Source organism: Bubalus kerabau, chromosome 1 (assembly GCF_029407905.1).
Source record: "Bubalus kerabau isolate K-KA32 ecotype Philippines breed swamp buffalo chromosome 1, PCC_UOA_SB_1v2, whole genome shotgun sequence".
NCBI lineage: Eukaryota > Metazoa > Chordata > Mammalia > Artiodactyla > Bovidae > Bubalus > Bubalus kerabau.
In genome coordinates, this window is record NC_073624.1 from 47,149,395 (window position 1) to 47,221,267 (window position 71,873).

Here is a 71,873-nt window from a genome sequence, read left to right on the forward strand (position 1 = left end):
GGGCAGCCAAGACAATAATCAATTTTAAAAAAGACGACACAGCACTGCTGTCAAGGAGCCACAGTCTGAGGGGAGACAGGAGAGACAGACCTGTCTCAGGAGGCATCACTATGAGAAAAAATATGTATACACTAGGGAATACTCATAAGACTATCAGCTAATTTTTTAGCAGACACCCTGCAGGCCAGATGGGAGTGGCACTGTATATTTAAAGTTGTGATAGGGAAAACCTACAACCAAGCATACTCCTTCCAGCAAGGCTCTGATTCAGATTTGTTGGAGAAGTAGAAATCTTCACACACAAGCCAAAGCTAAAGGATTCATACCAACAATCCAACTTTACAACAAATACTAAAGCATTTCTCAAGGGAAAACAAAAGACCACAATTAGGAATCAAGAAAGATTATGACATGGAAAAGCTCACTGGTAAATGCCAACATACCGTAAAGGCAGGAAACTATTCACATACAAATATGATACCAAAATGAATAATCATGATAGGAGGAGGGTGCAAATGCAAGGTATTTAAATGCATTTGAAATTAAGAGACCACCTTAAAATGATTTTATATATATATATATATATATATATATATATATATATATAGACTGCTATACCAAAACCTAAAGGTAACAAATCAAAAATATATGAGTTTACACACAAAAAAGAAAAAAGAATCAAAACACAACACTGAAGATAGTCATCAAATCATAAGAGAACAAAAGAGGAAAAGGGAAAAGAAAGACCTATTAAAACAAATTCAAAACAAGAACACTCATCTCAATAATTACCTTGAATGTAAACTGATTAAATGCTCCACCAATAGACATAGATTGGCTGAATGGATTAAAAAAACAAGACCAATATTTATGCTGTCTATAAGAGACCCACTTCAGATCTAGAGACACATATAGACTGAAAGTGATGGGATGGAAAAAGGTATTCCAAGCAAATGGAAAGCAAAGGGAAGCTGGAGTGTGGGGGCTTCCCTGGTGGCTCAGTGGTAAAGAATCTGCCTGCCAATGCAGGAGACACAAGTTCAGTACCTGATCCTGGAAGATCCCACATACTGGGAAGCAACTAAGCCGGTGTATCACAACTATTGAGCCCTAGAGAGTCCAAGAGCTGCAACTACAGAGCCCACTGAAGCCTGTGTGCCCTAGAGCCTGTGGCCCTCAACAAGAGAAGTTGCCACAATGAGAAGCCTACACACCACTAGTGAGTTGTCCCCACTCGCTGCAACTAGAGAAAAGCCCACACAGCAACAAAGACCCAGCACAACCAAAAATAAAAAACTAATAAATAGAATTATATACATATGAAAAAGAAAGCTGGAGTAGTAATACTCATATCAGACAAAATAGCCTTTAAAATAAAGACTGTTACAAGAGACAAAGAAGGACACTACATATGACTTTTTTAACTTTTTATTTTCTATTGAGGTATAGCCAATTAGCAATGTTGTGATAGTTTCAGGTAAATAGCAAAGGGGTTCAGCCATGCATATACATGTATCCATTCTCTCCCAAACTCTCCTCCCATCCAGACTGCCACATAACATCCAGCAGAGTTCCATGTGCTATGCAGTAGATCCTTGTTGGTTATCCATTTTAAATTAGCAGTGAGAAGAACACTACATATGATTGAGGATTCAATCCAAGAAGAAGATGTAAGAATTGTAAATTTGTATGCACCCAATGTAAGAACACCTCAATATATAAGGCAAGAGTTATCAGACATAAAAGGAGACACTGACAGTAACAAAATAATGTGTGTGTGTTAGTAGCTCAGTCGTGTCTGACTCTTTGTGACCCCATGGACTGTAGCCCACCAGGCTCCTCTGTCCATGGAATTCTCCAGGCAAGAATACTGGAGTGGCTAGCCATTCCCTTCTTCAGGGGATCTTGCCAGCCCAGGGATGAAACGTGGGTCTCCTGCATTGCAGGCAGATTCTTTGCCATCTGAGCTAGTGAGGGACTTTAACACTCCACTTACACCAATGGACAGATCATGCAGACGGAAGATTAATAAGGAATCACAGGCTTTAAATGGCACATTAGACCAGATGGACTTTATAAAGCATTCCGTATGAAAGCAGCAGAAAATGAACTCTTTTCAAATGTACACGCAACTGTCTCCAGGATAGATCACATGCTGGATTACAAAGCAAGCCTTGGTAAATTTAAGAAAACTGAAATCATATCAAGCATCTTTCCAACCACGACACTATGATACTAGAAATCAGCTACAATAAATACACTGCAAAAAACACAAACATGTGGATTTTAGCCCTGGTATGTTTCACTCAGACTTTCCACTGGGATTACTAAAACATCATATATTTGTACCATTTCTCAGATGAGAAAACTGAATGCTGTGACAAGCCCCTCCCTGAGACTACTTTAGTTGAATAAGGACCTGAAGCAGAAACAAACTCCTGGTCCCTGTGGCCCACTAGATGAAGGTCAAATCCTATGGATCCCTCCCTTGACCTTTGATGCTCATCATAACCCTGCCCCAGCCCATTTGTCCCACCTCATCTTCTGCTGTTCTGGCCATCACCCCAATAGGCCACCCCCTCTTCTTGCCTCCACACTTTCACACTGCAATACTTTTGGTCAAGTGGAAAAAAGTCAGGTAGAAGAAGTGGGTCCAAATACCTACTCTGTTACCTGCTGTGTGACCTTGGGCAAGTCACTTAACCTCTCTGAGTCTCCCTTTCCTCAGCTGTAAAGTGAAGAAAGGTCCCAAAGGCCCAAATCTCAGCCTAGCACCTGCCTGCCACACTGTAGACTAATTAATGTGCAATACTTGAAGGAAGGAAGAGGGGCATTTACTGTGCCCCCAACGAGTGCCAGACCTGTGGAGACACTGGGGATAGTGTGGTGAACTGGCAGACATAGTTGTTACTTTCCTGGAGATTTTTCTCGAATGGGCTGCATAAGTGGTTAATGGCGCAAGAAGTGAAGTAACCGGGGCTTTGTAACTATGGGCAGGATTTCTCCCAACCTGATGGCCTTGGGCCAGGGCCGAGGGTGGGAAGCACCCTAATGTGACAGCAGAGGAGAGGAGGCTTTGAACTTCACAGCCCTCCCAACCCCCTCCCCCACCCCATTCACTCAGCTTCAGTGGTGGGAGGTGGGAGCCTGAATCTGCTTTACAGGCTTCCCTGTAAGGGGCACCCCTAGCACTTAGCAGTTGGAGGAAGTGAGCTCGGAGTGCTGCAGAGAAGGCCGATAGGAGGAGAGGCCTTTATAGGCGTCACCCGTGCAATGAGGCCCAGCCCAGCAGTCCTTGGCAACACCCCAGCCTCAAGTGGGCGCCTTGGCAGGAGGGCCTGGCTGGGCCCCTCTCCGGCCACTCTCTGTGAGACGAAGGGCTGAGCAAACGAGCCCGAACTCTCCACCTGTCTCTGCTTCTCAAACCCACACACACTGTATCATAAAATGAGCAGGTGGGAGCAGGGAGGGGGTCAAGGGTTAACCAGAGGCCCCTCAGCAATCACTTCAGGTCTCCATTGTTTTCTTCAGAAATCTTGGGAAATTTTGCTTTTCACTCCTTGGTACATCAGAGTCTGATTTCCTAGAACCCGATTCCCTCCCCTCCTGCCACCAAGGGCCGGAGTACATCTGACAGCAGAGAGGGTCCCCTTCCTTTCTTCCCTCAGGCCGTGGCACAGTCCCTGTCCCCACAGACATGCTCCCCCCTCCTTACAAGGCAGCCTTCCTGTCCTCTCCTCCCGGATCATACCGCCCACCGTGTCCCCAAAGTCCTCTGAACCCGACCTCCACTCTGTACCGCAGCCATTTGTTTCTCTGACTGCCTCAGGCTCCACGGTGGCCACCCTCTATGCCCCCAGTCCTCAGCACAGGCCTAGCCCTTAGGTGGACCATGCGGGGAAAAATGAGAGAATGAAAGAATAGGAAGGGCGGTGGCCACTCAGGGGCTGTTGTCTGCTTTCCAGAGATGTCCATACCCTAATCCGGGAAATCTGTGAACATGCTGCCTTAAAAGGCAAAGGATTCCTTGCAGGAGTGTTTATATTAAAGATCTGGCAAAAGGAGGAAATTCTGCCCTGGACTGCAGATTCATCCTGGACCTGAAAGTTCTGCTGTCCCAGGCAGACAGCCTGGCTGGCAGACTTCACACCTGTCTGGCCCTCCCGCAGCTGCAGAAGCCAGTTCCTCACCATCAATCCATCCATCACTCAGTATTGTCCACTGAAGAAAAGCACAACCTCAAAGTTGAGAATTACTTTCTATTAATTCAGTGACCTTACTGAGACGAGTTCAAGAGCCAGTCTCTCGGGAGCTCTGCAGGGCTGTTCCAAAGAGGTAAAGGAGGAAACAGGATGTAGAGGAGTTTTTGCTGAAAAAAGAAACAACCCCCAATCCCCTCTGGGAAAAAAAAACAAACAAAAAAACATGTAGTATAACATCAAATAATTACTGCTAATCAAAAATTTATGGTTACTGAAGGGGAAGGGGTGTGGTGGGATAAATTAGAGGTTTAGAATTAACAGATAAACACTACTATATATAAAATAGATAACTGACAAGGACCTACCATATAGCACAGGGAACTATACTCAGTATTTTGTAATAACCTATAAGATAAAAGAATCTGACTCTTTGTATATATACATAACAGAATCACTGTACTATATACCTGAAACTAACATGATGTTGGAAATCAACCACTCTTCAATGTAGAAAACTCAAGGAACACAGACGCTAGAAAGTTCTGTTTGTTTTCTGCCTGGGGTCCCCTTGAGGTGATATAGATCTTTGGTGAGACGCTCAGAGGGGGACCATGGAGGGATGCAGAAATCAGAGCAAGAGAGGTCATACGTGATGCTATGTCACAGCCTCTACCCTCTACATGCCAACAAAGGACAGTTGGAGAGACAGCAAGAGGTCAGGGCTGGTGTCATGAACTAGGCTCCCTGAACATGTGATTGTTGGGCAAATAAAAAGGTGTTGGTTTCCTATTAAGGTTTTTAAAGATAAACGCAGAGGAAACAGATCTAGAGACATGAACAAATTGGTGACACTTATTCTGTATTTTTAAAAAATACTTTTTGAACAGTGGTACTTGAAGCTTTGTGATTCATCTTGAGCCAAGAGGGAGAATTTAGGGAAGAAAATGACATGTTTTGAATACAAGAGGGTTTAAGGATTTCTCTTCCTTTGGGAAAATGGCATAGTCCAGACAATAGTCTAAAACAAGTCAGGAGACCAGCCCAGTTTCCCCCTCTTTGTCTGGCTTCCCCTCTAACACAGTGCCTTCTTCTCTTGGCCCCGCACATGTCCCTGCTCCCACACTGTCCTGGTAGGGGCCAAGTCCAGCCCTCCTACAGACTCTCATAGGTCCGGATGAGCTCTTCCAATTTCTTCTCCAGCTCCGTGGCCAGCTGCCTCATCCTTTCCGCTGACTCTGTCTTTGCCCCTTCGTGCAAGTGCTTTGCCTCTTTCACCAGGAAGGCCACATCCACCAGGAGGGCAGCACCTGCCGTGGCTGCACCCACGATCCGGGCGCTTTTGGTCATTGCCAGAGCCGTGCCTCCAAATGCTCTCTGCACCTGCTTGCTGCTTCGGGCGGAGACTTGCCCCACAGTCATGAAGCGCTTAGCGTGGGATGCTAAGCGAGGGTTGACTTTGGCCAGCTTGATGGCACGAACATTTTTCCCAATGCCTTTCAAGGCTTGGATGAGGTTCTTTGTAGAGGAAACGATCTGGGGTGTCCTCTTACATAAAACCTCTGCAAATGCCTCCTCTCCATTGATATCTATTGGCATAAGGCGACTGGCTTCGGTTTCTGCTGATGACCTGCTTACGTGTTCCACAATGCTGGTGGACACACTGGTCACAGCAGCCGCCGCTCCCAGCCCTAACCCAGTGGCTGAGAGTCCCAGACTGATGCCTGCTGTCATGGGTGCCAGAGCCAGGCCAAGGATGGTCAGGACACCAGACACAGCGCCGGCAGAGTTGGCCACCACGTTGGTGATGGTGCAGTCCCTGTGCACCTTGTCGACCTTGTCTGCCAGAGCATGGAGCTTTGCTATGCTCTCCTCCAGCTCCCGTTTCACCCGAGGAAATTCCTCCAAAAACCTCTTCCTGTCCAGCTGGTCTTGTTGTGGCCTGTCTTGGTCCTCCTCTACCAAGTCTGTTTTCAGCTCCAGCAGATATTCACGTAGTACATCTGCCTCTTCCCTGTAACAGTGAACATCAAGGGAGTCCATAAAATAGGTTTGACAAGAGCTATCCTGCGTAAACCACAGATATTTTATTACAAATCACAAGGAAAGAATTTTACAAATGTAAAATGTTTTTCAACATTAAACATGTTTGGACATTGTAGACGCTCCATATACTTTATTCAGTCATGGTAAAAATCAGCAAAGGTCATCTTAGAATATGCTTAACTTCAGAGAGGTATTTGATAAAGATGCCTCAGAGGCAGGTCAACACCAACACTTCCAAAGGGTTTCTAGAGTGGGAACGCCACAGAGAAACAAAGAGAAGTGGGATTGGAGGAGAAAACCTTCATTCAAGGGCCTCAGTGTCTAATGAGGAGTCAACCTGCTCTTTGCCCTTGGCTACTGGAAAGTGGTCCTTAAGCCCCTAGACTATTCTGGCTGATAGGAATGTCCTCCTCCACTTGGGACTTTAGACACTGGACAGTCTGACAAAGTGACGTAATGGGGCCTTGGGTCACATGGTATCAGTTCTGACCTCTGGAGGAGCTGGACTCTAGGGCATTAGTCTGACCTCTGGGTGGGGGCTGGAGAAAACAGGTCAGGATAACTTTTTGTTAAATAGGGTGAGGGTACCTGGTGGGCAGTGTTCTGTGTGTCCTGCCACACACTGAATCCAGGACAGTAATGCATCCTGATGAAAATGGAAGCTTCGTGTGTGAAACCCGTCCAGACTGCCCTGTGGCTGATGGGAACCTTCATCCTTCCCTGTAATAAACTGTAACTGGGATCATGAAGATTTCAGTGAGTTCTGTGCATCCCTTTAGGGAATTCTCAGACCTTCGAGTAGCTTTGGGAACCCCCAAACTTGCCATTGGTGTCTAATGTAAGGACAGTCCTAGGGACTGTGCCCTTGCAATTTACAGATTGGCTAACTCAGTGTACATAGAATTTTTTTGAAACACATTACTCAGAGCTATAAGGACCCTTGAAGGTCATTTTGCCTGGCATCGGCTCTCCCCCAAGCCTGGTAACCTTGGCCTTCCCAGTTGCAGGTCACTCGGTCTATCCACTGCCCCAAGTGACAGAGAACCAGGAGATGTACTGTGAGCCTGTTTCCCTTGGACTCTCCAGCCCACCTCCCTGACTCCTGACCCAGCACCCAGCACCCTGACTTCTCAGGGATCACCAGTCTAACTCACACTTTATCTGTGACAACTTCAACTACCTGCCCTCCAAGTCTATGTACAACTTTATGGAACCTCAAAAGATTCAAGAGACTCGAGGAAACACCCATCTGAATGGCTGAGCCTGAAGAGACCAGCACTTCCACAGCTGGTGGAGGAAGTGTTTTCCTCTGGTGGGGATGTGTGAGTCTCCTGAGAATCCCTCAAATGACACACAATCGCAGCCACTCATTGTGACTCTGGAGGGCTCATTGAGCCACACATCCTTCCACTGTCAGAGAGGCTCCATGTAGATTAGAAGAGGGTCCCAGATGGAATGAGAAGCCAGGTTCCAGGCAGGGTATGCAGACATGGTCACCCAGGACCCTCTAGCCCAGCATGAGGGGATCCTGTCAGGGAGGGAAGAAATGCCCGCCCCCCCACCCCAACTCAGGGGACCTCTGCTAAGGTCACAGTCCCTTCAGTTCTGTGTCCTCAGGGCCCACTCTCCTCAATCTAGTCCTGGCCCTGCTGCCCAAGCCTGCCTACTTTCCTCCAACCTGGACCCTCTGCTCCACCGTTACCCCTGGGTCTGACCCTGGTCCAGGCCTCCCTGGGCCTTTGGACGAGATGATTCCATTTGGTTCCCCCCCCTCTGACCCTGCAGTTCACTCTGAGGCCACCACCACAATCCATCAGATTGAATTGCTATTCCCATTGGACACAGGACAGATCTGGGGCTCCAAGACATAAGCCCAGAGCCCCAGAGCTGGGCAGGGCTAGAGCCAGGACCCCACCAGCTCCATCCAGTTCCTCTCCAGCCTCTCTGCCATATGGGCCAGCAGGATCCTGCAGGGTTGGTACAGTCCCTAAGATGGGGAATGAAAGCACTCTAGTCAGAATCCCCAGGAACACAAAGTGATGGTGTCAGGATTTTCCGACTTATCCTAAATAGGGTCCCATCTGGTTTTCATCACCAGGAGAAAGGACCTTGGCCCCTGTCTCTTCCCAAAGAGCTTATTTTAAAAGTTAATGTTGAGCACCTACTCTGTGGGCTTCCCTTGTAGCTCAGCTGGTAAAGGATCTGCCTGGAATGCAGGAGACCCCAGTTTGATTCCCAGGTCAGGAAGATCTCCTGTAGAAGGGATAGGTTACCCACTCCAGTATTCTTGGGCTTCCCTGGTAGCTCAGAAAATATCTGAGCTGCAATGCAGAAAACCTGGGTTAGATCCCTGGGTTGGGAAGATCCCCTGGAGGAGGGCATGGCAACCCACACCAGTATTCTTGCCTGGAGAATTCCATGGACAAAGGAGCCTGGTGGGCTGTAACCCATGGGGTTGCAGAGTCAGACACAACTGAAGCAACTAACCACTGCACAATACATCTACTCTGTGTCAGTCATTATGGAAGCACTTTGCATGCATGATCTCAGTGTCCTCACAATAAAACTGAACAAATGAAGAAACTAAGGCCAAGAGTAGATTGATAACTTGTCCAAGGCCATGTAACCTGCCCCCTTCTTTGCACATTTCATCTATTCTCAACCTGAGACTGTTCACTATCAGAAAATGACATGGAGGAAACATTCCTCATGGAATCTTGAGAAGGAACATCCTCGACATCAACCATAGTCCTGCCTGGAAGAGGTGTGCCTGCCAGGAGGAAGCTACCCTGGTGCAGGGGGATACAGGTGACATTTCTGATGCACCCATGCATATTACCTGGACAAATCAGCCTCAGCCACAAAACTCTCCCAGGCTTCCTCTTCAGTGAGCAGGAGTTCCAGCTGTTCTCTGCTCACTGAGTCCTTTAAATACTGAATGATATCCTCAAAAAAGTTTTCACTGTCTAGATGGAAAAAAAATAAGGTTAGAGGAAATAATGACAGAATCTAAATGGTATTGAGTATAAACTGGTTAATCTTTCTGAGTAGCAGTCATCTGGGGTTCTTGTTGATGGATTCACCTGGGGTTATGGGTGGACTGTGTCCACCTCCTACCCAATTCATAAGTTGAAGCCCGAACTCCCCACCCCCATGACTAGTAGAAGATAGGGCCTTTAAGGAGATAATTATAGTGAAATGAGATAACAAGTGGGGGGCCCTAATCCAATAAGATTGGTATCCTTATTTGAAGAAGAGATACCAGAAATCTTCCCCGCTGTCTTTCCTGCAGCATAAAGAGCTGTTAATTTTTCTTATTTATTCTGCTTCACTAAGAGTGAAAGGAATCCAGGGCATACATGGAAGGAATCCACAGCACTAACTGTGTATTGATTGATTGGGGTGGGAGTGAGTGGGAGAAATAACTGAGCACCTGGGTCTCTGCAGGAGTGTTTGAGATCAATAGAGCCAGTACTGAGTACTGCCTGAGGCAGTCACACCTGGTAAACAGGTGTTTATATATGGGAGCACTGAACAGATGCTCGAACACAGCATGGAGGAAGGAGGATCCCGGAGGAGGGGGAGAGGTTTCCACCTGGAACTAACATATTTCAAGTAGAAGGGACAGCACTGCACTAGGCAGGGCCTACTATGTGGCCCAGGCCATGCTCGTTGTTGTTCAGTCGATAGGTCCTCTCCGACTCTTTGCAACCCTATGTACTGCAGCATGCCAGGCTCCTCTGTCCTCCACAATCTCCTGAAGTTTGCTCAGATTCATATCCATGGATTCAGTGATGCCATCAAACCATCTTATCCTCTGTCACCCCCCTCTCCTTTTGCCTTCAAACTTTCTCAGCAATAGGGTCTTTTTAAATGAGTCAGCTTTTGCATCAGAGGACAAAGTATTGAAGCTTCAGCTTCAGCATCAGTCCTTCCAATGAATATTCAGGACTGATTTCCTTTAGGATTGACTGGTTTGATTTCCTTGCAGTCCAAGGGACTCTCAAGAGTCTTCTCCAACAGCACAATTTGAAAGCATCAAGTCTTCGGGGCTAAGCCTGCTTTATGGTCCAACCCTCACATCTGTACATGGCTACTGGAAAAACCATAGCTTTGACTATACAAACCTTTGTCAGAATGGCCCAGGCCATGGACACACATTGTATTTGATTCTTATAACAACAAAAGGTAATATTCTTTTCATTTTACAGGTGAGTTCAGGTAAGGCAATCCAAGTCACACAGGTGTGAGGTGGCAAAGCTCAGATTGGGGTTCAGTTCGGAGTCTACTGACCCTTAAAAAGAGACTAGGCTGGTGGCAGGGGGAGAGCCAGAGGAAGCAGCCTCTGGTGATGCTTCAGGGTCTGGGAGCAGGAGGAGGATCGGAAAAGGGAGAGGGCAGAAGAAGGCCCAGAGATGCTGGGGGACCTCCTCTCCACTTTTTGCCTGGCCTCGGGGACTCCATCTGCTGTCCCTCCTCCCTGTGGGCTGTCCTGGCCTCACTTATGAGCCATTAGCTGGGCTTAGGGAGCTGGGGGGGGAGGAAGTGAGTACCTTGCTGTGGCTCTCTGAGGAGACAGACGGGAAGGAGGCTGAGGGAACAGACCCCTTGGACTCTATGGGACTCGAGGATGCTTATCCATCCCCTTCTTGGTTTTTTGATTCCTCTGTAGGTTAACTCAGGCTGGAGACACTGAGAGGGTAACAGGCAGGAAGGGTAACAGGCAGGAAGGCTAGAAGCCCCCAAATGGAGGAAACAGACTGCAAGTGTCAGACATTTCTCTCTCTCTCTTAAGTGGCAGGAGGAAACAAACTACAAGTGTCAGATTTTTGTGGCTCAGCTGGTGAAGAATCTGCCTGCAATGCAGGAGACCTGGGTTCGATCCCTGGGTTGGGAAGATCCCCTGGAGAAGAGAAAGGCTATCTATTCCAGTATTCTGGCCTGGAGAATTCCATGGACTATATAGTCCATGGGGTCGCAAAGAATCGGACATGACTGAGCGACTTGTGAACATCATCATCATCATCCAAAATTAAAAGGAGGTTTCTTTTAAAATTCTGTGTTGCCATGATGATACCTGATTCCACCTGAATTTAACTTTTCTCAAAACTTGAGCAACCCAATGCAGTTTTCTCATGGAAATGCTTTTCTTAAGCTATGTTAATGAACTATGTATTTACCCTAGACTTTGTCTTTCTTTGAGTAGGTTCTGCCTAAGACTCAGAACTGACTTGACAAACCAGTATGTTTTACTCAACAAACCAGTATGTTTTACTCATGGAAATGTCCTCTTAAGCTATGTTAATGAGACTATATATTTGCTTGGAAATCTGCCTTTCTTCAAGATTCGTGTCAATAGTTTATGGCCTGGGATGAGTCACCTTGTGCCAATGTTATCTCAAAATACATGTGGCTGAGTGGCCTGGTGCCAGTCTATGAGTTTTGAGACACTTTCTTTTACTAATTAGCAGTCTGCTAGTATGTATAAACTTCCTGCTAAAGACTAGCAGGGGGGTACTCTTTCTGCCCTCTTCTGATGTCTATGTCAGAAGCTTTCTCTATCTCTTTTATACTTTAATAAAACTTTATTACACAAAAGCTCTGAGCGATCAAGCCTTGTCACTGGCCCCGGTTTGAATTATTCTCCTCTGGAGGCCAAGAATCCCAGTGTCTTTCACGGTCAGCAACTTTTCATCTTGGGGGCTCATCTAGGATTCTTCAGGACAAGGTAAGGATGCTTGGAGCTCTAGTTCTTTCTTCTCCTAAAAAACACATTATCTGCTGTACTTTAATAACTCTATGGTGTGCTTGTGTGTGTGATTGACTGAAAGAGATACACACGTGTGAAGCAAGAGCTGTGTCCTAATCTGTGGTTCCAAGGTGACCTCACACAGCTTATGGCAGAAACCCCATTGGGGGATTATACCGACCTGCTAATGTCAAGAGGCATCCAATGTCTCCTCCAGGGGAACAGCCAGAGATGGACAAAGTGTGTGGACTGAATTCATCTTTCTCCATCAAACTTTCCAGTTTCTTTGACCATTTCATAACTTCCTGGGAATTAGAACTACTAACCTAATCTGTAGGATCATAGACTTTCAAGAGACTCGTAATCTATGCTGTTACTGTGTACTGTTACTTAGTTTGCAAACTTGGATTGGTAGTTAGGAAGTGCCTAGCCTTGCTAGGAGTCGAAATTTTGGAAGCTAGATGGAGCTCTCTCAGTTAAAGGTTACTCAGATAGGAAGTATAGCGGGCTTCTTCCTCTGGTAACACTAGCTTTTAGCGGACCAGAGGAGGCTCTCCAGTGGCTTTTGTCTCAACTCCTTAGATATTCTTTCTGTGGAAACTGTGCGAATGAACTGGAAGGATTGGCCCCAATAACTAGAGGACAAAATCACTTCTTCCTCACTGGCCAGCCCTTCACCATCTCTTCTGCTATCACTTATGTTGGTGTGGTGATGCTTGGAAGGAACATCTTGATTTTATGTTCAGCCCTTTATGATTTACCAGTTTTGCGTTCAGGAATATACTCAGGGTTGTACACAGGCACTCAGGAGATGACTGTTTCTCCTAGTGGTTTTAGGTTGGGAGGCATTCCAGAAGGTTACTCTGATTGCTCCTCGGTTGGCATCAGAGGCAAGCAAAGGCTTTAATGGTGAAGAACTGGGTATTAGTCTGGGATGCCATCAGATCTACCCTCAATGCATCTCCACCCCACCTCAGTGGCAGATGGGGAGGGATGGTAGTGGCATACCTGCATCAGTAAGAGATAGGTTGACTCTGGCCAGGAAAGGAAGCTTAGGTGGAAGACCTGTCTCTATCCCCAGCTAGAGCAGGAAGGGATGCCTCCAGTAGAAAGATGGAGCTGGTCACTTATTTCTCTCTTACAGATGGGAGCTAACAATTCCAGCCTCAATCCTTTGAAAAACTGGGGTAGATTTGATCCCCAGAGCTTAAAGAAGACACGCCTGATCTTCCTATGACATACTGCATGGCTCTGGTATTCACTGGGGGATGGCGAACAGTGACTGGTTGGAGGGTCTCTTAGTTATAATACTGTTTTACAATTAACAGGTCCTGTAGAAAACAAGAGAAATGGGTAGAAGTAGCATATGTGTTGCCCTTTTTCTCTCTGTGAGACATGCCAGATTTATGTCCTAAGGGTATCGATTTGGGTATGAAACTTTCATCTTCCTACTCTGCTTTAAGACTTTACTTGGAAAGATGTAATTCTGGGACAGATGCTAACTCCTGACTCAAAAACTCGAGTTTTGGGGAAAGCTGTTGCCTATGGAGATGAATGGCTTGGTAATGAATCAGTAGGGAAGAGGGAGGATGAATTCCAGAGGATTTCTCCACTGGAAAGCAGGTGGTCCCAACTATAGAGCCAGATTATAACATGGAATTATAACATGGCTAAAGGAAGATGGGGATCAGAGTCATTTTGTGAGATGTGTTCTTGAAGGACTCAGGTGAGTGAGTGAGTGCTAAGACTTTAAACTATGCCAAATTGGCAAATATAGAACAGGAAGAGAAGGAAGCTCCTGGTAAATTCCTAGATAGACTGAGGAAGCCCTTTGCAGATTCACTGAGATTGATCCTGAAAGTGAAGAGGGAAGAGTGATCTTGAAAGATAGATTTCTCACTCAGTTGGCTCCAGATATCCACCCTAAGCTACTAAAACAGATGTATGGACCAAATCAGTCTTTAGATAATCTGTTGCAACTGGCTCAGAAAGCCTATTATGGCAGGGAATATGAGGAAAAGGAAAGGCAGAGAAAGACCAAGGAAGAGGTGGAAGCCCTTGTAATGGCTGTCAGAACTATTCTTTAACAGCTTGAGAAAAATACCAGGAGGGACCTAGGTGAAAAGGGATGGCTTGCTATTACTGTGGAAAGGAGGGGCACCTCAATCGGGATTGCCCTCAGGCATCTAAGCCACCCCAGGCTCCGTGTCTGGTCTGCAAGGGACCGCACTGGAGGAGAGACTGCCTCCAGAGGTGTAGGTCCCAGGGGTCAGACTCTCAAGATAATCAGGACTGAAGGTGCCCGGGGATCTCCACACAAGCTCCCATCCTAATTATACTTGAGGAACCTCAGGTATTAACAACTCTGGGGGCCCAATCTGTTGATTTCCTTTTGGACACCAGGGCAGCTTATTCTGTGCTTACTGAAGCCCCTGGCCCACTTTCTCCCCGATCCACTTCCATAATGGGGCTGTTTGGATTAGCCAAACTTTATTATTTCTGTCATCTTCTAAGCTGTAACTGGGACTCTGTGCTATCTTCACACGAGTTTCTGATCATGCCAGATTCTCCCTCACCCCTTTTGGGGAGAGATCTACTGAGCAAGGTCCATGTCTCTATCTTCATGAATATGGAGCCCTACATTTCTATCCCATTAATTGAACAAAATGTAAATCCTAGAGTGTGGGCTGATGGAAAAACACAAAATTGTGGGTCAAGCACAAAATGCTATTCCTGTAGTTATCAAACTCAAAGACCGACACTTATTTCCACATCAAAAACAGTATCCACTAAAGCCCAAGGTTAAGGAAGGGTTAAAACCCATCAGTGAGAATTGAAAGGACCAGGGGCTATTAATTCCCTGTAATCGTCCATGCAGCACTCCTATTTTGGGTGTAAAGAAGTCAAATAATAAATGGAGACTAGTTCAGGATTTACGATTAATAAATGAGGCTGTAGTTCCTTTACACCCTGTGGTGCCTAATTCTTATACTCTGTTGTCTGAAATTCCTGAATGAGCCAAATATTTTAAAATCATCCCCCTACCTATGACTTTAAGACAATTGAGAGGACTTTTAGGAATCACAGGCTACTGCCGCATCTGGATTCCAGGTTGTGGGGAACTTGCCCAGCTTTTATATAAACTTATAACTGAAACTGAACTAGCCCAAACCAGCAAACTGGTTTGGTCTACATATAATCTAAGGCTTTTAAGGCTCTTCAGACTGCTGTCCTGCAAGCTCCCACTATGAGTTTGCCCACAGAGTCAGAATTTAATTTGTTTGTCACTAAAAGAAAAGGTATGGCCTTGGGAGTTTTGACACAACCCCAAGGGCCTCACCAGCAGCCTATAGGATACATAAGCAGAGAGTTAGATGTAGTGGCACGTGGGTGGCCACACTATCTAGGAGTAATTTCTGAAACTGCTTTATTAGGATGTGAGTTCAGTGCAGTTCAGTCCCTCAGTCATGTCCGACTCTTTGCGACCCCATGAATCGCAGCACTCCAGGCCTCCCTGTCCATCACCAACTCCCGGAGTTCACTCAAACTCACATACATCGAGTCAGTGATGCCATCCAGCCATCTCATCCTCTGTCGTCCCCTTCTCCTCCTGCCTCCAATCCCTCCCAGCATCAGAGTCTTTCCCAATGAGTCAACTCTTCGCATGAGGTGGCCAAAGTACTGGAGTTTCAGCTTTAGCATCATTCCTTCCAAAGAACACCCAGGACTGATCTTTAGAATGGACTGGTTGGATCTCCTTGAAGTCCAAGGGACTCTCAAGAGTCTTCTCCAACACCACAGTTCAAAAGCATCAATTCTTTGGTGCTCAGCTTTCTTCACATCCATACATGACTACTGGAAAAACCATAGCCTTGACTAGATGGACCTTTGTTGGCAAAGTAATGTCTCTGCTTTTGAATATGCCATCTAGGTTGGTCATAACTTTTCTTCCAAGGAGTAAGCGTCTTTTGATTTCATGGCTGCAATCACCATCTGCAGTGATTTTGGAGCCCCCCAAAATAAAGTCTGACACTGTTTCCACTGTTTCCCCATCTATTTCCCATGAAGTGATGGGACCGGATGCCATGATCTTCGTTTTCTGAATGTTGAGCTTTAAGCCAACTTTTTCACTCTCCACTTTCACTTTCATCAAGAGGCTTTTGAGTTCCTCTTCACTTTCTGCCATAAGGGTGGTATCATCTGCATATCTGAAGTTATTGATATTTCTCCCAGCAATCTTGATTCCAGCTTGTGCTTCTTCCAGCCCAGCATTTCTCATGATGTACTCTGCATATACGTTAAATAAGCAGGGTGACAATATACAGCCTTGACGTACTCCTTTTCCTATTTGGAAGCAGTTAGGAGACGGCAAGAGTGAACGTCGACATTCTAGGAATCAGTGAACTAAAATGAACTGGAATGGGTGAATTTAACTCAGATGACCATTATATTAACTATTGCAGGCAAGAATCCCTTAGAAAAAATTGAATAGCCATCATAGTCAACAAAAGAGTCCAAAACGTAGTACTTGGATGCAATCTCAAAAACAACAGAATGATCTCTGTTTGTTTTCAAGGCAAACCATTCAATATCACAGTAATCCAAGTCTATGCCCCAACCAGTAACGCTGAAGAAGCTGAAGTTGAACGGTTCTACAAAGACCTACAAGACCTTTTAGAACTAACACCCAAAAAAGATGTCCTTTTCATTATAGGGGACTGGAATGGAAAAGTAGGAAGTCAAGAAACACCTGGAGTAACAGGCAAATTTGGCCTTGGAATATGGAATGAAGCAGGGCAAAGACTAATAGAGTTTTGCCAAGAGAATGCACTGGTCATAGCAAACACCTTCTTCCAACAACACAAGAGAAGACTACACATGGACATCACCAGATGGTCAACACCGAAATCAGATTGATTAGGATGTGAAGCTCTTAAAATTATTAATGGGTGAAATCTTACTGTACTGACTTCTCATGATGTGAGTGGAATCTTAAACTCTAAGGTTAATATTTGGATGGTAGACAGTCGGCTTCTTAAATATCAGTCATTGTTGTTAGAAGGACCAATAACTAATCTTAAAGTCTGTGGAAACTTAAATGCTGCCACTTTCCTTCCTGAGAAGGAAAATGAAACACCTGATCATTGTTCTCAATTTCTAAATTTAAACTCTCCTAATTACAATACTTCTGATTGCTCCGTTTTTGCTGTTTTCTCCCTGCATCTATAACTATGTAGCTGGATTTGTTTCTAGCCACATGAAGGCTTTTAAGTTACAAATGGTTGTGCTCAAACTCCTATGACTGTGGCATCTTCTTCCAAGTACTACTTCAGGGCCCTGGATCAGAGACCCCCAATATGAGGGTTAGGAGAATATGTTGCCTCACCGATTTAGGGACAATGCCCCTTATCAGCTCAGAAGCAGTTACAGAATGAGAATGATGCCCCTTTCCCTAGGCAACATAATTCTCCTAAAAGAAAAGGAAGGAATGAGAAGGTAACAGGCAGGAAGGCTAGAGGCCCCTGTTAGGTAGTTAGAATAGGAAACAGGAGTCCAAAATGGCGGTGTCTAAAAGACAAGGATGGGAAAAGCCCTCAAAAATAGAACAAAGGAAGGTCAAAGGAAAGTCCAAGGACCAGAGTGAGGACCTCAGGTAGAACAAACAGCACTCCTGGCTAGACCAATTTACATAGGGCAGGCCTAGGCGTGGGAAAAAGCATATAAAAAGAGGAGCCAAAGGGCTCTCTCTCTCTCTCTCTCTCTCTCCCCCTCTCCCTCTCCCTCCCGCTCTGCCTCTCCCTCTCCCTCTCTCTCTTTCTCTCCACCGCCACCCCCCTCCCCCCCCCCCCCACGCTGGTGTACTCCCCCACTCTCTTCTCTTCACGTCTTTGGGTTGGCATGCCCTCACGCCTCGAGGATGGATTCTCCTGCTATTTTCTAAATAGAGCTGTAACACGGAGATGTAACACTGATGTGTCCAAGAGCTATAACATGGTCTGTCCAAGACCCGAGAGCTGTGACGCGCCAAGGGATTTAATGTCCGTCACTCCAAATCTTTGTTGTGATGAGACAGAACAGAGGAGAACACACTCGCCTGACACCCCCAAATGGAGGAAACAGGCTGCGAGAGTCAGACATTTTCTCTCTCTCTCTCTCTTAAGTGGCAGGAGGAAACAAATTACAAGTGTCAGATTTTTTTTCTCCTTCTCTATACAAAATTAAAATGAGATTTCTTTTAAAATTCTGTGTTGCCATGATGATACCTGATTCCACCTGAACTTAACTTTTCTCAAAACTTGAGCAACCCAATGCAGTTTTCTCATGGAAATGCTTTTCTTAAGCTATGTTAATGAACTACGGATTTACCCTAGACTTTGCCTTTCTTCAAGTCCCTTCGCCTAAGACTCAGAACAGACTTGACAAACCAGTATGTTTTACTCATGCAAATGTTCTCTTAAGCTATGTTAATGAGACTATGTATTTGCTTGGAAATCTGCCTTTCTTCAAGATTCATGTCAATAGTTTATGGCCTGGGATGACTCACCTTGTGCCACTGTTATCTCAAAATACATGTGGCTGAGCGGCCTGGTGCCAGTCTATGAGTTTTGAGACACTTCCTTTTACTAATTAGCAGTCTGCTAGTATGTTTGGCCTTGGAATACAGAATGAAGCAGGGCAAAGACTAATAGAGTTTTGCCAAGAAAATGCACTGGTCATAGCAAACACCCTCTTCCAACAACACAAGAGAAGACTCTACACATGGACATTACCAGATGGTCAACACCAAAATCAGATTGATTATATTTTTTGCAGCCAAAGATGGAGAATCTCTATACAGTCAACAAAAACAAGACTGGGAGCTGACTGTGGCTCAGATCATGAACTCCTTATTGCCAAATTCAGACTGAAATTGAAGAAAATAGGGGAAACCACTAGACCATTCAGATATGACCTAAATCAAATCCCTTATGATTATACAGTGGAAGTGAGAAATAGATTTAAGGGACTAGATCTGATAGAGTGCCTGATGAACTATGGACTGAGGTTCGTGATATTGTACAGGAGACAGGGATCAAGACCATCCTCATGGAAAAGAAATGCAAAAAAGCAAAATGGCTGTCTGAGGAGGCCTTACAAATAGCTGAGAAAAGAAGAGAAGCAAAAAGCAAAGGAGAAAAGGAAAGATATAAGCATCTGAATGCAGAGTTCCAAAGAATAGCAAGAAGAGATAAGAAAGCCTTCTTCAGCGATCAATGCAAAGAAATAGAGGAAAACAACAGAATGGGAAAGACTAGAGATCTCTTCAAGAAAATCAGAGATACCAAGGGAACATTTCATGAAAAGATGGGCTCGATAAAGGATAGAAATGGTATAGACCTAACAGAAGCAGAAGATATTAAGAAGAGGTGGCAAGAATACACAGAAGAACTGTACAAAAAAGATCTTCACGACCCAGATAATCACGATGGTGTGATCACTCACCTAGAGCCAGACATCCTGGAATGTGAAGTCAACTGGGCCTTAGAAAGCATCACTACGAACAAAGCTAGTGGAGGTGATGGAATTCCAGTTGAGCTATTTCAAATCCTGAAAGATGATGCTGTGAAAGTGCTGCATTCAACATGCCAGCAAATTTGGAAACCTCAGCAGTGGCCACAGGACTGGAAAAGGTCAGTTTTCATTCCAATCCCAAAGAAAGGCAATGCCAAAGAATGCTCAAACTCCCGCACAACTGCACTCATCTCACACGCTAGTAAAGTAATGCTCAAAATTCTCCAAGCCAGGCTTCAGCAATATGTGAACCATGAACTTCCAGATGTTCAAGCTGGTTTTAGAAAAGGCAGAGGAACCAGAGATCAAATTGCCAATATCTGCTGGATCATGGAAAAAGCAAGAGAGTTCCAGAAAAACATCTATTTCTGCTTTATTGACAGCCTTTGACTGTGTGGATCACAATAAACTGTGGAAAATTCTGAAAGAGATGGGAATACCAGACCACCTGATCTGCCTCTTGAGAAATTTGTATGCAGGTCAGGAAGCAACAGTTAGAACTGGACATGGAACAACAGACTGGTTCCAAAGAGGAAAAGGAGTACGTCCAGGCTGTATATTGTCACCCTGCTTATTTAACTTACATGCAGAGTACATCATGAGAAACGCTGGACTGGAAGAAACACAAGCTGGAATCAAGACTGCCGGGAGAAATATCAATAACCTCAGATATGCAGATGACACCACCCTTATGGCAGAAAGTGAAGAAGAACTCAAAAGCCTCTTGATGAAAGTGAAAGAGGAGAGTGAAAAAGTGGGCTTAAAGCTCAACATTCAGAAAACGAAGATCATGGCATCTGGTCCCATCACTTCATGGGAAATAGATGGGGAAACAGTGGAAACAGTGTCAGACTTTATTGTTTTGGGCTGCAAAATCACTGCAGATGGTGATTGCAGCCATGAAATTAAAAGATGCTTACTCCTTGGAAGAAAAGTTATGAGCAACCTAGATAGCATGTTGAAAAGCAGAGACATTACTTTGCCAACAAAGGTCCATCTAGTTAAGGCTATGGTTTTTCCAATAGTCATGTATGGATGTGAGAGTTGGACTGTGAAGAAAGCTGAGTGCCGAAGAATTGATGCTTTTGAACTGTGGTATTGGAGAAGACTCTTCAGAGTCCCTTAGACTGCAAGGAGATCCAACCAGTCCATTCTGAAGAGATCAGCCCTGGGATTTCTTTGGAAGGAATGATGCTAAAGCTGAAACTCCAGTACTTTGGCCACCTCATGCGAAGAGTTGACTCATTGGGAAAGACTCTGATGCTGGGAGGGATTATGGGCAGGAGGAGAAGGGGACGACAGAGGATGAGATGGCTGGATGGCATTACTGATTCGATGTACATGAGTTTGAGTGAACTCCGGGAGTTGGTGATGGACAGGGAGGCCAGGTGTGCTGCGATTCATGGAGTCACAAAGAGTCGGACATGACTGAGCGACTAAACTGAACTGAAGTGAGTATGTGTATATCTTTCTGCTAAAGGCCAGCAGGGGGGTACTTTCTCTGTCCCTTTCTGATGTCTATGTCAGAAGCTTTCTCTATCTCTTTTACACTTTAATGAATCTGTATTACACTAAAGCTCTGAGCCATCAAGCCTTGTCACTGGCCCCGGATTGAATTCCTCTCCTCCAGAGGCCAAGAATCCTGGCATCTTTAATGGCTCAGCAACAATCTCTCAACACCACCCCCAGTTCTGGATCACAAGTAGAAACCAGTTAGAGACGAGGCAGCTGATTACCTGAGCTTTTCCTACGGTCTTCTGAGCTCATGATGGCAGCAGCTGGGTCTCAGAGATCTTCCTTCAGCTCCTTGTCTGGGTCGGGCTGGAAGGAGGTGATGCTTCACCCCTGGGGAAGAGAAAACAGACTATGGACTCCATCAATAATGAGCAGTGGCTGCAGGGAGCAGTGAGGGGCGAGGTCTCTGGCAGCTTCCCCTGGGATGTCCACAAATGCCACTGGGGACTTAACCTGGCATGTTTCTCTGTCTCCTGTGCTCTGCTGGCTGCTAGTTAAGAAAAGTTAGTCATCCTCCTACCAGCTCCCTCCAAGCCAACTCAAAGTCCTGATCTCCTGTTGGGGCACAAGGAGAGGATAATCAGACAGGAGACAGCCATCTGCAAAGTTATAAAAGCAATAAAACCAGAGACAGAAAAACAGATAGGGAGGGAATACTCTGGAAATTATGTGAGGTTGGGAACACTTGTGCTTATGAATTGGTAATAACTAATATTGGTCCATTGTCTATGATGTGCAGGCTCCTGAAACTCACCTAAACTTAGGTCAGCCCGTTTTTATGTTGCTACCGGAGCCTGGACTTGAACCCAAGTGTTTCTGATCCAAATCCCAGGTTTGTGATGACTATGCTCTACTCCCTTTAATGTAAAATATATATATAATTGTGGATGTATGCTTATTGGAAAATAACTCTTCTTAATTAAAAGGATGTCTTGCTCCTGTGCTTGAGTCTCTGCCTTGATAAAGTTCCTGATGATACAGCTCCCACAGTCTGCACCCTCCTTGCTTCTACAAGGCCCTTTATCCCACAAGAACCTGGAGTCCCTCTGACTCTGCCCCAATTCTTGTATCCCTCTCCTGGGTGGCTGAGGACCCTGATGGTGCCCTACCCCCTCTACTGTCCTCCCCTGACTAGTGGACTTTTAGACTATTTCTAATTCTTTTATGTAAATAACAGTGCAAAGAACATTCTCTTTGTAAAAATCTTCACCTGTATTTGAGACTGTTTCCTTAAGCTATTTCTAGAAGTATAATCACTAGATTAGAAGGCTGCTGCTGCTGCTAAGTCGCTTCAATCATGTCCGACTCTGTGTGACCCCATACACGGCAGCCCACCAGGCTCCCCCATCCCTGGGATTCTCCAGGCAAGAACACTGGAGTGGGTTGCCATTTCCTTCTCCAATGCATGAAAGTGAAAAGTGAAAGTGAAGTCGCTCAGTCGTTTCCAACTCCTAGTGACCCCATGGACTGCAGCCCACCAGGCTCCTCCATCCATGGGATTTTCCAGGCAAGAGTACTGGAGTGGGATGCCATTGCCTTCTCCGGATTAGAAGGCATGAACACCTAAAAAATTTTTGTGCCTAGCGCCAAACTGTTGTGCAAACAAATTATAGCAATTTACATTCACACTCATAATATATGAGAGTACCCATCCTTTCAAACGTATTCATTCTCAGTTGACTTTTTAAAACAAAAGATCCAGATATTTTGGGATATATTTCAATTCTATTTATGTTTAGCTCAATTAATGACATACATTCTTTGATTAATGCTAAATCCTAATGTTATTATAAATTCAGTTATACTTTAAATTAATTTAAAATTTTACCCATGGTAAACACATAAGATTATTATTGAATCAGAATATATAATATTAAATAAAAGATTAAATTTTGGATAATAAAATAAAAAGCCCAGATATTTATATAGAGACTATTTTGGTTCTTCTTGTGATTGTATTGTCTTGGGAGGTGAAGGAAGATAGCAAATGTTGATTATATTTAGCCACATTTTTTAAGAGCACTTGTTAACTACCTCTGCCGAGACCTGAATTAAATGATAGTAAAGATACTTATAGGTATAATAACAGCTATTGATAAGAGTGACTTGTGTTTGTGGTCTTTGCTCTGCATTATTATTTGCTGTAAAACTTTACCAATGATAACTCGTATTTCATTTCATTAACCTTTGAGATATGTACATTGTATCAGTATTTACAGATAAGGAAGCTGACTCACAGATGTTACATGGTCAAGGTCATGTTACATGTTACATGTTACAAGGTTACATGTTACAAGGTCAGAAGTCTTGCCCTTGGTAGACTGGATTCCAAGCTCCTCACTGGGCTCAAGAACCCATAGCCTCCCTCTCCTCCCTCTGCTGCTAATAAAAACAAGCATGGGGGCAACAGGAGACCAGAGGCTTCAACAAATGTTTGAAGACTCATTGGATGGAGAAGTGATAGCTGAATAAAGAGGAGCGCAGTAGAGGGAGAGAAACAGGGAGCGTTCACAGGAGAGAAGAATGGTCTGCTGGGCAGAGCCCCAGAGGGAGCAAGATGAGAGGGAGGCCGAGGGGAGAGCAGGGGACAAGCCCCCCACCCCCATGTCCCATCCCACATTCACAGCAGCCTTCACCCTTCATCAGACTTTTAGAAAGTTACAGTACGTGACTCAAAATTTTACAGTTGGTATTTCATTTCTATTCATTATTTCATGATTTTTATCTTTTAAGATAAAAGACTATTTAAACATTAGAAATGAATCTACTTGTTAATCAATATAAAAATTAAGGCACACTGCTACAAGTTGGGAGCTGAAGCACTGAAGGGAGGATGAGGACTAATATTTCATTTTACAAAACTGAGAGTCAAGAAACCCTGGCTTCGGTTGAGGGCTTAAGAAATAAAGGAGTAAACAAAGAGCTTACAATTACAAAGTTTTCTAAAAGAGGGTATAAACTTAGTGATAAAAAAATGATATTAGGAGAGAGTGGGGAAAGGTATAAGAAAAAGTATACAAACAAATGAAATCATTATTTCTCCCAGTAAGAAATAAATAATAACAAAAATTTTAAATCATGAAAAAGAAAAATGCAATATCTAATATGTATTAGCTATCGTGGTCGATGACTTCTCTCTTTGCACCAGGCAACATTCCAAGTGCTTGGTAGGCATTCACTCGCTTTTAGTTCTCACAATGACCCTGTAAAAAAGGAAGTAGAAGCTCAGCGAGGTGAAGCAATTTACTCAAAGCACACAGCTAGTGCTAGAGCCAGAATCCAAGTCCAGGTTCCTGTCTCCTGAGCACACATTCTCACACTATTCCACTTCCCAATGTAGTAATATCATTTAAAGACATCGATTAGCTATCTAAAGACATAGCTTTTCCTTGGGAAGGAATGAGCAGACCCCTCTGTACAAATTGATCTATTTTAACCATATGCACTTAGGATTTGGATTGTTGGGGCAGAAGCCGGGAGGACCCCATGCCCGAAGGGCGGTGGCCAAGAGGAGTTACACCACGTCTGAGGTGAGGGGCAGTGGCCGAGAGTGCCAGGCTGCAACGGCCCAGGAACAGCCGAGAGGAGCTACCCTGTGTCCGAGGTCAGGGGCGGTGGCCGGGAGGAGCTACCCCACACCCCAAGCCGGAGGCCAGGGGCGGAGGCCAGGAGGAGCTACCCCATGCCCCCACGCCCCAGGCCAGGGGCGGCGGCCCAGAGGACCAACCCCACATTCAAGGAGCCGTGGCTGCACAGGCGCAGGAGGGCCTAGAGGAGCTATCCCACGTTGAAGGTCAGGAGGGGCGGCGGTGAGGAGATACCCCTCGTCCAAGGTAAGGAGCAGCCGCTGTGCTTTGCTGGAGCAGCCATGAAGAGATACCCCATGCCCAAGGTAAGAGAAACACAAGTAAGACGGTTGGTGTTGCAAGAGGGTGTCAGAGGGCAGACACACTAAAACCATACTCACAGAAAACTAGTCAATCTAATCACACTAGGACTACAGCCTTGTCTAACTCAATGAAACTAAGCCATGCCTGTGGGGCAACCCAAGATGGGCGGGTCATGGTGGAGAGATCTGACAGAATGTGATCCACTGGAGAAGGGAATGGCAAACCACTTCAGTATATCTTGCCTTGAGAACTCCATGAACAGTATGAAAAGGCAAAATGATAGGATGCTGAAAGAGGAACTCCCAGGTCAGTAGGTGCCCAATATGCTACTGGAGATCAGTGGAGAAATAACTCCAGAAAGAATTAAGGGATGGAGTCAAAGCAAAAAGAATACCCAGCTGTGGATGTGACGGGTGATAGAAGCAAGGTCCCATGCTGTAAAGAGCAATATTGCATAGGAACCTGGAATGTCAGGTCCATGAATCAAGGCAAACTGGAAGTGGTCAAACAAGAGATGGCAAGAATGAATGTCGACATTCTAGGAATCAGTGAACTAAAATGAACTGCAATGGGTGAATTTAACTCAGATGACCATTGTATCTACTACTGCGGGCAGGAATCTCTCAGAAGAAATGGAGTAGCCATCATGGTCAACAAAAGAGTCCGAAATGCAGTACTTGGATGCAATCTCAAAAACAACAGAATGATCTCTGTTCATTTGCAAGGCAAACCATTCAATATCACAGTAATCCAAGTCTATGCCCCAACCAGTAATGCTGAAGAAGCTGAAGTTGAACAGTTCTGTGAAGACCTACAAGACCTTTTAGAACTAACACCCAAAAAAGATGTCCTTTTTATTATAGGGGACTGGAATGGAAAAGTAGGAAGTCAAGAAACACCTGGAGTAACAGGCAAATTTGGCCTTGGAATATGGAATGAAGCAGGGCAAAGACTAATAGAGTTTTGCCAAGAAAATGCACTGGTCATAACAAACATCCTCTTCCAACAACACAAGAGAAGACTCTACACATGGACATCACCAGATGGTCAACACCAAAATCAGATTGATTATATTCTTTGCAGCCAAAGATGGAGAAGCTCTATATAGTCAGCAAAAACAAGGCCAGGAGCTGACTGTGGCTCAGACCATGAACTCCTTATTGCCAAATTCAGACTGAAATTGAAGAAAGTAGGGAAAACCACTAGACCATTCAGATATGACCTAAATCAAATCCCTTATGATTATACAGTGGAAGTGAGAAATAGATGTAAGGGCCTAGATCTGATAGATAGAGTGCCTGATAAACTATGGAATGAGGTTCGTGACATTGTACAGGAGACAGGGATCAAGACCATCCCCGTGGAAAAGAAATGCAAAAAAGCAAAATGGCTGTCTGAGGAGGCCTTACAAATAGCTGTGAAAAGAAGAGAAGCAAAAAAGCAAAGGAGAAAAGGAAAGATATAAGCATCTGAATGCAGAGTTCCAAAGAATAGCAAGAAGAGATAAGAAAGCCTTCTTCAGCGATCAATGCAAAGAAATAGAGGAAAACAACAGAATGGGAAAGACTAGAGATCTCTTCAAGAAAATCAGAGATACCAAGGGAACATTTCATGAAAAGATGGGCTCGATAAAGGATAGAAATGGTATAGACCTAACAGAAGCAGAAGATATTAAGAAGAGGTGGCAAGAATACACAGAAGAACTGTACAAAAAAGATCTTCACGACCCAGATAATCACGATGGTGTGATCACTCACCTAGAGCCAGACATCCTGGAATGTGAAGTCAAGTGGGCCTTAGAAAGCATCACTACGAACAAAGCTAGTGGAGATGATGGAATTCCAGTTGAACTATTTCAAATCCTGAAAGATGATGCTGTGAAAGTGCTGCACTCAACATGCCAGCAAATTTGGAAACCTCAGCAGTGGCCACAGGACTGGAAAAGGTCAGTTTTCATTCCAATCCCAAAGAAAGGCAATGCCAAAGAATGCTCAAACTCCCACACAATTGCACTCATCACACACGCTAGTAAAGTAATGCTCAAAATTCTCCAAGCCAGGCTTCAGCAATATGTGAACCGTGAACTTCCAGATGTTCAAGCTGGTTTTAGAAAAGGCAGAGGAACCAGAGATCAAATTGCCAATATCTGCTGGATCATGGAAAAAGCAAGAGAGTTCCAGAAAAACATCTATTTCTGCTTTATTGACTATGCCAAAGCCTTTGACTGTGTGGATCACAATAAACTGTGGAAAATTGTGAAAGAGATGGGAATACCAGACCACCTGATCTGCCTCTTGAGAAATTTGTATGCAAGTCAGGAAGCAACAGTTAGAACTGGACATGGAACAACAGACTGGTTCCAAAGAGGAAAAGGAGTACGTCAAGGCTGTATATTGTCACCCTGCTTATTTAACGTATATGCAGAGTACATCATGAGAAACGCTGGACTGGAAGAAACACAAGCTGGAATCAAGACTGCCGGGAGAAATATCAATAACCTCAGATATGCAGATGACACCACCCTTATGGCAGAAAGTGAAGAGGAACTAAAAAGCCTCTTGATGAAAGTGAAAGAGGAGAGTGAAAAAGTTGGCTTAAAGCTCAACATTCAGAAAACGAAGATCATGGCATCTGGTCCCATCACTTCATGGGAAATAGATGGGGAAACAGTGGAAACAGTGTCAGACTTTATTGTTTTGGGCTCCAAAATCACTGCAGATGGTGATTGCAGCCATGAAATTAAAAGACGCTACTCCTTGGAAGAAAAGTTGTGACCAATCTAGATGGCATATTCAAAAGCAGAGACATTACTTTGCCAACAAAGGTCCATCTAGTCGAGGCTATGGTTTTTCCTGTGGTCATGTATGGATGTGAGAGTTGGACTGTGAAGAAGGCTGAGCACCAAAGAATTGATGCTTTTGAACTGTGGTGTTGGAGAAGACTCTTGAGAGTCCCTTGGTCTGCAAGGAGATCCAACCAGTCCATTCTGAAGGAGATCAGCCCTGGGATTGCTTTGGAGGGAATGATGCTAAAGCTGAAGCTCCAGTACTTTGGCCACCTCATGCGAAGAGTTGATTCATTGGAAAAGACTCTGATGCTAGGAGGGATTGGGGGCAGGAGGAGAAGGGGACGACAGAGGATGAGATGGCTGGATGGCATCACTGACTCGATGGACGTGAGTCTGGGTGAACTCCGGGAGTTGGTGATGGACAGGGAGGCCTAACGTGCTTCGATTCATGGGGTCGAAAAGAGTCGGACACGACTGAGTGACTGAACTGAACTGAACCGAACTGAACTCTAAGACAGCAGCAGTCACTTTATAGCAGTCAGTAACCTACAAAATGGGGTGATTTCTAGTACCACCACCTTAAAGATGATTGAAGGTGGTTGAATTAAGTGCCAACAAGAAATAAGCCTGACTCCTGCTGTGACAACTGTCAGTGTAGGAGACATGTTCGTGTTGATGAAACCAACTTCTCTAGAAAAGTAAAAATGATAACAGGTTAAACCAGAATAATCAGTGTGAACTGTGGCTTTAAACAGACACATTGTCCAGCAGCATCTTGCCCACCCACATGTGCACCCATGAGCTTCCTTCTGTCCACTCAAAGGAAGGAAGACCCCTTGCAGGGGAGGTGAGCTCCACAGATTGGCATCTCTGCTACTCAAAGGGGCACCCACATATAATGATGATAATAAATAAAAAGATAATGATTACCATAAACATGTTTCATTGGGCCAGGTTGAGTCTGTGAAAGGCCATGAGTTCATAATAATATTTAAATGAGAGGACTTTAGAGAAAGTGTGGCCAGAAAGGGAGACATAAAAGCTAAAAAGCACGAAGATCCTCTGGAGAAGGGAATGGCAACCCACTCCGGTATCCTTGTCTGGAAAATCCCATGGATCGAGGAGCTTGGCAGGCTACAGTCCATGGGGTCACAAAGAATTGGACACAACTGAGAAACTTTCACTTTCAGTGGTAATGCAGGAGACGCAAGACTCAAGAGACGTGGGTTGAGTCCCTGGGTTGGGAAGAACCCCTGGAGAAGAAAATGGCAACCCGAACCAGTATTCTTGCTGGTCCCCTACTCTGCAGCATCCAATCTACAGCAGCCCTATTTCCTTAGCACCTCCCCTAAATCCCCTTACCTGAGCCCCCATCCTAGCATCTTTGTTTCTAACACTTTCTCTCTGCAATAGCCAGGGTTACCCTTCAGGAAGAGTAACCATCAGCTTGTTCACTAGGGAGTATGCCTGGTGGCGGAGGCTGGAGGAACTGACTGTGTGGATGGGAGAGAATTCACACAGGCAGGCCCACTTCCAAGCAGCTTCCTTTCTCTGTCCAAGCCACCCCTGCTCTGCTTATTCCCTGACTGCTCCATTTCCAGCTGCTGCTCTTTGTTTTCAGTCTAGATCTTAACACACAATGTTCCTTTGGCCTTGAATGCTCCTCACGCCCACCTGCTCTCCTGAAATTCTACCTCCTCCAATGCCACTCGCCTTCACCCTGGACCCTTCTGCCTCTCGTCTCAGGGCCTGAACATCAGGGATGTGTTTTCTGGGCTGCTCTATGGTGAAGGGTGTCTGTATGACCCTGTCCTGCTGAATGACACACAGGGGAAGACAGCTGAGGGGTGTGGGGGCTCCTGCTGTAAGGGAAGGAGGGAGAGGAGAGCTGGCTGGCCTCTGTCTCCTCTGCCTCGAAGCTGCAGGTCCCTGGGAGCCAGGGCAGCCAACTGAAACTGTGAAACACAAGGACCAAGAGTCAAGGAGGAGAGAGGAGGAGGGTGCGGGCAGAAAGGACTGATCTGGATGATGCCAAACACTTGTAAATGCATGTGGACCGTCCACCTCATCCTTCCGTCTTTCCCTCCCATTCTTGTCCTGGTCCTGACCCTTGTCTGGGGCTTCAGCTGCCTGTGAATGCTGATGGTGCTCCCTTTGCTGGATTCTTATCTGGAGCGTCCTTCTCTGTTAGCCTTTGATTGGTCCCTTTCCCAAAGGGCTGTTTCTGAGAAAAGGGAGGACTGCAGAGAAGCCCATTCCTGCCCAACTGCATGGCTGGACACAGAGCCCTTCTCTTCCCGTGGGCAGACAGAAAGTGAAAGTGAAGTCGCTCAGTCGTATCCGACTCTTTCCAACCCCATAGACTGTAGCCTACCAGGCTCCTCTGTCCATGGGATTTTCCAGGCAATAGTACTGGAGTGGATTGCCATTTCCTTCTCCAGGGGATCTTCCCGACCCAGGGATCGAACCCAGGTCTCCCGCATTGTAGACAGATGCTTTACCATCTGAGCCACCAGGGAAGTCCTCAGACAGAGATTCTACCAAACATTTCCCTCCATGTGACTTCAGGGCATCATCCTTAGGCAGGGAAAGGAGCGGTTATGGCAAGATCAAGTTCAAAGTACCCAGGCCCTCCTGATGCTCCTACTCCTGTCTTCCTCACCTTCCTGCCTTCTCAGAGCATGATCCAGGGGCCTTGAGTACTCCCAGCTCCCTGGACTCTGATTTCCCCCCAGCTTCCAGGCCTTCGCTCAGGCTGCCCCTCCCCCTGCATGTGGTGAGACATTTCCCCACCTGCCTCACCAGGTGAAATGTTACCTGACCTTGGAGGCCCAGCTCCAAGTCCTCCTCCCCCTGCTGTCTCCCCCAGTTCCTCTCTAGGGCCCCCTGGAATCTTGCACTTTCCTGCCTGTGGGTCTATTTGTGTGGAGTTTCTTTAGCTCCCAGCACCAGGCAGGGGCCTTGTCTCTTCTCTGCTGCTCCTCCTGCTCCAGGGCCTCTGGGGCTCCCTCCACCCTCCTGGGCACAGCCTGGCTGAAATACAAGGTGTGGGACCTGTTACAATGATGTGAAACAACCAGCTTCTCAAAGACACAGCACAGCTCTTGTTTTACCTGTGGGGCAGTAATTCTATTTGTTTTCCTTGTCTGTCTTGATGAAAGGCCCTTTCTGACAGATAGCACTATCAGATTTCTGAGTGTTTCCATATATGGGCATCCCTTGCTTTCCAAAAGATCACTCTGTGTAGTGAGACCTACATGGTCTATTCCCTACGCCATCTTGGTTTAGAAAAGCTTTTGTAGGAACACTGTACTTTCAGGTAGCAGGAGACACCTGTATTTCCTCATGTCTCCTTACTCCAGCCATGATATTTTTATAGGAGGAGAAAGAGGAAGAGAGAATTGGGGGGAAATATGGGTCTTATCTAAAATCTGATACTGGCCTGAGCCTTGAGCTGGACATTCCAAAGTCTCTCCTCCCACAGGGTGTCTGGGCCAGGTCTGGGTGTGCAGCCCAGCTCTCTCCAGCCTCTGCTCTCTGTTCCCTAACTGCTGTCTAAAACTTTGTGAGGGGAGGAGGGAGGAGTCATATCCTGATTGCAATGAATGCTCTTTTGAAGGCACATAAAAGGGTGTGTTCATTTGTGTCTGTGAAATTACCCATTAAATATGTTCTTTTGAATGAGAAGACAAAGAAGGAAAATATCAAGGAGGGAAGGAGGAAGGAGGAGGGGAAGGAGGAAGAGGAAGAAACAAAAAGATTCTAATCAATCAATCAGTGACTCCAAAAGGGATCTAAATGTAAACCAGAAAGAAAAAAACTACAAAGGTACTGGGAAAAAAAAATGTTAGAAATAATGTTGATTTGAGGAAACCTTTCTCATTAAGACACAAATCCCAGAGCCATAAAGAAAAGTCTGATTTATATGACCTCTTAAAAATTAAATATTGCCATGGACACCATAAAGCAGGCCAGAATACAATGGGAGAGCAGCAGACACTTTTTGCATTATTTCCTGTACACAAAGGTGAGCATCCATAACACACAGCCTAAACTCCACATGAAAAGACTGAAATCAGCTTTTTAAAAGTTGAATACGAGATCTGAGCAAACGATTCCCGAGGAGCTGACTTGCCCAGGGTCACACAGCTCTCGGTGGGCAGAGACAAGGCCAAGACCAGTGCTTCTGACACGGGTATGTGAGAGGAATACTGTAGTTTTAATAAACCAGAAGTTTCTAGGATTGTTTCTGCCTGTAAAACACATAGATCTAAGCTCATGTCCCTCCTGTTATACTGACCTGTCTACTGTTGGGGTTTTTATTTTAAGATGGCAAAGCCAGGATCTTAATGTGGGCATCGTGCAGTGAGCCCTTCTCATTTTGTCTGCTGGGCCATCTTCCGTATACAGGGCCACCCATGACCTACATCCTGAGCTGAGGCCCATTGAGCACACAAAGACAGTGCCCTGCGTCTCCCCGTTTGCTGTCCTGTCCTTCTCCAGGCCTCAGTTTCCCCCCAGGGCCTGGCTCTGAGCAGGCATTTAGGAAGCAGGGGTCAAAGGGTAGGTGATGAAACCTGGCTTCCTTATATCTCAAAAGAAATCCTTTGCCCCACTGGCCTCAGCACAGCACCCTGGGGGAAACATCAAGGTGGCCAGGCCACAAGGAGGAAGGGTTCTGACCTCCCTGCCCTCCTTCACCCCCTCTGCTTCCTCCAAATTTCCCAACACTCACCCCCAACACTCACCTTCCTTCTGGGGTCACTGCTCATGTCTCAGAAGTCCACATCCTGAGCTGAGCCCATCTGAGCAGGTGTCACCCTCCCTCTGCACTGTTTAGGGGCCCCAAGGGGTGGGAGGAAGCCATCAGGCTCACCTGCCTCCACAACCAGGCTCTGCTCCTGCTTAACCCACCATGTTGGCCATGACCTCACCTCTCTGAGCTTCCATTTTCCCTTCTTCTGTCAATTAGTGACCATCAGCAGACCGTCATCCTGAGGATGGGGAGATGGGGGGCGGGGGGTCCTACCCTGCCTGCTTACCCAGGAATCTTCTCTGGCTGAATGTAAACAAGATCCAGTTGTTCTCAGCTATGCAAAGCAGCTACCAGCTTTTTGACTCTGCAATAATGACACAGGACCTCTGGGCCCAGATATACCTGGAGAACTGAAAGGGAAAGTGAAACCCTCATCTCTGAGTGGCTCAGGTCAAACAAACACCCTGCACACCCGGCCCCGCCCTGGGCTATTCTCACCCTCCCTGCTGATGCTTTTAGAAAAACAGTCCTGACATGCAGGTCCTTCTGGGCACGGTCCACCCTGTCTCAAGCTTCACGATGGAAGACCTGCCACCAATTGACTGTGAAACCTTTGGTCAATCACTCCCCCACTCTATGAACTTCTTTCTGGCTACTTCCACCCTTTCCACCTACTCACCAGCCTGCCTGCCTTATTTACCTTTGCGCCAGAATCACTTGGTACAGTCTCCCGGAACATACCAGCTGCTCACCGCATACTGGTCATATTGCTGCTCCTGAGGGCCACACCTATGTGGGTTCTAGGCATTTGTTCATGCAGTTCCTTCTGCCAGGGACATTTACTCCTACCACCTAGAAAAATCATACTTCCTAGAAACCCCAAATTTGTTATCATCTCCTCTGAGAAGCCCTCCAGGATCCTTCCCTGCAGAGTCCACTGTCCCCAGCTCTGCTCACAGGGTACCTGGGAGAGGGGCCCAAGTCCACCCCTCAGCCACTCTGTCCACACCCCATACCCACCTTTTTGATCAAGTCCCTCTAGATTGAACCCTGCTGACAGCGACAATACTACTATCTTCAGGCACTAGTACCTCAGGCAACTCGCCTAAGGAAGCCCAGCCTTGGTTCAGTTCAGTTCAGTTCATTTCAGTCGCTCAGTCGTGTCCAACTCTTTGCGACCCCATGAATCGCAGCACTCCAGGCCTCCCTGCCCTTCACCAACTCCCGGAGTTCACCCAGACTCACGTCCATCAAGTCAGTGATGCCATCCAGCCATCTCATCCTCTGTCGTCCCCTTCTCCTCCTGCCCCCAGTCCCTCCCAGCATCAGAGTCTTTTCCAGTGAGTCAACTCTTCGCACGAGGTGGCCAAAGTACTGGAGCTTCAGCTTTAGCATCATTCCTTCCAAAGCAATCCCAGGGCTGATCTCCTTCAGAATGGACTGGTTGGATCTCCTTGCAGTCCAAGGGACTCTCAAGAGTCTTCTCCAACACCACAGTTCAAAAGCATCAATTCTTTGGCACTTAGCTTTCTTCAAAGTCCAACTCTCACATCCATACATGACCACAGGAAAAACCATAGCCTCGACTAGATGGACCTTTGTTGGCAAAGTAATGTCTCTGCTTTTGAATATGCCATCTAGGTTGGTCATAACTTTCCTTCCAAGGAGTAAGCGTCTTTTAATTTCATGGCTGTAGTCACCATCTGCAGTGATTTTGGAGCCCCAAAAAATAAAGTCTGACACTGTTTCCACTGTTTCCCCATCTATTTCCCATGAAGTGATGGGACCAGATGCCATGATCTTCGTTTTCTGAATGTTGAGCTTTAAGCCAACTTTTTCACTCTCCTCTTTCACTTTCATCAAGAGGCTTTTGAGTTCCTCTTCACTTTCTGCCATAAGGGTGGTGTCATCTGCATATCTGAGGTTATTGATATTTCTCCCAGCAGTCTTGATTCCAGCTTGTGTTTCTTCCAGTCCAGCGTTTCTCATGATGTACTCTGCATGTAAGTTAAATAAGCAGGGTGACAATATACAGCCGTGACGTACTCCTTTTCCTCTTTGGAACTAGTCTGTTGTTCCATGTCCAGTTCTAACTGTTGCTTCCTGACCTGCATACAAATTTCTCAAGAGGCAGATCAGGTGGTCTGGTATTCCCATCTCTTTCAGAATTTTCCACAGTTTATTGTGATCCACACAGTCAAAGGCTGTCAATAAAGCAGAAATAGATGTTTTTCTGGAACTCTCTTGCTTTTTCCATGATCCAGCAGATGTTGGCAATTTGATCTCTGGTTCCTCTGCCTTTTCTAAAACCAGCTTGAACATCTGGAAGTTCATGGTTCACATATTGCTGAAGCCTGGCTTGGAGAATTTTGAGCATTACTGTACTAGCGTGTGAGATGAGTGCAGTTGTGCGGGAGTTTGAGCATTCTTTGGCATTGCCTTTCTTTGGGATTGGAATGAAAACTGACCTTTTTCAGCCTTGGTAGTCAAGGCCATCTGGATGGATGCCAAGTTCATGCAAAGGGCTGAGAGCACGTTGCTCTTTGTTCCCTGACTTATTTGCACTTGACTACAGGCCTCTTTTCTCCAAATGGAGGAAGGCTAGTGACCTGGCAACTCAGAAAGTCTACAACAGAAAGCCAGTCTTAATTCCTGTTTGGATATTCAGCAAAGAGCTGAGGTGTATGGAGGGCCGCACGTGTCCCCCACTCTGTGCAGGCACTGTCCACACCTTGCCTGTTTTACTCTCACATCAGCTCTAGGAAGCGTCAGCTCCATTTCTCAGATAAAGAAACTGAGAAGTAAAGGTCCCAGCGCCCGAGAGTCGTGCAGCTGGACTGCTGGTGGACTTTTCTGCTTTGCCCCAAGCAGAAGGAACTGCAGTGGGGCTGGAGTCCCCCTCACCAGGAAGGCCTGCCTGACCTTCCATCTGGGCCGCTTCACCCCAGGAAATGTCCCTGTGTCATCGTGGTCACCTCCCCCAGCCTTAGAAGGAGACACAGAGGAGTGATGGGTGTCACCCATGAGGGCCACACACTACGGTTTGGTCTTACAATCACGCTGGAACATAGGCCAGGAGTCTGATCGGATTTTGCAAATAAGAGGGGAGGGGCGAGGCGGTGGATTTCTTCCAGCAACTCAGGGGAGGAGCCAAGATTCCAACCAAGTTTGAGATTTGCCACTTGCAAATATCATTTCTAGTTTAAAGTTCTTTTTCTGTCATTTCTTTCCCCAATAAACTCTTCTCTCTTTCACTAGCATGACTTTAGTTTGACAGCCAAGCAAAACCACAGTGAGAAGAAGAACTCAGTTAAACATCCATTTAAGTGATGGGCAGGTTATCATAAAGGTCTTCTGATGCAGAATGGACACTGGACATTCCTGGACTCGATAAACACCAGCTCACGGTAGAGCCACCAAAGGGGCTGCAGACTCAAATCAAGGTGAGGATTTAGCACGCCCTTTCACCACAGTCAAAGGGGAAAAAAAGTTTGTCACAAAAGGACAAACACTGTATGACTCTACTCAAATAAGGTCCTGAGAGGAGTCAAATTCACAAAGACCAAGGATTCAGAGGTGCCTGTCAGAGGTGGAAGGGAGGGAGAGTGGGGTGTTACTGTTTAATGGGGACAGAGTTTCACTTTTGATGTAAAACATTCTGTGAATGGAGGGTGATGCTAATTGCATGACAGTGTGGGTGTCCTACAAAGGTGCCAACAAAGGTCCAGCTAGTCAAGGCTATGGTTTTTCCTGTGGTCATGTATGGATGTGAGAGTTGGACTGTGAAAAAGGCTGAGCGCTGAAGAATTGATGCTTTTGAACTGTGGTGTTGGAGAAGACTCTTGAGAGTCCCTTGGACTGCAAGGAGATCCAACCAGTCCATTCTGAAGGAGATCAGCCCTGAGATTTCTTTGGAAGGAATGATACTAAAGCTGAAACTCCAGTACTTTGGCCACCTCGTGCGAAGAGTTGACTCATTGGAAAAGACTCTGATGCTAGGAGGGATTGGGGGCAGGAGGAGAAGGGGACGACAGAGGATGAGTGGCTGGATGGCATCACTGACTTGATGGACGTGAGTCTGGATGAACTCCGGGAGTTGGTGATGGACAGGGAGGCCTGGCGTGCTGCGATTCATGGGGTCGCAAAGAGTTGGACACGACTGATCGACTGAACTGAACTGAACTGACTGTGGGTGTCCTTAACACCGCTGAACTCTACACTTAGCAATGGCTAAACTAAGACTTCCCTGGTGGTGCAGATAAGACTCCTCCTGCTAATGCAGGGGATTCAAGTTCAATCCCTGGTCCAAGAAGATTCCACACACTGGGGAGCCACTAAGCCCGGGTGCCACAACTACTGAGCCCGTGCTCTAGAGTGCATGAGTCACACGTGTCTACAGCCTGTGCTCTGCAACAGAAGCCATCGCAATGAGAAGCCCAAGCACCATAACAAACAGTAGGCCCTGCATGCCACAACTAGAGAAAGCCCGCTGCAAGCAAGGAATGGCAACCCACTCCAGTATTTTTGCCTGGAACATCCCATGGACAGAGGAGCCTGGTAGGCTACAGTCCATGGGGTCACAAAGAGTCGGATGGGACTGAACATGCACATCAAAGCAAGGAGAACCCAGCCAAGTGAATAATCAAATATGTGAACAAATAAAAATTGTAAAAATGGCTAAAATGGTAAATTTGATGATTTTAAAAATTTTAAATGAATTGTTAAAAAGCCAACCCTTTATCGGGAAACATAGCAGCACCTGAACCCTTTACAATCTGCAAAGCACTTTCACACACATTGTTGTGTAAGCTACCACAGCCTTCTGATGACAACATTTATTATCCCTGAGTCACAAGGGAAAACTAAGGTTCAGACTTGCCCCTCAAGTGGGGAATCTGGGCGGGTCTCCCTGCCTCTTGTTTTGGTTTGCTTTCTGAATTATGCCATTTCCTTAGAGGAAGAGAAATCTTTAAATCCTTGAATAGTCTAAAAATGTAATTTTCTTCCACAATAGCTTGAGATGAGTCACAACGTCAAATACCACTTGGCCTAAGACGTGAGCCCAGCTGCCAGAGGCCCTAGTGGGCACTGGGAGACGGGTCCGACTGGGCCCATGGAGACCCACTGCAATGGGCCCCAAGTGTTAACTCGCTCCTGAAACAGCCCCACCTCAGGGGGAAAGCTGCCTGAACTCTTTTGTCACAGAGCCTCTGGGCCCCATTCGGCTGCGTCCATGACTCCGCATCTTCTGTGAGTAGGGAGAGAATTTGCCATCACGCAGCCCTTTTAGGCTACCCCAGGTTTTGCTGTGACTTGGTTTCCTTGCTCATAGAAAGAGTGAGTAACCTGTAGAGTCACTGAGAGGATGAGTGAGACAAGGCAGGGACTGGGCTTGGTGAACAGTAGGTGCTCAGTCAACAGGAAGTGCTGTTTTCTGGGCTCACCATGTCGACATCATCTCCTTTCCTCTTTCAAAACCTCCCTGAGTTGTCTGCCATTCTCATCATTCCTGTGCGTGGATAAGAAAGCAGACTTAGAAGATTCATTCATTCATTTTCCAAGGTCACAAAGCTGGCCTCCCTTCCCCTTCATTTATCCAACGATCCTTACCTCCACAATTCAACTCTTGAATCAGAGACTAAAAAAATAATAAGTATAGACTCACAGACAAAATCACACAGTTGTAAAATTGCTACAGAGAGGTCCTGTGTACCCTTTACCCAATTTTCCTGCAGTGGTGATATTTTATATAATTGCAGTCACTATCAAAATACAACTAACTAGAATATAGATGGCACCCCACTCCAGTACTGTTGCCCGGAAAATCCCATGGATAGAGGGGCCTGGTAGGCTGCAGTCCATGGGGTCGCTAAGAGTCAGACACGACTGAGCGACTTCACTTTCACTTTCCACTTTCATGTATTGGAGAAGGAAATGGCAACCCACTTCAGTGTTCTTGCCTGGAGAATCTCATGGACGGAGAAGCCTGGTAGGCTGTAGTCCAATGGGTCGCACAGAGTCGGACACGACTGAAGCGAGTTAGCAGCAGCAGCAGCAGCAGCAGCAGAATATAGATTGTACTCAAATTCTACCAGTTTTTGCATGTTCTCATTTTTATGTCTTTGAGATGTGCCGGGAGCCAGCGTGAGGAACTCCGCCCGAGGCAAAGGTCATGAGGAAGGAGGTTCGGCATACGCAAAGGCGGGATTGAGCCTCAGGAGTCCCCCTGGAAATTCTCGAGCATCTACCCCCAAAACCAGAGTCTGCCTACTTTCTGCTTTGTGCTCTCACCTACACCTCTGACTTTACGGGGGGCTGTCCCCCACCACCATCTCTCTCTCTGAAAAAGAGTTAACTTACAGCTCCAGTTAATAAAGTTCCTGGGCGTGACAAGAGTGTTTTAGTTCACAACCGTGAGAGGCATGAGATGTTCTAAATTGTCTGAATACAGATTCCTTTGAGCAGTTAAAAGATTGGTTAGAAATTGTATTGGTGAAGGGTTTTTCACTTGTTGGGCCAATGTTTGCTGCTAAGTTTCCATATCCCTTACCTACTGTGTCCCTGGCAGTGTATTGATTAATATAATTGGTGTATAGAATGTAAGTAGTAGCTTTAATGTTTGTAACCTTGGACCCTTGAGTTAATTCTTTTCTTGTTATAGCCTACCACACCTTTGCCTTATAGGAATGCAACTTTATCTAATGCTTTTGAAGGGTGGAGCCTGACTGATCACCTTTAGAGAAAAATAAGTTTTCTGAAGAAAGGGTCTTAAAATGGTAACAGGCCTCTAGGCCAGAAGATGATGTAAATCACCTAAATTTTTGCATATAAGTTTGCAGGAAGAAAGCCTGGCTTACTGCTGACTCTACCCCTTCCCCCATTATCCTCTATGCACAACTTAAGGTATAAAAACTACTTTGGAAAATAAAGTGCAGGCCTTGTTCACCGAAACTTGGTCTCCCCATGTCATTTTTTCTCTCACCTTCTGGCTGAATTGGAGCGTGGAGACTCGTCAAGCCTACTAATTTTGCCTGGGCTTCTAAGATCTGACCAGGGAGGCCTTAGTGTCTCCTCTCCTTCGGGAGAACGGGAGGGCGCCTGCGGCCTACATAGGTGATGTAAATTTCTAGCCTTGGAATTTTATTAGCTTTCCACGTAAACCAAGTTATTCAGCCTCTTTTCTCCACTGAATTTCCTCACTGAGCTATCCTTATTTAACCACTCTTTATATCCTTAATTAACGTTTAATTAAGCAATTGTTTCCTGATCCTCACCGACGCCGACCCGCTTCGAATTTCCTGGATCCACTGGGGCTGGACCCCGTAAGAGATGGTCCTACCACATTGTATCATATGTGCAGATTCATTTAACCATCATGAAAACTGATATACAGAGTGTTCTGTGCCCATGAAGGAACTCCCTGTGCTGATCCTCTGGGGTCACTTCTTTCTGGGCCTTCCCTAACTCTGGGCAACCACTGATCTGTTCTCCATTCCTAGAATTTTGGCATTTTGTGAATATTTTATAAGTGGAATCATGTAGCATGTAACCCTTTAAGACTGGCCGTTGCATTTTTTACTTTTATTTTTCAGTTGTGCCATGTGGCACGCAGGATCAAACCTGTGGCTCTGGCAGAGGAAGTGCAGAGTCTTAACCACTGGACCCCCAGGCAAGTCCCAAGACAGATCTTTTTAAATTCACTCAGCAAACTTCTCTTGAGATTCACCCAATGGGCTGCGAGTATCAGTAGTTCATTGCTTTTTGTGGATAAGTAACCCTAGAGCCATAAGAAAGGATCTTGGCAGTATGGTACTGGCACAAAGACAGAAATATAGATCAATGGAACAAAATAGAAAGCCCAGAGATAAACTCACACACCTATGGGCACCTTATCTTTGAAAAAGGAGGCAAGAATATACAGTGGAGAAAAGACAATCCCTTTAAAAAGTGGTGCTGGTAAAACTGGTCAACCACTTGTAAAAGAATGAAACTAGAACACTTTCTAACACCATACACAAAAATAAACTCAAAATGGATTAAAGATCTAAACATAAGACCAGAAACTATAAAAATCTTAGAGGAGAACATAGACAAAACACTCTCCGACATACATTACAGTAGGATCCTCTATGACCCACCTCCCAGAATATTGGAAATAAAAGCAAAAATAAACAAATGGGATCTAATTAAACTTAAAAGCTTCTGCACAACAAAGGAAACTATAAGCAAGGTGAAAAGACAGCCTTCAGAATGGGAGAAAATAATAGCAAATGAAGCAACTGACAAACAACTAATCTCAAAAATATACAAGCAACTCCTGCAGCTCAATTCCAGAAAAATAAACGACCCAATCAAAAAATGGGCCAAAGAACTAAATAGACATTTCTCCAAAGAAGACATACAGATGGCTAACAAACACATGAAAAGATGCTCAACATCACTCATTATCAGAGAAACGCAAATCAAAACCACAATGAGGTACCATTTCACGCCAGTCAGAATGGCTGCTATCCAAAAGTCTACAAGCAATAAATGCTGGAGAGGGTGTAGAGAAGAGGGAACCCTCTTACACTGTTGGTGGGAATGCAAACTAGTATAGTCACTATGGAGAACAGTGTGGAGATTCCTTAAAAAACTGGAAATAGAACTGCCATATGACCCAGCAATCCCACTGCTGGGCATACACACCGAGGAAACCAGAATTGAAAGAGACACGTATACCCCAATGTTCATTGCAGCGCTGTTTATAATAGCCAGGACATGGAAGCAACCTAGATGTCCATCAGCAGATGAATGGATAAGAAAGCTGTGGTACATATACTTAATGCAGTATTACTCAGCCATTAAAAAGAATACATTTGAGTCAGTTCTATTGAGGTGGATGAAACTGGAGCCTATTATACAGAGTGAAGTAAGCCAGAAAGAAAAATACCAATACAGTATACTAATGCATATATATGGAATTTAGAAAGTTGGTAATGACAACCCTGTATGCGAGACAGCAAAAGAGACACAGATGTATAGAACAGTCTTTTGGACTCTGTGGAAGAGGAAGGGGGGGTATGATTTGGGAGAATGGCATTAAAACATGTATAATATCATATAAGAAACGAATCGCCAGTCCACAATATTGTAAAAAAAAAAAAAAAAAAATATATATATATATATATATATATATATATATATATAAAAGACAACAAAAAAAGAAAGGATCTTGGAGGCCTCGCCCACCTCCTCCACTGTGCTGGGATCCCCTCCAGAGCCCCCAGATGTGCTTCACCTTCAGGAACCAGCAGCTCCACGCATGACCCCTGTCACTTGTCACTTTGATTTCTGCAGGAAGACAGCTGGTCACGGCTTCCTCCCCTCTGCCCTGTCTTCTCTCCACCTGACTCTCCATTACCCCTTTCTTGTCCCTTTTCAGGATGTACTCTCTGAAACTCTTTACCTACCATCTCCACAGCTTTCTAAAAAGTAGCATTTAAAAGAATTGAGATATCAGTCACATAACATACAATTCACCATTGAAAAGTAGCTTTTAGTATATTTACTATGTGTTCAAACATCACCACTACATAATTCCAGAACTTTTCCATCATCCCCAAAACAATACCCATACTTATTAGAAGCTAGTCCCAAATCTTTGTACCCCCTTGCCTTGGTTCTATGGTTGCCATCCTCTCATTCCTGCCTGTCTATTTCACCAGTTAAGTGTGGAAATTAACAGGGAGGCTGAGGGATGAGTGTAGGGGTGGAGGAGTGATCCTTAATCTTGTCTAATGTAAGAGCTGGGCTGGGCCAGTCTGGGAACTGAGTCTTAGAAGCCTAAAGAGGTCATTGATTCACAGGCCACAGTGTTGGGATCCCCTGGAGAGGTGAGGGCTCAGACATGGGATCCTGGGAGAAGTCAATGTCAAAGCCACAGGCGATCCAAGCAATGGTCAACTCATAGGGGCTGAACAGAGAGGCAGCGTTCTGAAAGGATGAGAAGACTCAAAGCCTAGAGGAGAATGAAGCTTAGGGATGGTTTCATATTGGTTAGGATGTGGATGCCAAGCTGCTGTAACAAAGGACTCACAGATATTAACATATTGACTCAAACAATGTAGATGTATTCATTTCAGACACGAAAGTCCAAGTTGCTAGGCATTTGGGAGGTAGGTGGTAGGTAAGTTGACCAGAAGTCCCGCCTGTTATTGCTCAGCCATCATTTCCAGTGAGGGGTCTTAATTCAATGTGGAAGCTGGTTTTCATCAGACATTTCAGCCCAGAATAGAGCAGAGAAGGACACAGAGCTCATAATTTCCCTTCAAAGACATGACCTAGAAGGTCCACACATCATTCCTCTCACCTTTGATTAGTCAAAATTTAGCAATGAGGTTACATGGAGCTACAAGGGAGGCAGGGGTGCCATATACTCACCTAAACTCAGTGTCTTTTCTATAAAAAAATAAGGACACTAAAAATGGCTAAAGTGGTTAATTTATGTTGTGTATTTTTTTCTATAATTAGAAACTTTTTTAATTTTTAGTTTTTTTTTTTTAAAGGAGTGAAGGATAAAAATTTGGGAATGATTATTTGGTCTCTTCGGGGCTTCCCTGGTGGCTCAGACATTAAAGAATCCAATGCAATGCGGGAGACCTGGGTTTGATCACTGGGTCAGGAAGATCCCCTGGAGAAGGAAATGGCAACCCACTCCAGTATTCTTGCCTGGAGAATCCCACAAGGCTACAGTCCATGGGGTCACAAAGAGTCAGACATGACTGAGTAGCTTCACTTTCCTTTCTGTTGGTCTCTACTACAGCCGCTGATTCAGAAGAAAGTATGACATTTTCGCAGGGAAAAAACTAAAAGATATTACCTGGTTACTGTTGAAAAATTATTCAAAAAACAGAATCAGTGTCATCTTTTCTGTTGATCTCTCTAGATTGATCTCACTGTAGTGTTTTATAAAACCTTCATAGGAAGCTAAAGCCTTTTTATTTGCCCAACAATCAGAGAACAAAGTTCATTGACCACCATGTCGTCCTCTGTCTCTAAATGCCTGTTGCTGGCATATAGAGGGGAGATGCTGGGACACAGCATCGGATGTGGTCTCGCTTGCTCTTATATTTATTTATCCCTTCACGGGGCCCCTCTGAGCATCTCACCATCACCCCAGGGGACCACAGCCAGAAAATTAACATAGACATTTCTAGTTTTGCATTCACAACCATAGTCTGGGAGGAAACTTGGGAATTATTTGGAAAAATAAGCAACTGTATGAAATTAGGGATGAGGGGATCGCTAATGCCAGGAATCAGAGACCAGTGGGAAAGTCGACAGCTCAGTGGAGGCAAGTGAAGAGGTGAGCACTTGCTGCGACCAGGGTGGACGGTCCACCTCAGGGGCCAGCAGTAAGGAGGGACAAGCAGGGGGAACAAGAGAGGCTGGACAAGGAGGGGCATTAGCATTTAGGCTCCACGGACACACATAGCCAGCTGGAAAGGGAGCAAGGACCCCTCCCTTCCACAAGGGACCCTGGGATCAGTGGCCCCTGGGCTCTTATGCATGGTGGGCGTTCAGGCAGCCCTGGGGACTGCTCCCTCCCCCTTGGTGGGCAGACATGGGCACCCTCCAGCACTTCTCCTGCATAAGGTGAACATCAGTCCAGAGGACCTTAAGGGGGAGAACTGATATTTGTGGGTCCTGTAGTGAGTTAAATGATAGCTCCCCAAAAAGTACATCCACGACCTAATCTCTGCAACTGTGTATGGGACCTTATGTGGAAAAGGGTCTCTGAAAACCCTTTAAGTGAAACATCTTGTAATGAGAGCATTATGGCTTATCTGAGTAGGCCCTAAATCAACTAGCATCCTTGTAAGACACACAGAGACAGCAGAGAGTAGGGAGAGAAGTCCACGAAGAAACGGGGGCAGAATGGAGGGGTGCAGCCACAGCCAAGGAACGCTGCAGCCACCACCAGCTGGGAGAGGCGGGGAAGGCCCCCCAGAACTTCTATGGGAGTGGGCCCCCGCTGACAGGAAGCAGCACCCAGCTCCAGTGCTGGCCCCCACCTCTCCCATCACCTCCTGCTGCTCCCTTCCCAGGGCCTGAAAGTGTACCTGCTCGGAGGCTGGACGGGTCAGCAGCTGGAGGCCTGGCAAGCGTTGGGTCTAGGAGCCTGCAGCTCTCCTGAGCAACTAGGCTGGCCAAACAGTGACCCAGGGGCCTACGTGCAGGCCTGCTGCCCAGGTGCAAAACATACCTTCTTTGCCGTAAATAAGTCTAAACCCAGCCTATACAAAACAGTGAGGAATACAGGGAAATTGAGCCACAAGTGAGGACCTGGTAGGACAAGCTACGCTCTTCTAGATGTGGAAGTGAAAATGGAAGTCACTCAGTCGTGTCCGACTCTTTGTGACCCGTGGACTATACAGTCCTTGGAATTCTCCAGGCCAGAATACTGGAGTGGGTAGCCGTTCCCTTCTCCAGGGGATCTTCCCAACCCAGGGATAGAAACCCAGGTCTCCCTCATTGCAGGCAGATTCTTTACCAGCTGAGCCACCAACGAAGCCCAAAACTTGAACCACTTCTTCTGAGCCAGAATCCAACCAGCTACCTAAGGATAACAGCAGCTAACCACCTGTACAGTCCTCTGCTCTACCAGCTGAGCTACTGAAGGGTGCAGACATGGAAGGACAGTGATACAAACTAGGAATTTTACCATTTTTACAGGAAGAGGAGAAAAGAAAGCTTTTTTTTTTAATTAAAAATCTAAAAATTAAAAAAATTTTCAACTAACACAGATTATTTTTTTATGAACAAAGCAGCCTGACACACTTTAGTAATAAAGGGATGTTTGGAAAGCCTAGGGAGGACCTAGTCAGACGCAGATCCCAGCCAGATTTCCTGAGTAGGCAGTGCTGTCTCTACGTGGAGCGACGTGGGGACGCGGGTCGACAGCACCTCGGCCATCCATGCTGGACACACGCCCCAGCTCATACCTCTCGAGATCCTCAGGGCAGGACCGTACCCGGCTCAAGTGCTGGGCCCGGGGACACAAGGGCAAAGTGCCAGCCCCAGAGCCTGAGCCCCGCAGGAGGCCAGCGTGAGGCCGGCTCGTCCCTGTGCCACGTGGGGCCCCTCCAGACCCACCTTGGCGAAGAGCCGCCACCACTGCTTGCGCAGCTTGAGGTAGGCGGTGCAGTTCCTCTGCAGGACCTTCGTGGCCGTCAGCTGCTGCCGCTGCTTGGCCAACGCCCTGTGGGGCGAGGGTCATGGTCAGCGCCTCCAGGCGGGGGCCGGCCAACCTCCCTGCCCACAGTCCTGACCTCGCTCCCAGGGTTTTTTCCAGAGCTAAGATCCAGTGGTGTGACCTCACCCAGGGAACTGTCACCACCCCCCCCCCCCCCCCCCCCCCCCCGGCAGATGTTCCAGGATGTCTGGAGGCATTTCTGGTTGTCACAAGTAGGGAGGACGCTACTGCCCTCTGGTGGGGAGAAGCCGGGGCTGCTGCTAAAGCCTCTGAGTCCCCATACGGGCCACAAAAATGTGATTGTGTGAGGGTTGGAAAGAATTTCCAGATACAGGGTATTTAGAAGAGAGAAAGCATTGGGAACAAAGGGCAGAGGGGAGTGAGGAGCGCTGCTCAGACAGTGGGCAGACTTCCTGATGGACCAGGGACAGCCGATGTGCTTGATGCTCTTTGTGGGCCAGTGGCCAATTTTTATAGCCTCAACACAAAGAAAATTCCTGCTGGAAGGGTGGACTTAGGTGATTCGTTAGGGTGAGGTGTTTTTTTTTTTTTTAACCTACTATGGGGTCAGGGAGCTGGCCGGTTTAGATCAACGGTTGCTATGGGGCGCAGTCAGTTTGGGAGATGACCTTGGTGTGGAGCTCTGTATCTGTGGCCATGGTATAGGGCTCCACATGGCATTTAGCTTTGCCCTCGGGGGACCCCAGGGTCCATCTATCTTTGCCCTTGGGGGACCCCAGGGTCCAGAAGAATACTTTGGGCTGCATGTGTAACAGAATGCAAGTCCAAGAGCCTGACATACTGTGAGCCAAACAATAGCAAAACATCAGAGTTTGGGGCCCAGAAAGGTTTATTGCTGGGCCATGCAAGGAGATGAGAAGTAGCTTATTCCTTAAACATCCTGAAGTCCCCAAAATCTCTCAGCAAAGCCCTTGGACAGTAAAGATGTGGGAGGGGAGTGGTTAGTTTTTGCAAACTTCTTGTTGTCAGATCCTTTGCTCTTAAGGTCAGGTCACTGTCAGCTCATGATGTTTGTTAAAACCTCCACAATAGAAATGTTATTTTCTGTTCAGACAAGAAAGGGCAAATTCTCAAGGCTCAACTTTCACTCTCTGAGGTCCAGGCCCTATCTAAGAGGAGAGGGTCCTGTATGGGCCGGTTACGCTGCCCAGGAGACTTCTTCCAGCACCCAGTCTGGGTCCTCCCACCAATGCCCAGGCCCCGATAAGAAGGCAGATTTCAGCTGACAACACCGTCAGGTCCCTAGGCCCAGTCCAGCCATCATCACCGAGGGAGCTGGGCACCCAGACCCGGCTGTCCCTCAGGCTTCACATTTAACATGAAGAGATCGATGCATGGGATCCGCAGGGACATGTGTTGTAGCAAATGCCCTTCAGGTTAATCCCTAGCCCCCAGCTGTTGCCCTTCTTAGAGAACAGCCCCCACCACAGAGTAGACCTGAAGCGATGCTGTACAATGTCCTTGCCACTTAACCCTGACCTCTGGCACCTCCTCGGAGTCGACAACTGACCTCAGCTGGACCAGTTCTTGGAACTTGAATGGAGTGACTGAAGCTGGTTAAATCTGTCACCTTAACTGGACAGTGTCCAGTTACTCCAGTTGCTGAGGCCTCTGTGGACTGGGACCCATGGAGACCTCCACCACCTCAGGTCTCAGAGGTGGGGATGGATGAGAGGTTCACTGTCTTCCCAAGGGTGGGCCCGGACAGTGGGCAGCCAAGCAAGGGCTCTGGAGCCCTGCCGGTCACCGTCCCCAGCGTGTCCCCCACCCTTCAGGCCTGAGGCTGGAAGGCCTGGAGGGCCGGGGAGAATGTGGCCATCCCCCTCTTACCACACTCCGCGTTGAGAGGACACCGCTGCCAGGCTGACTGTTGGTGGGGTGGGACCTGTAACTACCCTGCTCCCAGGTCTCCTGCCGATAGTCTCCTACCTGTCTCGAGCTAATGGCTGTAGGACGCCCCCCCCCCCCACCATTACACTGGGAGGCTTTGGGCATCTGTGCTCAGAGTCATAGGTGCCAGGGAAGAGCTGGAGGCAGGTGCTGCTAAGGTCGATATTTTTAAGGGTCATTCTAGCCCCATGGGGAATAGACGGGTGGGGGCAGGGCAGTACCCAAGGTAAACACAGGAAGATGGTTCTGGAAGCTCCTGCTGGAGTCCTGGTGAAAGGTGAAGGCAGCCTGGGTGAGGCGTGTGCTGTCTCTCTCTCCCCTCTGTTTACGGCTGACCTTCTCTCACACCTGCACACAAGCCCTCTGCTCTCAATCACCCTTGAGTGACCTGTGTCCATTCTGGTCCCCGGGGCTGGAGGAGGAGTATCTCCATGCTCAGCCCAAGTCAGACGACACGGGCTCCCCTGGATGTCCCATGGGCTACGCCTGTTTGCCCCAGGCCTGTTGATCCCCTTGACACACCCTGAAGTTCCTTGACATGTTGCAGCCAACTGGTTTCATTTTTCTTTCTTTCTTTTTTGTTTTTTTCCAAATCAACCTCTGTTACTGCACAACGTCTGGAATTTCTTGGGAATTTCATGGGAATTTCCAGATCAGTGCACTGCTCTCACTGCACTCCGGACCCAAGCAGCACCTTGCGGTTTGTTAGGTGTTCCGTCCACGGTGTTGTCATCACCACTGAGGCCACCACCATTATCCTCACCGTCGTCATCAAGAAGTCACTGCCTGAAGATCTACATAGACCATTCTTCGTGAAGACATACAGACGGCCAACAGGAATAAGTAAAGATGCTCAACATTGCTAATACTTAGAGAAATGATAAAACTACAATAAGGTATCACACCCTACCAGTCAGAAGGGCCATTGTCTAAAAGTCTACAAATAAACAATTTTGGAGAATATGTGGAGAAAAAGGAAGCCTCCTGCACTGCTGGTGGGAATGTAAATTGGGGCAGCCGCTATGGAAAACAGTATGGAAGTTTCTTAAAAACTAAAAATAGAACTATCTGTGATCCAGTAATTACTGGATCCAGTAATTACTGTGATCCAGTAATCCCACTTCAGGGCATATATCTGGAAAAGACAAAAGCTCCAATTCGAAAAGATACATGCACCTCAATGTTCCTGCTGCTGCTGCTGCTGCTGCTAAGTCGCGTCAGTCGTGTCTGACTCTGTGTGACCCCATAGATGGCAGCCCACCAGGCTCCCCCGTCTCTGGGATTCTCCAGGCAAGAACCCTGGAGTGGGTTGCCATTGCCTTCTCCATCAGTGTTCCTAGCAGCACTATTTACAATAGAAAGACATGGTAGTAACTCAATCTCTGCCAACAGACAAAGGAATAAAGACAATGTGGCATGTACATGCAATGGAATATCGCTCAGCCATAAAAAGAATGAAATAATGCCATTTGTAGTAACATGTATGGATCTAGAGGTGATCATACTAAGTGAAGTAAGTCAGGCAGAGAAGACAGATATATAATATCACTTACATGGAGAACCTGAAAAACAGCACAGGGAGTACCTTGGTGGTCTAGTGTTTAGAATTTGGTGTTTTTACTGCTATGAAATTGAAAGTGAAAGTCACTTAGTTGTGTCCGATTCTTTTTACCCCATGGACTATATAGTCGGTGGAATTCTCCAAGCCAGAATACTGGAATGGGTAGCCTTTCCCTTGTCCAGGGGATCTTCCCAACCCAGGAATCAAACCCAGGTTTCCCGCATTGCAGGTGGCTTCCTTACCAGCTGAGTCACCAGGGAAGCCCTGTTCATTCCCTGGTCAGGGAACTGAGATCCCAAAAGCTGCTTGGCATGGCCAAAAAAAAAAGAGAAGAAGAATACAAATGAACTTATTAACAAATCAAAACAGACTCAGAGTCACAGAAAACAAATTTATTGTTTCCAAAGGGGGAGGGGGTAAATTAGGAGTATGGGATTAAAAGATGCACATTACCATACATAAAATAGATTTAAAAAAACCCCAAAGAACTTAATGTATAGCACAGGGGAAAATATTCAGTATCTTGTAATAATCTGTAATGAAAAAATTAAAAAGAACAGATATATACAGAGATAAATGATGACTGAAACATTTTGCTGTATATCTGAAACTAATACAATATTGTAAATCAACTGTACCTCAATTAAAGAAGCAAGCAAGCAAAAGAAGTCACTGGCTAATTAAGATAAGCTGCTGGGATCAAAGGTGAGTTGATGCTGGAGAAGTAGGGCTAGAGACCACCACCAGGGGGAGACTCTTCTTGCTGGGGCATCAGACCTTGGTGAGGGTGATAGAGGAGCCCCTGCTGCTTCTGGATTCCAACAATCCTGACTCTTTGACTTTCTCTCATCTTCTACCCGTTCATGTTCCTGGTCTTTCATTGCTAGTTCCCCTGCCTCTCCCTTTATTCTGCCCCCAGTGACTTCTTTAGTTCAAAATAAGTGGTTTCTGATGGGAGGGGGTTTGGGGGGAGAATGGATACATGTATATGTATGGCCGAGTCCCTTCACTGTTCACCTGAAACTATCACAACATTGTTGATCGGCTATTCCTCAATACAAAATAAAATTTCATAGTATGAAGGAAGAAAGTGGTCTCTCTCCCTCCACCCCCCACCCTTCTCTAGTTCCCCCTCTTCCCTCAATCCAGGCTCCAGGCTCCTTCCTTCAATCTCCCTGAGCCATCACCAACATCCAGCCCTCCCCTGCTGTGCTCAGCTGCAGAAATCCTAAATTTCTGATACTCAGCTCCAAAAATTTTCTCTCCCTCTCCTTTTTTTCTCTAACAAGATACCTCTGCACCTTGACCCATGTGTATCCTGGTTCCTGCACTGTCCTGGGGGTGGCTGAGTCAGGCCCTACTGCAGAAGTTCATACATCTTGTTGAGCTCCTGCAAATTCCTCTCCAGCTCCCTGGCCAACTGCCTCAGGTTTTCAGCAGGCTCTGCCTTTGCACCATTATGCACGTGCATTGACTCCTTCACTAGGAAGCCCACCTCCACCAGGAGGAAGACACCTGTGGTGGCTGCACCCACGATCTGGGCTCCTGTGACAGCTGCCGGAGCCACGGTAACGGAACAGGCCTTCTTTACCAGCCGGGTGTCTGGGACTACGATTTTCCCAGGGCCCAAGTAGTCGCCTACATTGGCTGCAAATTCAGGGTTGTCTTTGCCTGTTTCCATGGCACACATATTTTTTTGAATGTGTCGCACAGCTTTTGCCAATTTCTCTGTTGTATCAACAGTTCGGGGGTTGCTCCTGAGTACCTCTAGGAGCACCTTCCATTTCTTGACGCCAGTTGACATCAGCTACGGGCTTCAGTTTCGCTGCTGACCTGCTTGCGTTTTCCTTGTAGCTGTTGTCACAGCAGCTGCTGCTCCCAGCCCTAACCCAGCGGCGAGAATGCCAGACTGCCCCCCGTCACGGGTGCCAGAGCCAGGCCAAGGCGGGTCCGGGCGCCAGGTACAGCGCCAGCGGTGTGAGCCGCCCCGTTGGAGATGGTATGCTCCTTGTGGGCCTTGTCAACCTTGTCTGCGAGCTTGTGGAGCTTTCCCATGCGCTCCTCCAGCTGCTGCTTCACCCGAGGAAACTTCTTCAGAAACCGCCTCCTGTCCAGCTGCCATTCTGTGAGCGTTTCCTGGTCCTTCCCTATCAAGTCTCCTTTCAATTCGTTTAGATATTTGTGTAGTGCAACCACGTCTTTCCTGTAACAATGAAGGTCAAGGGATTAGAAAGGCAGTTTGCTCGTCTGCAAAACAGGTTCCATAATGTCTATTCTGCATAAATATGGATTTAGCATTATAAATTTATTAGTAAAGAATTGTACAAATGTAAAATTTTCTCTTTCAACAGAGGTTTTGTACCTTTTAGATCCTTCATATACTTATTCAATCCTGGAAAGAAAGAAAGAAAAGAAAGTGAAGTCGTCAGTCGTGTCCGACTCTTTGCGACCCCATGGACTGTGGTCTGTCTGGCTCCTCTGTCCATGGGATTTCCCAGGCAAGAGTACTGGAGACGGTTGCCATTTCCTTCTCCAGGGGATCTTATCGACCCAGGGATTGAACCCAGGTCTCCCGCATTGTGGGCAGACTCTTTACCCTCTGAGCCACCAGAGAAGCCCCATTTAATCTGGAACAGATAAACAAATGTCACCTTAGGATACTGGTAAGTTAAGAGAGGTATTTGATGGAATTCCCTGGTGGTCCAGAGGTTAGGACCCAGGATGTGACTCAATCCCTGATTGTGAAACTAGAATCCCACAAACCATGTGGCTCATCCAAAAAGAAAAAATAGATGGTAAAGACGCCTCAGAGACAGGTCAACATCATCACTTCCAAAGAGTTGGTAGGTTGGGAACTCCACAAACAAAGAAGAGCGGGATTGGAGCAGAAAACTTGTATTCAAGGGCCTCGGTGTGTAGTGAGGAGTCAACATTTCTTTGCCCTTGGCTACAGGGAAGTAGTCCCTAAGCCCCTAGAATATTCTGGCTGATATGAATGTCCTTGTCTGCCTGGGCCTCCTGCCACTGGACAGTCTGATGAGATGTATGATGGGGCCTCTGGGTCATGCAGTTCTGACCTCTGAAGGAGCTGGACTCTAGGACATTAGTCTGACCTCTGGGAGGCGCTGGAGACCACAAGTCAGGATAATTTGTTTTTAAATGGGTGCATGTCCCCTGGCAGGCAGTGTTCCGTGTGACCTGCCACTCACTGTGTTCCAGAACAGTAATGCATCCTGGGGACAATTGAAGCTTCGGGTGTGAAATCCACCCAGACTCTGCCTTGTGGCTGATGGAAACCCACAGGCTTCCCGTAATACACTGGGATCAGGATGGCTCTCAGTGAGTCCTGTCTGCTCTATAGGGAATTCTCAAACCTGAGGGTGTTTTGGCGGATCCCCTAAGTTTGCCATTGGTTCAAATGAAAGCATAGTCCTGGGCACTGTGCCCTCACCCTTTGCAGATTGGCTGTCTCTGTGACTTAGAATTTGTAAAAAAACCAACACAACCAGAAAGTTAGAACTAGAAGATACCATAACAGTCATGTAGTCTGCCATCTGCTGTCTTCTAAGGCTTGTGCCCTTGACCTTACCAGCAGAAGGTCCCTAAGTCTATCCACTGACCCAACTGCCTGGAAATCAGGAGATGCATTGCTGGTTCCCCTGGTCTCTGCAGCCCACCTCACTGACTCCTGACCCAGCACCCAGCACCCCTGACCTCTCAGGGGTGATATGTTAATTTGTGACAGCCTAATGAGCCTGCACCCCAAGGTCATGTGGAACTTTGTGGATCCTCTAAAGATTGAAGAGATGTGAGGAAACATCCATCTGAATGGCTGAGCCTGAAGAGACCAGCACTTGCACAGCTGGTGGAGGAAGTGTTTTCCTCTTCAGTGGGGATGCATGAGGCTCCTCAGAATTCCTCAAATGACACATAATCACAGCCACTCATTGTGACCCTGGAGGGCTCCCTGAGCCACATGGCCTTCCACTGTCAGGGTGGCTCCACGTAAATTACAAGAGGGTCCCAGATGGAGTGAGAAGCCAGGTCCCAGGCAGGGTGTGCAGACACAGTCACCCAGGGCCCTCTAGCCCAGCACGAGGGGATCCCGTCAGGGAGGGAAGAAATGCCCCCCCTCCCACTCACGGGACCTCTGTTAGAGTCACAGCCCCTTCAGTTTTGTGTCCTTAGGGCCCACTCTCCTCACTCTAGTCCTGATCCTGCTGCCCAAGCCTGCCTACTAGTCCTCCAACCTGGACCCTCTGCTCTACCCTGACCCTGGGTCTGATCCTGGTCCAGGCCTCCCTGGTCTTTGCTTCCCCACCTCTGACCCTACAGTTCACTCTGAGGCCATGAACATAGTCCATCAGACTGAATTGCTATTCCCATTGGACACAGGCAAGTCTGAGACTCTAACATATAAGCACAGAGCCCCAGTGTTGGGCAGCGCTAGATCCAGGATCCCACCAGCTCCAACCAGTTCCTCTCTAGCCTCTCTGCATTATGGGCCAGCAGGATTCTGCTGTTTGGTTTGATACAATCGTTTGGTACAGTTCCTAAGATGGGGAATAGAGAGGCTCTAGGCAGAAGCCTGAGTAATACAAACAATGGCATCAGGATTTTCTGACTTGACCCAAAGGAAATTCTGCTTGATTTTCATCACCAGAAAGAAGACTCTTGGCCCCTGTCTCTTCCCAACAAGTTTTTAAAATGTTAATATTGACCGAACACCTATTCTGTGTCAGTCAGTATGGGAAGTTCGTTGCATGCGTAATCTCAGTGTCCTCAAAATTTAACTGAACAGATGAAGAAACTAAAGCAGAGAGTAGTTCCGTAACATGTCCAAGGTCACATAACCTGCCCCTTCCTTGCAGGTTTCATCTCTTCTCAATTCAAGGTTGTTCACTGCCAGCAAATGACATGAAGGAAACATTCCTCATGAGATGTTGAGAAGGAACAACCTCAGCCCCCACCATATGGTCCTGCTTGGAGGAGATGTGCCTGCCAGGAGGAAACTAGCCTGGTGCTTCGGGGTGTGGGTGACCTTCCTGATACACCTGTGCAGGTTACCTGGACAAACCATCCTCAGCCTCAATTTTATTCAGGATTTCAGTCAGCAGGAGTAGCAGTTCCTCTCTGCTCAGTATGTCCCAGAGATACCCAGCGACATACTCAAAAAAGACCTCAATATCTAGATGAAAGGAAAGGGAATAAGGTTAGAACTTGTGAAGTGAAAAAGGGAAAGCGTTTGTCGCTCAGCGGTCTTTGATTTTTTTATGACCCCATGGGCTGTAGCCCGCCAGGCTCCTCTGTCCATGGAATTCTTCAGGCAAAAATACTGGAGTGGGTATCCATTCCCTCCTCCAGGGGATCTTCCTGACCCAGGGATCAAATACAGGTCTCCTATGTTGCAGGCAGATTCTTTACTGTCTGAGTCACCAGGAAAGCCCAGAAAAATGTGTGGTGGATAATAAATGGTATTGAGTAGCTTTTTTTTTTTTTTTTAACCCTGTGGAATCTGGGGGAGGGCTTGCAGATTTTGATTGTCCAGCCTAGAATAGGTATCTAGATCACTATGGTGACAGGACAGAAGTTGGTGAGAGCTATTTGAGTTTTTGAATTTGGTGGACCCGAAGTGCTGAAACTCCAGTTGGATGTTACTGTATCAATTCTGAAGGACCACAGGTTCTAACAAAGTCCAAGCATGTGGTATAAACCCAGTGGATGCATATATCTGTTCTGGCACTCACAGTATAAAACCATTTCTACCTTATACTCCTAGCTGAGATGTGGCTGGGATAGTAGAAGCTGCTGGAGAGAATGTATCTGCTTTCAAGAAAGGTGATATTCACTACCAGGACGGTCTCTGGGGGCTACACCAAGTTTGCTCTGGAAGCCCATCACATTGTTTACTGCTGCTAAGTCACTTCAGTCGTGTCCGACTCTGTGCGACCCCATAGATGGCAGCCCACCAGGCTCTGCCATCCCTGGGATTCTCCAGGCAAGAACACTGGAGTGGGTTGCCATTTCCTTCTCCAGTGCATGAAAGTGAAAAGTAAAATTGAAGTCTCTCAGTCATGTCTGACTCTTCGCGACCCCATGGACTGAAGCCTACCAGGCTCTTCCGTCCATGGGATTCTCCAGGCAAGAGTACTGGAGTGGGTTGCCATTGCCTTCTTCCACATTGTTTACACACTTCCCCAAAAAACTGGACTTTAAACAAGAAGCTGCCATCAGCATCTCATGTTTTACTGCTATCGAGTCTGCTCCCCAGTGTCCGTGTGAAAGCTGGAGAAAGTATTCTGGGGCAGGTGGAGGAGCTGGAAGAGCAGCATGCCAAATGGTTAGAGCTTATGGCTTAAAGATTTTGGGCACAGCTACTACTGAGGAAGGACAAAAGATTGCTTTCCAAAATGGAGCCCACCAAGTGTTTAATCACAAAGAAGCTGATTATATTGATAAAACTAAGAAATCTGTTGGTGAAAAAAAGTTGATGTGATTATTGAAATGTTTGCTAATGTCAGCCTTAGCGAAGATTTAAATTTTTTGTCATATGGAGGACAAGTAACAGTTGTTGGCCGCAGAGGTCCTATTGAAATAAACCCACAGGATCCATGACAAAGGAATATAGCATAAAAGGAGTAGCTCTCCATTCATCCTCCAAGGAGGGATTTCAGCAGTTTGCAGCAGCCCTCCAAGCTGGAATGGAAATTGGTTGGTTGAGACCAGTAATAGGCCTTGGTATTCACTGGAGAAGGCAGCCCGGGCTCATGAAAATATCATTCATAGCTGTGGGGCTGTGGGAAAATGATTCTTCTCTTAAAATGATTAATCCTTGCATTGATTTCCTGTGTAATGAGAGGTTTCTTACCTCAGTTTTGAGTACACTGTGTTTGCTTTGCTTAGCATTCATTTGATTCAGTGAGTTTCTTCTATTTAAAAAAATATTTCTTTTTAGCAATCATAGGCATTGGAGTGTAGTTTATTTTATAGCTGGCAATACTCTTTATGCCTTCTACCTCTCATCAGGGAATCATCATAATGGGAAATAGGATGTTAGTGGTCACTTGGCATTGGAGGACATTGCAGAAATTCCTAACCGATGCTTATCCATACTTTTGACTAAGACATGCTAATTTAAGAGGACTGCTTGATTTCCAAGCCTACTTCTCCTTATAAAGTTTCTTTAGTCTCTGATTAGCCCACAACTATATTGGACTCTTTGACGATTCTCTGAACTAAATAAGACCTCTTTTCCAAACTAATCTCATCTATATCTACAAGTCTCTCAGAGGGGCAAGATAAACAATGTTCAGAGAAATCTGTTAGCTTTCCAATTTTCCCCAATATTTTATGCTATTCACTAGGTTAAGGATTGATTACCAGTGATCCATGTACTCTGTGAGGACAGCAGCCTTATCTCTGGGATGATATGATACTAGGAGCACAGTTGGGCTTCCCAGGTGGCGCTGGTGGTAAAGAACCTGCCTGACAGTGCAGAAGATGTAGGAGATGCGGGTTGGATCCCTGAGTCGGGAAGATCCCCTGGAGAAGGGAATGGCAACCCACGCCAGTATTCTTGCCTGGAGAATTCCATGGGCAGAGGACCCTGATGGGTTATAGTCCATGGGGTCACAAAGAGTGAGACGTGACTGAAAGGACTTAGCACATCCTTTGCATTGTTTCCAAATATATATGTATTGATTGGTTCAACTTCAAAATAAATTTAAAATTATCTCTTTGTGTGACAGGGGCCATATAGTTTTGTTTAAATTAATAAACAAATTTGATGCCTTAAGGATGATCTGCTTTTGTTATCATAACATGGTATCTGCAATAAATTCTACAGCACATTAAAAAAAATGGCATTTAGTACATATTAGTTAAAATTCATTTTCTTGAGCAGTGATCACCTGGGCAACTCTTGGCAGAGTAACCTGGGGTTATGGATGGAACTGTTTTACCTCACCCCCCAATTCATATGTTGAAGATTTAACCCCCTGGTGACTATATTTGAAGACTGGGCCTTTAAGGAGGTAATTATGGTAAAATGAGGTCATAAGTGTGGGGCCCTAATCCAATAAGTTAAATGTCTTTATTAGAAGAGAAGACGCCAGAGTCTCTCTCTATTCCTTCCCTCTCCCCCAGAGGAAAGGCCATGTGAGGACAGAGAGAAAAGGCAGTTAGAATTTACAATTCTCACCAGAAACCACCACTACCTTGATTTTGGACTTCCAAACCTCCAGAAATAATGATCTAATTCTGGGATTTAGGTGTCTTCAGGAATCTACAATTTTAAACCTTCAGAAAGAGAAGGAGGCTTCCCAGGAGATTCAGTGGTAAAAATTCGCCTGCCAATGCAGGAAGGAGATGCAAGAGTCATGCGTTTGATCCTTGGGTTGGAAATATCCCCTGGAGTAGGAGATGGCAACTCACTCCAGCATTCTTGCCTGGAAAATCCCAAGAACTGAGGAGCCTGGCAGACAACAGTCCATGAGGCCATAAAGATTTGGACACAACCGAACAACTGAGCCCACACACACACACACACAAAGAGAAGGAATACAAGGGATGTGTTTTGTTAGTTACTACTTGTAGCAGAGACTGGCAGCACCCTGTAAATGACTGCTTTCATGTTTTGGCAGTGAAACAAAAAAATATTCACATTAAATGTGATAAAGAATGTAATGACAATAAATAGCCTCAGATTAGTACAGAGCAAGATCACTGCTCAAATGAATTACCAAAATCCCTGTGTGATTTCAGGGATCTAGAGGTTATGGAATTGCTCAGTGTTGGTTGCTCAGTCCTGTCTAACTCTTTGTGATCCCATGGACAGTAGCCTTCAAGTCTCCTCTATCCATGAAATTCTCCTGGCAAGAATACTGGAGTGGGTTGCAATTTCCTTCTTCAGAGGATCTTCCCGACCCAGGAATCGAACCTGGGTCTCTTGCATTGCAGGCAGATTCTTTTACTGTCTGAGCCACCAGGGATTATGGAATTGTAGGTAAGACATAGGCAACTAGGAGAGATATATATATATATATATATATATATATATATATATATATATATATATATATATGGAGGGTGGGGCTGGGTCACAATGTGAGATGTGTTTCCTGGTACATGCACACACAGATACATTATTCTTATTTCACAGATGAGGAAAGTGAGACTCAGACAGGATAAGGGACAGCCCAAGGCCAGTGAGCAGAAAGCTCAGAGGTGGAACCCAAGCTCAGGTATCAGACATTTCTTGGATATGACTTGAATCCTCCTTATTTTAAACTCCTGTGATTTCTTCACTCTACCATGCAGTACACCTAGAGGGACTTTGGCGAGTGATTTTTGGTGGTGAGCACACTGCAGCATATACAGAAGTAGAAATATAATGTTGTATGCATGAAACTTATAGAATGTTATAAACCGATGCTACCTAACTTTTAAAAAGGGTTTGAGGCCACCTGCCATTAAGTAAGACTACCATGTGAGAGGCTTCATCTTGCCGATCAGAGACTCAGGATGGGCAGTGAAGGGGTGGAGGCAGACGTGATCCTGTGTAAAACCTCATCACCCCTCCCCTCTAGGTGGGAGGTGGCAAAAGTCAGACTGGGTTTCAGTTCAGTGTCCACTGATCCTTGCAGAGCAGCTGGGCAGGTGGCAGGGCAAGAGCTGGATGGAAGTTGTCTGTGGTGATGCCCCAGGGTCTGGGAGCAGGAGGAGGCTCAAGCCAAGGGAGAGGGCAGGAGGAGCTCCAGGGATGCTGGGGGACCCCCCCTTGCTGCCCTGCCTGGCCTTGGGGACTCCCTCTGCTGTCTCCCTCCCCATGGACTGTCCTGGCCTCACTTCTGAGTCACTTGCTAGAGGGCAGTGGGGGGAGGAAGTGAGCACCTAGCAAGCGGCTCCCTAAGGAGAGGGCTGGGAAAGAGGCTCTGTGGACACACTCCCGTTGGGGTACTCCACGTGGCCCCCCTGAGGGGCTCCAGGATGCCTATCCATCCTCTTCTTGGTTCTTGATTCCTCTGTAGGTTAACTCTGCCTGGAGGAACCACCCTCAATTCTGGGTCACATGTAGAAACTGGCCAGAAAAGAGGCAGCTGCCTACCTGAGCGGTCTCCGAGGTTTTCTGAGCTCATGATGGCAGCAGTGGGGTCTCAGAGATCTCCTGTCAGCTCCTTGTCTGCGTCAGGCTGGAAGGAGGGGTGACCTCACCCTTGGGGAGCATAAAACAGATTGTGGGCTCGATCACGAGTGAGCAGTGCCTGCAGGGAGCAGGGGGTGGTGAGGTCTCGGGTGAGTTCCCCTGGGACAGCCACCAGTGCCACGGGGAATTTAACGCACTGTGGTTCTCTGTCCCCTGGGCTCTGCAGGTCACTAGTCAAGGAGAGTTACTCATCCCCACCCACACCCACTCCCCCCAAGTCAGAGTCCTGCTCTCCTGTTGGGGCACAGGGAGAAGGTAATCAGACAGGAGACACCCATCTGCAAAGTTATTGGAGCAATAAAACCAGAGACAAGACCAGATAGGAAGGAATAATCTGGAAATTACATGAGGCCAGGAACACTTGTGTTTACTAATTGGTAATAACTAATATTGATCCATTGTCTAGATTTGCAGGCTCCTGAAGCTCACCTGAACTTACATCAGCCGAAGTTTTCAAGCTGATTCCAGAACCTGGGCTTGAATCCAGTCTTTCTGATCTAAATCCCAGGTTTGTGGTGATTATGCTGTACTCCCTTTAATATACAAAGATATTTATTTGTGGATATATGTTTATCAGTTAAATGAGTGCTTTCATTCCAAAATGATGTCTTGCTCTCTGCACTTAATTCTCTGCCTTGATAAAGTTGCTGGTGATACAGCTCCTATAGCCCATGCCCTCCTTGCTTCTGCAAGAGCCTTTATCCCACAAAGGCCTGGAGTCCCATCGTCCCCACCCCACTTCCTGTATCCCTGCCCTGAGTGGCTGAGGACCCCTATGGTGCCCTGTCCCTCTGCTGTCCTCCCCTGACTACTGGACTTTAGGTTGTTTCTAATTCCTTATGCAAATAATAGTGTAAAGAACACTCTCCTTGTATAAAACTACATTTGAGACTGTTCCCTTAAGCTATATCTAGGAGTAGGATATAGCTAGATAGCTATCTAGGATGTAGGATATAGGATCTAGGATATAGCTATCTAGGCTAGGCCATAAGGCATCAGCACCTAAAAAATATTCATACCTAGAGACACACTGTTATGCAAAGAAATTGCAGCAATTTATGCTCACAATCATGATACATAAGGGCGTCCATCCTTTCAGACTTTCCCATTCTCAGTGTTCCTCAAAAAAAAGAGCAGTTCAGATTTTTATATATAAAAAATCTATTTTGGTTCTGCTTGTGATTATCTTGCCATGGGAGATGAGGAAGGAAAGCAAATGTTGAGGACATTTAACTACTGTTTCAAGAAAGCAAAAGAGCCTTTGTCAACTACTCCTCCTGAGGCCTGGCTGAAATGACAGTAGAGATACTCACAGTTATAACACCAGCTACTGCTAAGAGTCACTTGTGTTTGTGGTCTTTGCTTTGCGATGGTATTTGCTCTAAAACTTTACAAATGATAACTTGTATTTTATTCCATTAGCCTTTGAGATGTGTAGCATTGTATCCTCATTTACAAATAAGGAAGCTGAAGTACAGATGTTACATGACTCGCCCAAGGTCAGAAGTCTTGCCCCTGGAACTGAGCTCCACCTGACAATCTGGGCTCAAGAATCCATAGCCTGCCTCTCTTCCCTCTGCTGCTAATAAAAACAAGCACGGGGGCAACAGGAGACCAGAGGCTTCAACAAATGTCTGACAACTCACTGGACGGAGAAGTGATAGCTGAGTGAAGAGGAGCGCGGTGGAGGGAGAGAAACAGGGAGCGTTCACAGGAGAGAAGAACGGTCTGCTGGGCAGAGCCCCAGAGGGAGCAAGATGAGAGGGAGGCCGAGGGGAGAGCAGGGGACAAGTTTACCAACACCACGGCCCATCCCATATTCACAGTAGCCTTCACTCTTCACCAGACTTTACAGAAAACTACTTGAGCATGAGTTGCAGGAAAAAAAATAGATTATGTGCTTGTTTAATTATGGAGGAAGGTAAAGGATACCCATGAGAGAGATAGACGTGGGATGCAGGAATCAGGAACATCAACCCAGAGGAAAGGGAATCCAAGGATCCCAGCTGGGTGCGCAGCAGACCTAGAGAGAAACCAGTCCAGAATGGGATAAAAAGTCCAGAGTCTTTGGGGAAAGGGAACTCAGTATCACATGAGGTACAGTTGGAAAGAAATGGAAAAAATGTTGAAGATAAACAGTGCAAGGGGTGAAAATGAAGCCAATTAGAAACATCAGGAAAAACTAAAGCTATGCCAAAAATCATGTGAGGCTATAAGGTACAAGTTAGCTCTAAAAACATATTAAAATAACACAAAAATCTAAACTCTAAACTCATGTCCATTGAGTCAGTGATGCCATCCAACCATCTCCTCCTCCGTCATCCCCTTCTCCTCCTGCCCTCAATCTGTCCCAGCATCAGGGTCTTTTCAAATGAGTCAGCTCTTCGCATCAGGTGGCCAAAGTATTGGAGTTTCAGCTTCAACATCAGTCTTTCCAATAAACACCCAGGACTGATCTCCTTTAGGGTGGACTGGTTGGCTCTCCTTGCAGTCCTACAGATTCTCAAGAGTCTTCTCCAACACCACAGTTCAAAAGAATCAATTTTTCAGCGCTCAACTTTCTTTACAGTCCAACTCTCACATCCATGCATGACTACTGGAAAAACCATAGCCTTGACTAGACGGACCTTTGTTGGCAAAGTAATGTCTCTGCTTTTTAATATGCTGTCTAGGTTGGTTATAACTTTCCTTCCAAGAAGTAGGCGTCTTTTAATTTCATGGCTGCAATCACCATCTGCAGTGATTTTGGAGCCCAGAAAAATAAAGTCAGCTGCAGTTTCCACTGTTTCCCCATCTATTTGCCACGAAGTGATGGGGCCAGATGCCATGATCTTAGTTTTCTGAATGTTGAGCTTTAAGCCCACTTTTTCACTCTCCTCTTTCACTTTCATCAAAGCTTTTTAGTTCTTCTTCACTTTCTGCCATAAGGGTGGTGTCATCTGCATATCTGAGGTTATGGATATTTCTCCCAGCAATCTTGATTCAAGCTTGTGCTTCTTCAGCCCAGAATTTCTCATGATGTACTCTGCATAGAAGTTAAATAAGCACGGTGACAATATACAGCCTTTGTATATTTGTATATCCGAAAAGTACTGCTTTCCGGATTTGGAACCAGTCTGTTGTTTCATGTTCAGTTCTAACTGTTTCGTCCTGACCAGAATTCTCAGGAGGCAGGTCAGGTGATCTGGTATTCCCATCTCTTGAAGAATTTTCCACAGTTTGTTTTGATCCACACAGTCAAAATCTTTGGCATAGTCAATAAAGCAGAAGTAGATGTTTTTCTGGAACGCTCTTGCTTTTTCAATGATCCAACAGATGTTGGCAATTTGATCTCTGGTTTCTCTGCCTTTTCTAAATCCAGCTTGAACATCTGGAGGTTCATGGTTCATGTACTGTTGAAGCCTTGCTTGGAGAATTTTGAGCGTTACTTTGCTAGCATGAGAGATGACTGCAATTGTGCGGTAGTTTGAACGTTCCTTTGGATTGCCTTTCTTCGAGATTGCAATGAAAACCGACCTTTTCCAGTCCAGTATGAAAAGGCAAAATATAGGACACTGAAAGATGAACTCCCCAGGTCGGCAGGTGCCCAATATGCTACTGGAGATCAGTGGAGAAATAACTCCAGAAAGAATGAAGAGACGGAGCCGAAGCAACAACACCACCCAGTTGTGGATGTGACTGGTGATGGAAATAAAGTGTGATGCTGTAAAGAGCGATATTGCATAGGAACCTGGAAGTAGGGTTTATGAATCAAGGCAAATTGTAAGTGGTCAAACAGGAGATGGCAAGAGTGAATATCGACATTTTATGAATCAACGAACTAAAATGGACCAGAATGGGTGAATTTAACTCAGAGGACCATTATATCTACTACTGTGGGCAAGAATCCTTTAGAAGAAATGGAGTAGCCATCATAGTCAACAAGAGTCTGAAATGCAGTACTCTGCTTTCTAATATGCTGTCTAGTTTGATCATAACTTTTCTTCCAAGGAGCAAGCGTCTCTTAATTTCATGGCTGCACTCACCATCTGCAGTGATTTTGGAACCCAAGAAAATGAAGTCTGTCACTGTTTACATTTTTTCCCCATCTGTTTTCCAAGACGTGATGGGACCAGATGCCATGATCTTTGTTTTTTGAATATTGAGTTTTAAGGCAGCATTTTCACTCTCCTCTTTCACCTTCATCAAGAGGCTCTTTAGTTCTTCTTCACTTTCTGCCATAAGGGTGGCGTCATCTGCATATCTGAGGCTATTGATATTTCTCCCAGCAATCTTTATTCCAACTGAGATTCATCCAGCCTAGCATTTCCCATGGTGTACTCTGCTTATAAGTTAAATAAGTAGTTAAGTAAAAACTAAAGAGATCTCTTGATGAAAGTGAAAGAGGAGAGTGGAAAAGTTGGCTTAAAACTCAACATTCAGAAAACTAAGATCATAGCATCTGGTCCCATCACTTCATGGCAAGTAGATGGGGAAACAGTGACAGATTTCATTTTCTTGGGCTCCAAAATCACTGCAGATGGTGACTGCAGCCATGAAATTAAAAGATGCTTCCTCCTTGGAAGAAAAGTATGACCAAACTAGACAGCATATTAAAAAGCAGAGACATTGCTTTGCCAACAAAGGTCCATCTAGTCAAAGATATGGTTTTTCCAGTAGTCATGCATGGATGTGAGAGTTGGACTATAAAGAAAGCTGAGCACCGAAGAACTGATTCTTTTGAACTGTGGTGTTGGAGAAGACTCTTCAGAGTCCCTTGGACTGAAAGGAGATCCAACCAGTCCATGCTAAAGCAAATCAATCCTGATTATTCATTGGAAGGACTGATGTTGAAGCCGAAACTCCAATACTTTGGCCACGTATGTGAAGAGCTGACTCATTTGAAAAGACCCTGATGCTGGGAAAGATTGAAGGCAGGAGGAGAAGGGGACGACAGAGGATGAGATGGTTGGATGGCATCACTGACTCAGTGACATGAGTTTGAGTGAACTCTGGGAGTTGGTGATGGACAGGGAAGCCTGGTGTGCTGCAGTCCATGGGGTCGCAAAGAGTCGGACATGAATGAGTGACTGAAGTGAACTGAACTGAAGCAGGGTGACAGTATACAGCCTTAAAGTACTGCTTTCCAATTTTGAGCCAATCCATTGTTCCACGTCCGGTTCTAACTGCTGCTTCTTCACTTGCATACAGGTTTCTCAGGAGGCAGGTAAGGTAATGATAATTTTGAATAATTTAATAATTATTTTTGAATAATCTTGAAAGATTTTCCACAGATTGCTGTGTTCCACACAGTCAAAGGCTTTAGCATAGTCAATGAAGCAGAAGTAGATGTTTTACTGGAATTCTGGAATTTTCTATGACTTAAAAGATGTTGGTAATTTGATCTCTGGTTCCTCTCCGCCTTTTATAAATCCAGCTTGTACATCTGAAAGGTCTTGGCTCATGTACTGCTGAAGCCTAGCTTGAAGGGTTTGAACATTACCTTGCTAGCATGTGATATGAGTACAGTTATGTAGTCGTTTGAACATTCTTTGACATTGCTCTTCTTTGGGATTGGAATGGAAACTGATCTTTTTCAGTCCTGTGGCTACTGCTGAGTTTTCCAGGTTTGTTGACATATTGAGTACAGCACTTAGCAGCAGTATCTTTTAGGATTTGAACTAGTAAGAGGGTTAACACTCAGGTAGGAAGGCCAGGGGTCCCCAAGCAGCAAGAGGAAATAAACTGCAAGTGGCAGATGTTTTTTTCGTCTTTAACACAAAATTAAAGGAGGCTCCTCTAATCATGTGTTGCTATGAGGACACTTGGTTCTGAACTTAGTGTCAGAACTTAACCTTGGGCTACTAATGGCTCAGCAAACCAATGCGTTTTTCTCTTGGAAATGTGTTTCTTAAGCTATGCTAACCAAACCATGTATTTGCTTTGGAATCTGCTTTTCTTCACATTGATTCCCCCAAGACTAACCTTTTCTCAAACTTTGAGCTGATAATGGCTCAGCAAACCAGTATGTCTTACTCATGGAAATATTTTTCTTAAGCTATATTAATGAGACTCTGTATTTTCTTGGAAATCTGCCTTTCTTCAAGATGCATGTCAATTGTTTTATGGCTGGAGATGACTCCTCTTGTGCCATCCTATCTCAAAATGTATGTTGTGGGAGAGGAGCCTGGTGCAACACTGTCTGTCTGAGGCATTTCTTTTATCTGATAGCAGCTTGCTATCAGGTGTATGCTGCAGCTGCTGCTAAGTCGCTTCAGTCGTGTCCGACCCTGTGCGACCCCATAGACGGCAGCCCACCAGGCTCCCCTGTCCCTGGGATTCTCCAGGCAAGAACACTGGAGTGGGTTGCCATTTCCTTCTCCAATGCATGAAAGTGAAAAGTGAAAGTGAAGTTGCTCAGTCCTGTCCGACTCTTAGCGACCCCATGGACTGTAGCCTACCAAGCTCCTCCATATAATGCCTTGCTAAAAACTAGCAAGGGGTCACTCTTTCTGCCCTTTCTGATGTCTATGTTAGAAGCCTTCTCTATCCCTTTTACATGTTGATAAAACTTTGCTACACAAAAGCTTCAAGTGATCAAGTCTTATCTCAGGCCCTTGATCGAAATCCTCTCCTCCAGAGGCCAAGAAGCTGGGTGTCATTAAAGGGTCACAGCCGCAACCTTTCAATAGCTCAGCTGGAATTCCATCACCTCCACTAACTTTGTTTGTAGTAATGCTTCCTAAGGTCCACTTCACTTCATACTACAGGATGTCCGGCTCTAGGTGAGTGATCAAACCATTGTGGTTATCTGGGTTAAGATCTTTTTCGTATAGTTCTTCTGTGTATTTTTGCAACCTCTTCTTAGTATCTTCTGCTGCTGTTAGGACCATACCACTTCTATCCTTTATTGTGCCCATTTTTGCGTGAAATATTCTCTTTGGTATCTCTAATTTTCTTGCAGAAATCTAGTCTTTCCCAGTCTATGTTCTCCTTTTTTTTTTTTTTTTTCTATGGTTTGGTTAAGAAGGCTTTCTTATCTCTTTGCTGTTTTTTGGAACTCTGCACTCAGATGGGTGTATCTTTGCTTTTCTCCTTTGTCTTTTGTTTCTCTTCTTTTCACAGCTATTTGTAAGTCCTCCTCAGACAACTAGTTCCCTTTTTTGCATTTCTTTTTCTTGGGGATGGTTTTCATCACTGCCTCCTGTACAATGTTATGAACCTCCATCCATAGCTCTTCAGAGAGTCGTCTATCAGATCTAACCCCTTGAATCTACTTGTCACTTTCACTGTAAGTAAGGGATTTGATTTAGGTCATATCTGAATGGCCTAGTGGTTTTCCCTACTCTTTTCAATTTAAGTCCGAATTTTGCAATAAGGAGCTCATGATCTGAGCCACAGTCAGCTCCAGGTCTTGTTTTTGCTGATTGTATAGAGCTTCTCCATCTTCAGCTGCAAAGAATATGATCAATCTGGTTTCAGTGAAATGTTACCTGTCCTTGGAGGACCAGCTCCGAAGCCTTCTTCCTCTACTGCCTTCCCCCACTTCCTCTCCAGGCACCCCTGGAATCTTGCACTTCCCTGATTGTGACTCTATTTGTGTTGAGTTTCTTCAGCTCCCAGCACTGGGCAGGGGCCCTGTCTCTTCTCTGCTCTTCCTCCTGCTTCAGGGCCTCCAGGGCACCCTCCAACCTCCTGAACACAGTCTGGCTAAAACATGGGGTGTGGGACTGTTACTGGGACATGAAACAACCAGCTTCTTGAAGACACAGCACAACCTTTGTTTTCCCTATGGTGCAGGCCTGGACTCCATCTTAGGTCTGTTCATGCTGAGCATACTCAGCCACCTTTCCAATGGACTCTGAACTCTGTGTTTAGTGCCTATGAAAACAACAGCAGAAGGATAAGACGCCCTCAAGACAGGGGAACCTTGAAGATCGTATCTAGGTTACTCATCGCCTAAGAGAAAACATACACGAATCACCCCTTCCTCTAGATAGGCCATAAATTTTTCTGTATCTATCGGAATGTAACCTCGGGTTTATTGATTATTGGCTAATTGTTTGACTGTTTGAGCACATGAGCACATAGCACGTGAATGATGGGGTTATTGGGATTGTGTTTTCCTTGGTTTATGTAAGTCTCAAGGAATTTGGAGTGGTAGGTTCAGACACGTACACATGGGGTATAAAAGATTTTCACAAATGCTGGTCGGGGTCCTTGGCTAAGAGGAGACTCTGCCTCGGGCCCGCCGGTGTAATAAACTGCACTCCACTATCTGCATTGTCCTTCTGAGTGAGTTTGTTTCCTGGAACGCGTGGCTACAACACCTCAATTTCCAAAACATCACCCTCTGCCAATAAACTGTGATGTGAGACCTATATCTTTTTTCCTCAATGCCATCATGGTTTAAGAAAAGTTTCCTAGGAACACTACTTTTAGGTAGCAGGAAACACCTGCATTTCCTCATGTCTCCTTACTCCAGTCACGATAGTTTTCTATAAGAAGAAAGATATGGGTTTCAGCTAAAATCTGAAAGATGCTTTACTGCACTGGAGGCTCCTTTGAAGCCATAGAACAGTGTGTTCCTTTTTGACTGTAGTAGGTACCTGTTAAACATGTTCTCTTTAAGGAGAAGAAGAAGGACATAGGCAGGGAGAGAGGGAGTTCAGGACAGCAGGTGAGTAGGAGGGAAAAAAATGAAGGAAGAGGAAGATAAAAGAGGGAAGAAATAGAAGATGAAGAAGATGAAGAAACAAAAAGCTTCTAATCAATCAATGAAACCTGAAGGGATCTAAATGTAAACCCAAAAGAAAAAAGAAAAAACATACTGGAAGAAAGGAAACAAACTGGAAAAATATTGTTAAGGAAAACTTTCTCACCAACACACAAATCCCAGAAACCATTTGACCTCAAAAATAAAAAATGTCAATGGATACCATAAACTAGATCAGAATATAAGATAAGCGACCTGGAGACAAGGTTTGCAATATATTGAGTAGACAAAGGTGAATATTTCCAACACAGAGAGAAACTACAAGCCCACATGTGAAGACTGAAACCAGCTTTTAAGAAATGCGTAAGAGATCTGAAAGGGCTTCCCAGATTGCTTAGACAGTAAAGAATCGGCCTGCATTGCAAGAGATGTGGATTGGATCCCTGGGTTGGGAAGATCCCCTGGAGGAGGAAAATGGCAACCCAATCCAGTATTCTTTCCTGAAAAAATCCATGGACAGAGGAGCGAGGCAGGCTAAAATCCATGGGGTCACAAAGAATCTGTCACGACTAAACTCCTAAGCAGTCACGCATGCACGAGATCTAACAAACAGTTCCCAGGGAGGTGACTTGTCCAGGGTCATACAGCTCTCAGAGGGCAAGAGGGCAGAGTGGAGGCCAAGAGCAGGCCTTCTGACATGGGTATGTAAGTGGGGAATAGGATTTTATTTTATTTAAACTGATCAAAATATACATTCTATGTTTATCTTTTACTTAATTTTTTAGACTTGAAACCCAGTATGTGGGATCTTAGTTTCCCAACCAGGGACTGAACCCACAACCAATTCAATGGAAGTGTTGCAGGAAGGGGGACCCCTTCCAGGACCCAAAACTGGGCTCTTGTCTAACACTCGGAAATGAATTGTCCGAGGAGACACATGTCCTGACAAAGCAAGAGATTTTATTGGGAAAGGGCAGCCGGGTGGAGAGCAGTAGGGTAAGGGAACCCAGGAGAACAGCTCTGCCTCGTGGCGTGCAGTTTTATGGTGATGGGGTTAGTTTCTGGATGGTCTTTGGCCAATCACTCTAATTCAGAATCTTTCCTGGTGGCGCACACATCACTCAGGCAAGATGGATGCTAGCGAGAGGGATTCTGGGAAGTGGACCGACACGCGGTGTTTCCTTTTGACCTTTCCCGAACTCTTCCGGTTGGTGGTGGCTTGAAAGTGAAGTCGCTCAGTCGTGTCCAACTCTTTGCCACCCCATGGACTGTAGCCTAACAAGTTCCTCTGTCCATGGGATTCTCCAGGCAAGAGTACTGGAGTGGGTTGCCATTTCCTTCTCCAGGGGATCTTCCTGACCCAGGGATCGAATCCGGGTCTCCCACATTGTAGACAGACGCTTTGCTGTCTAAGCCACCAGGAAAGTCCCAGGAATATGCTTTTAATTACCCCAAAGTTTCTAGGTTTGTCTCTGCTTGTCTAAACACATAGATCTAAGGTCATGCCCCTCTTGTTATACTGACATGTCTACAGTTAGGCTTTTTTATCTTAATGTTGCAAACCCAGCATCATCATGTGGACACAGTACAGTAAGCCCTCTCACTCTATTAGGGCCATCCTTTGTCCCTGTCAGCCTCAGCACAGCACCCTGGGGGAAGCCTCAAGGTGGCCAGGCCACAGGAGGAGAGAGTCTGACCCCCACTACCCTCCTCTACCCACTCAGCTTTCTCTAAATTTCCCAAAGGACTGAGCACCCCCAACACCGCCTTCCTTCTGGGGTCACCGCTCACGTCTCAGGAGTCCATGTCCTGAGCTGAGCCAATCTGAGCAGGTGTCGCCCTCCCTCTTCACTGTTCAGGGGACCAGGTCGCGGGAGAAAGCCATCAGACACACCTGCTTCCACAACCAGGCTCTGCTCCTACTTAACTTGCTGCCTTGGCCATGACTTCACCTCTCTGAGCTTCCATTTCCTTCTTCTGTCAACCAGTCACAACCATCTTTTCTCAGACATTCATCCTGAGGATGGGGAGAGGGGTGGGGGTCCTACCAGTCTGCTTACCCAGGAATCTTCTCTGGCTGAGTGTGAACAAGATCCAGTTGTTCTGAGCTCTGCAGATCCAGCCACCAGCTGTGCATCTCTGCAATAAGCCACACACATTGTGTCGGTCCAGATACACTTGGAAAAGCAAAAGAGAAAGTGAACGCCCTCACATCTGGATTGCTCAGATTAAATAAACACTCTGCCTACCAGGTCCCACCTTGGGCTAAACCCAGACTGTTGACTCCCTTAACTAAACAAGCCACACCTGACATGCCAGGTTCTTATTGACTCAGCACACCTTGCCCTGGGCTCTCCAAAGGAAGATCTGCCATCAATACACTGTGAGCCCCTTTTCCAATCCCTCCCCCTTCCCATGGGCTTCTTCCAGTCCCCTCGACCCTGTCTATCCACTCACTCTCATCAGCCTGCCTGCTTTATTCATCTTGATACCACCAGTACGTGGCATAGTCCTGGAACATAGCAGCTGCTCACCATATACTGGTCATATTCTTGCTGAGAGCCATGTCCATGTGGGTTCAGAGTCCACCGTCCCCTGCTCTACTCCCACAGTACCTGGGAGAGGGGCCTAAGGCCACCCTTAAGCCACTCTATCCATGCCTCTACCCTCAACACTTGTGATCAGATCCTTCTCGACTTGGCCTTGATGAAAGGGATGGTACAAGTGCCTTTTATCCGAGCGAGCCACAGGAGGAGGGCTGGCCTTGGTGGTCACCGCCATTAGGTGGATGCCTAAGTTTGCAGGAAGGGCTGAGAGCACACTGCTCTTTTCTCCCCTGGCTTATTTCCACCTGACAACAGATATATTTCTCTCCAAATGGAGGACTTTTACAGGAAGGTTAGTGTCCTGGTGTCACATGAGTGTATGTTCCTTGGTTCTTTGTCTTGTCACAACAAAGATTTGGAGCGATGGACATTAAAGCCCTCGGCGTGTCACAGCTCTCGGGTCTTGGACAAACAGTGTTATAGCTCTTAGGCAAATCAGTGTTACAGCTCTATTTTATTTAGAAGATAGCAGGAGACTCTATCTTCGAAGTGTGAGGGCATGCCAACCCAAAGACTCGAAGAGAAGAGAGTGAAGGAGAGCGCAGGGGAGGGGGAGAGAGAGAGAGAGAGTTGAGAGAGGGAGAGAGAGAAAGAGTGCACGCACGCGGGAGAGAAAGAGAGAGAGAAAGCACTTTGGCTCCTCTTTTTATATGTTTTTTCTTCCCCTGGGCCTGCCCTATGCAAATTGGTCTAGCCAGGAGTGCTGTTTGTTCTACCTGAAGTCTTCACTCTGGTCCTCGGACCTTCCTTTGACCTTCCTTTGTTCTATTTTCGCGGGCTTTTCCCTTCCTTGTCTTTTAGCCACCGCCATTTTGGACTCCTTTTCCCTATTCTACCTGGTAACTCAGAAAAGTCTACAAGAGAGAGCCAGCCCTTTTCCTTTTTAGTTCCTGAGAAGAGACTCATTGTGGGGAGAGGACTGAGCATGTGCCAGGGTCTGTGCTGGCACCATCCTCACATTTCCTATTTAATTCTCACATCAGCTCTAGGAACTGTCAGCTCCACTGTACAGATAAAGAAACTGGGAAGCAAAGATCCCACAGCCTGGGAGTCCTGCAGCTGGACTGCTAGTGGACTTTTCTGCTTTGTCCCAAGCAGAAGGGGCTGCAGTTTTCCTGGAACCGTGACCCCTCCTGGAGGCCTGCTTGACCTTCCATCAGGGCTG

At 46.0% G+C, this 71,873-nt stretch overlaps 1 protein-coding gene and 1 pseudogene across 2 annotated transcripts; one reads left to right on the forward strand and one right to left on the reverse strand.

Moving 5' to 3' along the window:
* Window positions 1-4,973: 4,973 nt before the first annotated feature.
* LOC129641469 (apolipoprotein L2-like) lies at window positions 4,974-45,772 on the reverse strand. 2 transcript variants are annotated; one of them, XM_055566190.1, is made up of 4 exons: window positions 45,632-45,772; window positions 21,282-21,390; window positions 9,085-9,211; window positions 4,974-6,213 (listed from the first exon to the last, which is right to left on the reverse strand). In XM_055566190.1, exons 2-4 carry the CDS (start codon window positions 21,310-21,312, stop codon window positions 5,355-5,357), a joined length of 1,017 nt encoding a protein of 338 aa, XP_055422165.1. In that variant the 5' UTR covers window positions 21,313-21,390; window positions 45,632-45,772; the 3' UTR covers window positions 4,974-5,354. The 2 variants fall into 2 exon arrangements, with proteins under 2 accessions (XP_055422165.1, XP_055422164.1); XM_055566189.1 differs by lacking the exon at window positions 45,632-45,772 and adding an exon at window positions 21,514-21,599.
* A 9,003-nt stretch (window positions 45,773-54,775) lies between these two features.
* On the forward strand, window positions 54,776-64,627 carry LOC129647097 (zeta-crystallin-like; annotated as a pseudogene).
* Window positions 64,628-71,873: the final 7,246 nt, after the last annotated feature.

What these genes read in the sequence shown, in the direction of transcription:
- LOC129641469 (XM_055566190.1), bottom strand. Translation starts at nt 21,312, where the DNA reads ATGAGCTCAGAAGACCGTAGGAAAAGCTCAG. An exon ending in AGACCGTAGGAAAAGCTCAG is followed by an intron (nt 9,212 to 21,281) that starts GTAATCAGCTGC and finishes TTTTCCATCTAG; the next exon opens with ACAGTGAAAACTTTTTTGAG. An exon ending in GCTGAGGCTGATTTGTCCAG is followed by an intron (nt 6,214 to 9,084) that starts GTAATATGCATG and finishes TCACTGTTACAG; the next exon opens with GGAAGAGGCAGATGTACTAC.